Source organism: Anser brachyrhynchus, assembly GCF_964034855.1.
Source record: "Anser brachyrhynchus genome assembly, chromosome: 11".
In the NCBI taxonomy this organism is placed as follows: domain Eukaryota; kingdom Metazoa; phylum Chordata; class Aves; order Anseriformes; family Anatidae; genus Anser; species Anser brachyrhynchus.
In genome coordinates this window covers 6,630,564-6,691,511 of record NC_137706.1, presented here as the reverse complement: position 1 = coordinate 6,691,511, position 60,948 = coordinate 6,630,564, and the positions used below count along the sequence as shown (strand labels likewise).

Sequence of the window (60,948 nt, the reverse complement as noted above, 5' to 3'; positions counted from 1 at the left end):
AGGTGAGATCTGTCTAACACAAAAGATCACTCCAGAGATAAGTGTAGCTCTTTAAAAAGAATTATTTCAAGTCAATGAAATTCCGTGTATAGAACAACATTTGTACAGGAATGTGTGTACATGTAGGAATTAGATTGCACAGAATAGAATTGATCCCAGGGATTAGGTTTCTAGGTGGAGCATCTAACAGGATATCTAGTTTTCTGGTACTGTAGCAGATAAAAAGGCGGCATTGATATTCAATGTCCTTTTTGAAAACATAGGGCAGAATTACAGTTCTGTAGGATTAAGAGTAAATCATTATGGGTGGTAATCAAAAATTCTGCATTTCCCAACTTGGGGGGGGGGGGGGAGCACTTCCATTGTTTAGAGCTTTCCTCATATATGCAACGTGTTCTTTCAGAAGTCTGCAATAGATGTAATAACTTGCCAAGTCATTGTCATGGAAGTCCTACTAGTATAACTTGAAAGGTATATTTTACTTTTTTGTAACTGTGATCCCTCTAAGTACTAATAACAAATCTGTGTGTTTGTTTCATGGCAGTTCCCAAATCATACCAAATAACCAAGGTGCAAAAATAATACCCAGAGGTCTGCCTGATCATATGTTAAGCAGAATGGAATTTATATTATCCTCTTGCAACATAATACGTTCAGTGAGGCAACATGGTACATAGAGGATCAGCCACGCCTAAACCAGAAAGTCCTCTGTCCTCATCCTGTTGTTTTGGTATTTTAAGAAAAATGTTTAAATAGGCAATAAATGTTGACAGAATTGTGGCCTTCATAACTACAGTGTTAATGCGCTTTTTTTTTTTTTTTGAGAAAGCATTGTGAGAGAGAATGAGCAAGATCTGTGTAGATGAAGGAGCCAAACAATTCAGGGACTGAAGTGGGAGAGAAAAAAAAATTGAGAGCCAGAGTGGCCCCATTTGTATTAATGTTACTGCAATGGTAAAGCTAGGCACAGAGGGAAACTTAAGTTGAATGTCCAAGTTAAACAGATCTGTTCTCCAGTAGTATAACAAGATGAAGATAGTGACAAGGAAAATCAAAGATGTTGCTGAGATGGAAGAGAATAGGTGTATTAAATAGAAGGTAAACAGAAAATGAGTATCAAACATATCAAACAATATTAAGCAATAATAAAAAAAATAGGGGAGAGTTAGCAATGGTGATGTCACTGAGTCTGAGAAGGTGGAGTAAATGGATGTACAGGCAATGTCCATAGAGGGTAGGATGAACCACAGCCACAGTGAGCTGTCAGAAAGGAAGAATGAGAAGTTAGCACAATTACATTTGTTTTTCCATCCTCAGTACTCTGGGGAGCTCCAGTCAACAAAAGTGCTCTCTGATTTCTGTGGTCAGCATGCAGGAAGATGGGGATCGCAAATAGGTAATTGCAGCTGAGGTAGTTGCAGGTTATTTGAAATAGTGACTTTCTGTGCAGGTATTTTAAGGGATTGTGGGGATTTAGCGATGTAAATACAAGTTGAAAACCTTTCCTGGTACTGCCTTACTTGCAGGCTAGTTGCAGCATGTTTCTTCCAGTTAAACATCTGAGAGGCAGGCACAGAGGGAGACTGGGCTTGCGATAAGTGCAGTCCTTCTCCCAGCCTTTGAACCAGACTAATGCTAACAGTAGTTATTCTAATGTCGTGCTAAGGAACAGTGGTTGTGGACCAGAACGTACTGTGATCAGTGTTGTACAAACCCTCCAAGCTTTCAGTAAATCTTCAGAAATAACCTATATGACTTACAAGCTTATGTCTCATTTTAAAAAGTGATTCAGGCACTTGGCTGCTGTTCTCCCATTGACTTAATTTCCTTTCCTTGTTTGGCAGATAACAAGCCTTTCCTATTTGCACAGTCTGACTGCTGCCTTCTTCAGCTCACTGGTTTTGCAGAGTATATTTTTTTTTTCCTCAAAGACAGGAAGAATGTATAGTATTTCCATGGGCAGGACCACCAGGCCTTGGTATTAGAGGAAGTTTGTTGCTTGCCAGAAGTATTGATGTCTTTTCTGCCGTTCATACCTGTTAGATTCCCCAGCTGGTACAAGTGCCTTTGATGTCAGTAGACCTACGTAAGCAAAGATCAATTGAGGTAATTCGTTATGTTTTAATATAATGTTCATGTCTTCATGACTGGTTTCAGTTACTACTCTTTTTTTTTTTTTTCCCCACTATGGTTCACTGTCATTTTTTTCCATACTAAAGCACTTCAACAGTCTCTGAAGGTTGTGTAAGATCAGACAGGCTGCTGAATGTGGGAGACTGTTTAAAATGAGGTGAGTGTGTGATTCGAAGATTGAATAATTGATTAAGTTGGATATTAGAGGCAATATTATCTGTTCCTTTTCTGAAGCTGTTGGAATTACTGGAAAATGTTTTCATGCTGCACTTAATGTAGCTAGAATGGTAATAGCTCACTTGATACTGAAGCTGCTTCAAACTGTTCATATGAAAATCTAGTTAAAATAATGGTGGTATATGAGCTATATGCTACCTCAAGTTTTTAGAAATATTGAGTTGTTAAAAATAGAATAATTTTCTGAGGAAATGGGAATAGTAGTGCCATTAGAACAGGCTGCAGTAGAGGACAGAAAGGTAACTAGACCTTCAGTTAAGAGAATGAATGTGCTGAGATTGAATGAATGTTAACATGTGACTTAGGAGTTTTTATACAAGAATGCAAAATGAAGTATTGGCTACACGTACATATGTTAAAACATTTTCTTCCAGCTGAGGGTATTCTGGTTATGCTTTTCCACTGCTTTGCTTTGAGAATGTTTGACAAGAGATTGGGAACCCACCCCCAGCTGCCAAACTATCCCCGAGGGACCGCATCCATTATTAAGCAAATTGGCTGTCTGGCATCTGCTCAGCTGCTCATCCCTATTTAAAGGCCCTAATGAATATTGCAATACAGGATAGCTGTTACTTCTGGGACTGTGAGTATTTTTGATCTCTGAATCACCTTTCCAAGTTTCCAGTGATTTTTCTAAGAAACCTGAAAAGCAGGGAGAAATTATATGTTTAACTGTTAGTGACAGACCCTGGTGGACAGGAATTAATTCTTAAAGCAGATTCATTAATAGAGTGGCCTTGCCAAAAAGAAAACTAATGTGTGAAACTAATGCGATATTGGCAATGATGTTCTTTGTTTGACAAAATGCTGTGCCGTAATAACTCTTTTTCTGAATAAAATAGACTTGTAGGGGATAGCCATAGGAAAAGGCTATTAACGTTATTTTTATGTTCTGCAATGACTGATTAATCCATCCACTGTTTTGCTTCTACCTGATGTTCAAAGTCTAGTAATACTTCTTCATTTTTGAATCTCTGATCTGGTTTAGTCCCAGCAGTTACTTGGTCTCGCAACCCATGTTCTTCTGTCTCTCTAGTACTTGCCTAGTTTTGTCGCTGCTGCTTTACGTACTTTGCCAAGCCTAAAGCCCAACTTTATAGCGGAGGCAAATAGCTCTCAAATTCACTCTGTGACAACATACTCTTGAAATAACTGCCTTGAGGTGGTCACCTGTAGGGGATTCAATAAAAAGTGTTTAAAATACAAGACTAACCCCATGTATTGGGAAGGGTGAGCGCTTACTTCTCTCCAAAGCATTTGGGCTTGATTACCGGTGAATTGTCCGTGTATCGTGGTGTAACAGCAATCTCAAGTGATCATGTGAAGGTTTTATTTTAGAATTTCCTTATACTCTACGTTGCTTTCGGTGACAGATGTCACCTCTAGGCTTTGATCAGTCATTTTTCACGAGAAGTTTATTTCCTTTTTTTTTTTTCCTTCGTTGGGTGTGGTGTGCCTGAGTTCACCGAGCACGCATGGGTGAGCCTTGGAGCAGAGGGCTCCTGGCGTTTATTGCCGGTGACACACGGCTCTTCGCCTCGTGCCAGCGGCGATACTCGGGGCTTGTCTGATGAGTCAGGACCTGCGGCAGGCCTGGCTCTAGCCGCGGGGCCGGAGGAGCTGGGCTCGCCCCGGGCAGGACGCGGTGGCAGCGGGGCCCGGCCTGGCACCGAACGGGGCTGACGTGGCCGGGCTGCGGCCGGGCCCCGCCGCAGGGGGACCCCCGTAGGGGGGGCGGGCCCGGGCCCGGGGCTGCCCTCTTCTCCTCTCCTCCCCGTATTCTCCCTGCCCCGCGGGGCCCTCTCCCCTCAGCCCCCTCAGGCTCAGCCCCTGCTCCCGGGGCGCAGCTTCAGGCGGCTCCTCCGCGCCCTCGGGAACCTCCGGGGCTGGGGCGTCGCGGGACACAGATACCGGGGCACAGATACGGGGACACAGATACCGGAACGGAGGCCGGCCCGGCCCTCCCCTACCGTCGCCCACCCCATCCCTCGCCCCTTCCCCGGGGCGGGCGGCGGGCGCGGCCGGGTGAGTCAGCGCCGCGCCGGGGGGGGCTCCGGGGCGGGGAGGGCCCGCCCGGCCCTACAAAACCCCGCCCGGGCCGCCGCTGGCCCCAGCCGCCGCTAGAGCCGCCGCCAGAGCCGCCCTGCCCGCCCCGGCCAGGTGAGGCCCCCCCCCCCACCCCGGGCGCCCCCGGCCCCCAGCAGCGGCGCGGAGCCGGGCGGGGGCAGGCGGCAGGGACGGGGGGGTCGAGCGGGGGTCGGGGCAGCCGCTGCCACCGAGGGAGTGGGGCGGGGGTCGGCCGCCGCTCTCCCCTTCTCCTCCTCGTCTTCCTCTGGCCGTGCCCGCCCCTTGCTGTTTCTCAGCTTCCCCTCGGAGCGGCGGCTCCCGGGGCGCGGCTGCCCGGGGCGCTTGGTGTGCCCCGCAGCGGGACCGGGCGTGGCGGCAGCGCCCGGGAAAGAGGAACCGCCGGGCACCCCCGTTACCCGCTTCTCCTGGGGAAGGCAGGGCACGGCTTAGCCCGGGTAACGCCGCCGTACCCTCGGCTCGCTTTTCTCCCCCGGGAAGAGCGCGCTCGTCCCGCCGTGCCGAGGCTGAGCCGAAGGCGGCCACGGAGCGCCCCCAGCCCGGCCGCGGGGCTCGGCGGGGGCGGGAGCAGAGGGGCGGCTGCCCCGGGCCGCGGCAGCGCGGGGGCGGCCCGGGCCCCCTGCGGCTCCTGGCGGCCCGGCCCGGGCGTGGCGCTCCCGGCGCTTTGCAGAACCGCTCGGGGCTGGGAGGCGGCGGGGCACCTCCGCCCTGCGCCAGAGCGAGGCAGGGCATAGGAACGCTGCTGTCTGCTTTAACGGGAGGAAAAAGGAAAAGTGTTGTTTTTTTTTTTTTTTGTTCCTTCCCTGTTCTCCTACTGGAGAACAGGGTAGTTAGGCAGGAGCTAGTCGTGTTCTTGTGCGTGACTGTTTTAATACTTTTTATTATTTTTTTCCCCCGAGATAGGTTTTTTTCTGTAAAATCTTTGAGATGAAATAAGTTGACTTCAAAGAGAAAAAGAGCCTCATTCTTGTATGTTCAGTGTCCTCCTGGAATGGGACCTCTCCTGGTTATTAGTGCCTGTGGAAGAGAAGGGTTCTGGAATGGTTTGTGGCTGCATGGTTTAATAGTTTTGAAGAGCCTTTTGTTTAAAACTATTTTTTTCTCCAAGTAGTGACTTCAAACGTCCTGCTAAATCTTGCAGTGTGGTTTGGAGAGAGAGTGAGCCTGACAGATTTGTGCTGGCAGTTAGCACAAAATGCGCTGTAAATGAAATAAGCACCCAACAGCTTTCATTACATGCATCAGCCACTGCAGCTCTTCCTCTTTCCCACTCTCCCTCATCTCCGTTGCCAGGCCTCGCCCTAGTTTGGAGACCTGATACAAATATGCTGTTAGTGAGGCAGTTTCCATTCTCTCATTCCGGGGATGCCGCTTCCTTGGCTCATGTGTGTGGGAACACCCTTTGCTCAGTCTCTGTCTACAGGGGTAGATTAAATTCTTAAAATGCTAACTCTGCTTATTGAGCAATGTACTTGTTTGTGCATACCTGGCACTTTTTTCCATGGATCATGCGTGGGTTTATGTTTGCTTAGTTTTCCCCTAACATAAGGTACCTGGGCTGCCTCTGGGATTCAAGGTATGGGGTTTTTTTGAGGGGATGCGGAGTATAGACTAGACCCAACACAATAATAGGTTTGTATGCCACTAATTACTGTTGGTGGTGAATGCAGATTGGGGTCAGAATAGTTGTTCATCACTTTTAGTAGAATAACAATTTGATTCGGGTTATGTAGTGCAAATTTATGAGTAAAACTGGCTATAGAAACTTGCTTGAAGTTATTGAAGTATCTGTTTACATTAGGAGGGTAGAAATGGATCCTTTCTAGCATAAGGAAGAACAAGTTGGTGCATGCATTTTCTATTTACATGCTCAAACCCAACCAGAACTTTTCAAATCTACATCTGAAAAACACTTAGAGTCTGTTCTCAAATGTGATGGCCTTGCAAAGCAGGGTGTGACAAGAGATGCATTTGTTCTGAGCAAAGATCTTTCTCTGCAAAGTTTCTTGCAAAAACTCCCATTTTTTCTGTTGCCAACATGCTGCTGACGGACGGGCGGTTGCTATAGCATTGTTGTGTGCTGATGACACGAACCTTCCAGCCCCAGCCCTATGTGAGGGCGTGTTAGTTCTGTTCCTGGATGCTGTTCAAGTGTTTTGTTCCAGCAAGCCTGATTCAATGTGGTTTTTAATTGATTTAGAAATAGGAGTCTTGCGAAAAGCTTTGTGAAAGATTATACTGCAGTTGCTTTGCTTTGGTTTTCACTGGTGTTTTCTGGTTCTTTGCAGCAAGGAAGACTACAGGACTTCCATTGCTTATCTGTGGGTTGTAAAACTGTCCGAGTACAAAGGTCTCATTGTTAGGCACTTCATTTTATTGAAATAAACACGAAAAATTTCATAACTCTGGAATATGTCATCCACCTTTAAAGAGTATATGTAATTAATAATGCCAATAGCTCATTACAACTTCTGCTGCCTATCTTTAAAAAGCTGGGTTGAATTTTTGATTTGAAAAAGATTTATTCTTAAATAAGTTGATGTGTGACTGTGCTTTTCATTCTCTGCCCTTTTTTTCCTCCCCGGAATCTTAATTTCCTTTGAAATAGAGTTGCATTTGTTACTCATATACCAAGGTTGCTTCAGAAGATGGAAGGTTTTCTTGCTGTATTTTAAATGAGGAAACGTGCAATTACTACATTTCTGCTATAAAAGCCATGTAATTGTGTTTCTGCATTTTATTCCTGAAAGTAAAGATTCCACTGCTTTTCTCTTTTAACAGAATGGAGGGGGGGGGGGATTTCTAGGTGTTGAAACAAAGAATAAATACTTGCTCTACAGTTTCAAACAGATCTCTGCTATTTAGAAACTATTTCTAACTTCTTGCTAAATTCTGGGGTCTCGATTCCAGATCTGATCATTGACTGGAGGGTAGTTTGGTTTGTCTGGGATGTTTGCCTGAGGAAGCCCCAACATCATAAAGAGTCATGAGTGATTTCAGACAATGACAACAAGTTCTGAAAACCTCTGGAAAGGGCACACCTAGGAGTTGGCTCAGAGGGTATACTACCTGGGCAGTGGATTGGGAACTGGTGACAGCATTGAAGTGAAGGGAATAGCTCCCGGTGAGACTGAGAATAATGCAATTTTGATTCCAGGTCCACTTATCAGTTAGTTTAACGTCACTGATCTTAAGGTGTAATTGAACTTTCTCTCTTACCTCTTGTCAAGCCAGTTCTTTTCCCTGTTTGATAATGTTGTCTCTACAGCTTGACTGTAGAGCTCCTGAGAAGCAAGCTTTGATTTCAATGGACAAATTAATGTTTGCTGCAGGTGCCAACCTGAGTGACTAGAAGGAAATGTGAATGGCAATATCCTTCCTTTCAGCAAAAGAATTTGAAGGCTGTTTTTTGGGACTGCATCAAGCCACTTAAATATTGCCTCTGGTGTATAATCTGTGGGGGAAAAAAAAAAACAAAAAAACTTCTTCCTTAGTTGAGAGACCCTTCCAGTAAAACAGCACTACAACCCTGGCAAACGTCCCTGCCCAGAAAGCAGAGCTGAAAATAAGCAGAGTGTTGTAACATACATACATCAAATCGTTGTTTGTTTTTGCAATGTGTCTGTCTCAGGGCTGTTTTTTTTTCTGTTTTTCTTTACATGTCTTAGCAAGATGTTGTACAGTTTCTGGCAGTGGAGCGATGATATTGATTACCTTACCTCATAGACTATTATTCAAACTAACATTTTAGAATGGTCTTTGTTACCTGGTATCTGACAATCATGTTACTAATGGGCATTTGTAGCCTTGTCCTGAGGTTCTTATTACTGGGAAGTCACTATGATACCATATGATATTAGAGGCATTATGGCCTGTGTCCAGGATTAAAGATTAAACAGTATTATGATTTTGCCTGCATGGATATAAATAGTTTCAGTGTATTTTTTGAGCACCTGAGGAATTTAGCATCTGATTTAAATGCTATTATCTGTTGCTGATGTTTGGATTTGAGCTGAACCAGGCTATACTCTTTCTCCTTATTTTTCCTTGTACTGAGTTGTAGGTTCAGTTCATCTTCTTTCTAAGGTAGAGGTTATCCAGTTCCTAAGCAGCAGAAATTGTTTTATAAGAAGTAAAGAAAAATTTTTGTTGTACAATAAAGTGAAGACCTTTCACTGTTGCATTAGTTGTAGTAGTGTGGCTTGGGAACTCTTAAATCAGCATTCTTGCTTGGGATTAATAGAGGCATTGGATTGTGTCAGTCTCAGTGCTGCAGTGTGCAGGTCTGTATGACATGCTGCTCTAACTGTAAATATACTTAAGTCTGCTTGTTCTTTTTTTTTTCTCTCCCTCCAGCATTCTTTCACGATGTCTACTGTCCATGAAATTTTAAGCAAGCTTAGCCTTGAAGGAGATGTAAGTATTATTATTCAAACCAGGAAAGTTTGTTTTACTTAAATGCCGTGTCTTTTTTCTTTTACAGAACTCTTCCAGCAGTTTTGCTGAGCTGTACGGTTCACAAGATTCCATACATCTCTTCTACTTAGACTTATTTTGACTAAAATCTGGTCAGTAGTGGCCTGTTTTCAGCCACGAAGCTACTGTAAGTCATAGGACAGTTGTATGAGGTGACTAATGACAGCTTGTCCAACTGGCCAGCAGCATGAGCAGTGTTCATGTGCAGTTTAATCAAAATGCTGGAAAATCACACTCTTTGTTTAATTTCTTATATTGCAACATTAGATGGTAGGGTTACCAGTGTACTGTCAGGATATTGTGCCATGAATTTGTGGTTCTGTGATTGGTACTGAAGAGGAAGTGAATCCCATCTATGCATCATTTCATCATGTTGCTTATAATCTTACTATACATTTAAATTTTATGACCAATAACTGCAGACCTGAGTGTGGTACAAGCAAACTTTTTGCTGATTTTTGGTACTTGTGAAATAAGTTAGACCGTATGATCTCTGTGAAAGAGCTGATGAAAGTAACTAGTTAGTGCACTGTAGGTAACAAAGCTGATTTTGTATAGCGAAAGTGGTCAGCTCTTCAGATTTCCTGTCCATTTTAATTTCAATGGGGAATTTCTTTTGGAATAATATTTAAACAATCTAGTCTTATGTGAGTAATTTCAAAAGTCAAATTTGAGTACCATCGCATGCCAGCATTTTCATCAGAAATCCTGCCTGCCACAGAGCTGAAGAAATTCCAGGGAACCTGTTCTGTAGGTCCTAAGTTGGAAGCCAGAATTGAGTAGCTAGTTCACATAAATGATTTGCCCAGCTCCATTCCCCTAAACAATGATTCAGCAAATTAACTCATGTTAAACACAGTATTTCAGCCATCCATTTTTCTCAGAACAGTTTTTAATTTTTGTAATATAGAATAGTTACAGCTGAACCCTATCTTCCGCAATAAGGGACTTGTGCATTCTGCATCGTTGTTACAGCAACTGATTTGTTTCAAGACCAAAAAACTGCCTTTACTAACTGGCCTGCTTGCTTTGGACTCAGACTGCCTTCTCTTTCCTGTAAGGAAAGAGGGAGTTGAGGTGGAGTTAATCTATGCTTGCCATTTCTGCATCTCTCCACAAGAGAAAATTGAAAGATTGTGACAGAGATCTTCCTGATATGCTTTATCATATCCTCTTTACACTGGAAAACGGAAGCCTGTATTTTAGTCATGACTGTATAGATCACTTGCAGGGTGATGTCAGGCCAACTCATTTTTCAAACATGACTTTTTTTGTTGTTTGTTTGTTTGTTTGTTTGTTTGTTTTTAAGGCAGAGAATACCGAACTGTAGGTGTCCTGAAAGATTCATGATTTTTGGAAGAAATTTTTGGGAGAAACCTTTTGAGCTTTCCTGTTAGTGATGTATTACCTCTCATTGCTGTTTTGTTCTTCCCAGTATGGTTTAATTCCTCAAGCCTGAAGGAAGTAAACCAGTTGTAGGATGTCTGAAATAGGCTAGGTATGTGGAGAAAAACCAGTCTTCCCCTGCTTTAGTCTGACCCAGACTGCTGGTGCATTTACACAGTAGGCTGAACTTTTACTGCCACATCCTGGAAAATTTTGTACTGAACCAAATGCAAAGTCAGTTGGAAAAACTCTTCTGTCTGAAAACATACACTAGCTGTACTCTGGTACCAGAGTAATATGAGACCTTATTGTCTGGAATGGCTGTTTTTCATAGTCAGAATAATCATCCTGATAAGACCTTTGCAGACTTCACTGAAGTACCAAAGAGTCAATAAACATCGCCCCAGAGAGTAAAACATCTTTGTGGATGCTGATTTTGGAGACGGTCCATTTACTGGTGGAGTAGCTGGCAGTTTTATGTCTTTCCTGGATATATATCTGCATGGCGCTTTCTGGGTCTTTGAATGGTGCCTGGAGATCTGAATCCAACTTGTTACATGCACTGGGTGGAGAGACACCAAATGGCTCTGAGTGGCCCCCAGATGGCTCCCACATTGCAAATATGCTATGTATGTGTTTTCTCAGTGTATGATGTGGTCTTGCAGTAAAATACTCTGTCCAAATGGCACATAAACTATTTAGAGTTGGGTGGAAGGAGAGGCACACAACTGTGCTCAACTCACCAGGTGGCTTACATCAGATTATCCAGCTGTGGTGGTTAAACAGGAGCGCCACATTGAGTTGTGCATGTGCGTACCAATGGGCATCAGTTTAGGAATCTTTCAGGCACACTGATTTCTTTGAGACTGCATTGCTCATCTCCCTTTAATGTTTTTGTTAGCAATTCAGTCTGCTAACAGGAAAGGCTGTGCTTTGTGGTGTGGCTGTGGGCCAGACAGCAGTCAGTTGCAGCCAGACTGCTAGGTTGAGCTGATGGGAAGAGACCAGCAAGAATGGTTCAGTTTATCAGTGGTTTATGGACTCCCATCTCTGCAGAGTAACACAGATGTTCTCAGGAAGGTATAGTGGCTACAGCCAGAGGAATCTGTTCAGGACAGCATGACCTCTACAGGACAGCATCAAATGTAGTTTTGTTGTTGTTGTGTGTGTTTTTTGTTTTTGTTTTTGTTTTTTTTAAATTAGAATTTCTTAGTTAAAATTTGTCCTCCTTTTAACAACTTGTCTGTAAAAAGATCTTCCAGGCATATTAAGATATCTTAGTCCTGTTTATGAACCCTGATTTCTGTTACAAGTTAGGGACTGAAGCAAATGTTTCCAGGGATCCCTACCAAAAAAGTTTAGTCACTCATTCACTTAGGGAACAGCTATGGCCATTTCAGATATTAGTCACTATGCATCTCTGCCAGAGTTTTAGCTCTCTAAATTGGGCTCACCAGAATGGGATTTATGCATATTTCTCGGCTATTTATATGAAAATCTGTGGTTTAGTTTAACCTGCCCATGGGAGGTGATATGAGTTGATATGTTACTTGCATTGAAGCAGCTGGGTAGAGCTCAGCTGCTATTCTCTTGACCTCCTGTTTGAAGCTACAGTCCTCTGGAGAAGGCAATCATAAACAGCTGATAAAATCTGGTAACTTCTAAAATGTTCCAGTTGTAGATACTCAGCAAACAAGTGCATTCTTAGCAGAGGTAATCTGAAGTGTCGTTTAGTTTTGTTGGCTTTGTGCTGGTTAAACCAAGCATCTGCAGGCACAGACTTTGACAAGGAGATAGTAAGTAACTTGTGCTTTCTGGAAGTATAGGTTCAAAAAGATATATTTGGTGTTATGTTTAATGCCCGTGAGATAGAGGATTAACAATCAGCAAGTCAGAACAAGTTTCATGCTCTATCTCACTCTACTTATTTTTTTCATTGTAGCTTGAAATCCCAAGTAACGTGTTGGCTTCAAATCTAAAATACTTCAGATTTTCACAACAGTTGCTTAAAATTTCTTTGAATTACCTTTATGTAGTCAGTTTCCTTCCAATCTAGCCAGAAAGCTCTAGATTTTAGAAAATCTAGGATTAGCAAATTTGGAATGTGTTAGAGTTTTGCTACAGTAGTATCTATTTGTACATATAGTATGGTAAAGTAAACATGTCTGAATGGATTTCTGGACAAGCTACATCTGGAGAATAGAGTTTGGTGGCTCTTAGCAGAACTCAGTCTTCATAAATAGCCCAAGGTAGATGTTGTATTTAAACATTTGACTAAATAACAGCTAACTAAAGGAGGTACGTGTTGTATTAACTGCAGTGAGAACAGCTTATATTGTTTAACTTTTTTTTCTTTCTTTTTTCCATTCCTCCCCTCCCCCCAGCATTCTCTCCCTCCAAGTGCATATGCCACAGTTAAAGCATACTCAAACTTTGATGCTGACCGGGATGCTGCAGCCCTGGAAGCAGCCATCAAGACCAAAGGTGAGGACCATGGGCAGTGGGTTTGGTCCAGCTTGTAACTTAGAAATACAACTTACATATTAAAAAAAAAAAAACACAACGAAACAAAAGGTACAACATCACACAACCAGCATTCCAACACTTTAATGTCCATAATCTGGATACCTGTTTTAGGGTTTGGATTTCTCAGACCTCACTGATGAAATCTTAACAGAATTAGATTTTGAGATATGTAAATGTATGTTTTAAAACATATTTTAAAAGGTTGTATCCAAGAGTTGTTTGGGTTATTGCTGAAAACACCCAATTCTTTTCTCTTGGCTTACCAGTATCTGAAATTCTACTACTTTTCTGCCACTGAGAATGAAGTGTCAGCTTCCATGGCAATGATTTGGGACCAAGCTCTGAATTACAGATTTCTATTGGATTGGACATTGCTTCCTTTCAGCTCTCCAAACAGCTGAATAGGGATGGTTTGAACGTTTTCTCTAGATTTTGAACTAAATGCTTGTGTATCTTGTAGGGGCCAATGTCCTAGAAACAATAGAGTCTAGTTTCTAAATGACGTTGCAATATTCAGGGAGCAAGGCAATATGTCAGTCCACTAGTTCTCTGAACCAGGCTCCCTGGCAGACTTACATGTCCTTTTATCAGTGTCAGGATCCACCACTTCTACTGACTGGTGGGGAGACCATGATGCAGCAGAGGAGATGCAGCCCCATGGAAAAGCCTGGTGTACTGAAACGAGCAGGAGTACAGAGAGTGTGGGCTGCAACTCCAGAGTAATACTACATTGGTATTCCTGTGGTGGTGATCCTTGATCCTTGTCCTGCTCTAAAACAAAGAAAGGGTGTGTGCCAGGTTTTCCAGACTTTCTTGGGGCCTGAGAGGCAACACCTGGGCCTAGCTAGAACTGCCAAGTCTTTTGCCTATGCTTCAGAAGGAGAAATTTAAAAGCCGAACAATTTCTCGTCAGAAAGAAATACTGAGTCTTCCATCAGTGCCAGCAAAGCACATATTGGGCGTGCTATAAAACGTAAAATAATACCCCTCTATAACAAGCATGAGGCTCCCTTTCACAAGATTTCTTAATTTAACGGGAGAAATCTGTTGTATGCTCATTAAAGTAGGTTTAGTTCTGATTTTAAATGATTTTATGGACTGTTTTTTTTGAAAAGTTTAAAAAAAAAAAGTAAATGTTATTGTGCTTGGCAGAAGATGCTTTGCACATATGTAGAGTTTTGTTTAGATTTAATATGTATATGAAATACATATTTTACAATCCTTGGAGTAGTCTTTCAAGTTTTATCTTTTGTAGCAACACTACAGAATTTATATCGTATAGAGTGTTATCTCTGGGTAAAATTGTTTGGATATATCTTACGCATTCTTATGTAAACAATATGCATGTACAGCATTTGTGATAGGGGAGAGCCAGTTTTAAGAAGTTACCATTCAATTATCTAGTTGTTTCCCAGCAATGCAAACTCCCTGTATCAGTGTCATCTCTGTTTTGATGGTTGTGTGTTACGTGGGTAAAACTTAACCTTGATGGGTAAACAACAGATCTATTTGCCTCAGGACAAAAACCTGGGGTAGAATGTCTGACTATTCTGTTCCATGTAATATCTCAGTACTCCAACATTCATTCAACACTCTTCAGATTAATTCTTCAGAGGTTAGCCATCTATTTATCTGTTGCGGGATCTGTGAGAAATACTGTGGTGTGTTTATTGGGACTTAGATGCTATCTGCAAAAACTGTGCTGCACAAATACACTTCTCAGCCTTTCGCTGGGCTTTGACTGGAGTTGAGTTTAGTGGAGGGTTGTTCTGTGTATCCAACAGCCTAGAAAGGGAGGTGTGCAGGTATGGCTCTAGAGTATAGAAAAACTGTTGGCAGTTAGCAATAGTTTGAGCTAGAGTTTGCATAATGCCTGTGAATTGTTACAGTTCTGTCTTGTTGCATTTGTAGTAAATGTGATTGCTATGCCATTTTCACTTTTATAGTATTAAAGTTTTCTGCAGAGTTCATCTAGTGCCTTAGTATTTTCTTTTTAAGTGTTATTTTGCTGCATAGGACAAGAAACCATTTAATATCTGTATAACACTCCATTATGCCCTTTGTGTTGTATAGATTAGCTCAGGTATATGAGCTTAAATAAAAGAAACACTAGTAGAGCATATGCTAGATTTCTTTTTCATTCTTTGTAGGAAAGAAGACGGCTAAAGTCTCTTTCTTGTTTCCAAGTTACTCCCCAGAATTATGACTTTATGCATCTCAAATAGTTTAAATAATTTTATTGTCAGGCTAGTCTGTGAATAGTTCAATACTTGCAACTCAAACCACAGCCTTTTGTTGAGGTCTGTGGTATACCTTTTGATTCCCTGACTGGCGTAATTCAAACACAGGTTTTATTGTAGGAAAGTGTTTATGACGTGTATGTATATGTATGTGTATATATATATATATAAATTAATTATGTTCAGAAATCATTAAAATAGTAATGAGGTGTAAACCATAGTATAGGTCTTGTGTAAAATTGAATTCACTTTTTTATGTGGCGCGTTCAACATGCCCATACCTTGTAGCAGAGTTTTTCTTGTTTTGAAGTAAAAGTATAGAGGAAATGTGCTGGCATGCTGGTGAGGGGGGACTGTGCCCAAAATCCACCAAACTGTATCAGTTGCATATTCAGAATATTAATAGTATCAGTAAAGAAATATTGCAACATAGTTTGGGTTTGGTGCAATCTTACTAAGCAAAAAGCCAAAGCTCAAGTTATAGTCCTATTTTATCTGAGTTTTTCCCTTTAACTCTAATGGAATCAGGGTTTTATCCAAGGAAAATAAGACAAGTCATGATCACGGGCTCAGTCGAATGGTCATAGGACTGTGTTGGTACCAGATCTATGATGGTTTTAAGGTCTTGCAAGGGCTAATTGCATAAGTCTCCTACTAATAACTGGAGCCAGCTACAATGCCACTTAATTGATGGGTACAGGTTGATGATCTCTGTCGTACTTCAATGCTGTTAGGGCTGATAGCTTCTGGTGTTCTGTCCATTGTGCATTTGAAAATGAAATTGAAGAGAACAGACTTCAACTAAGTGAAGGAACGTATGCCAGCTCTGTCAAAATAAGACTGTTTGCTCTGTTCTCACCTCCTCCAAGAAAATTAGGAGACTGTTCATATCCTCTTTTTCGTTCAGAACAATGCTGGTGCTGTTGTTTTGGCTTGTGGAAATTCAGGTATGATGTCTTTTAACAAAGAAAAATCTGTATCTTAACAGTTTACACGTGCTCATTTCATCTTTTTTTTTTTTTTGCTGATTGAACCGTAACACGGTGTTCTTACCAACACAACAGATTACCTTGTTTAGGAGGAAAGTTGTCCTTTATTGGGGAGATGGGGGTGTTGAAAGTATACTTTTTTATCTAGTATATTTCCATCTGGAAGGAACCTTCCTATTTAAAAAAAAAAAAAAGGTGAGCAACTTTGTTACCCATTGATAGAAATACACTGAAATCTATCCTGAAACTTCCAGAGACTTCAGTGAACAGCAGAGAAAAATGTTTGAGCGGCTGAAATGCTCCACCCCACCTCAGCAGATGTGAGTCAGCATCCTGTCCAGGCAGTACCATTCCCAAGTGTGCAGTCTGTAAAATGCCAGAGCAATGAGTTAACGCATATTTCCATCCACAAAGCATTTGAATAAGAAATTTGGATGCAGTCATTTGTGGGCTTCTAAGCTATCACAATTGTCATAAAACTTCCAAATGTCATTTATCAGTTTTGAATTGTTTAAATGTAGAATTTATTAAAACGCTGAAGAGATTGTTCTATGCCTAAGCCCTGTCAAGGCTGAAAAGCTGTGTGCATGTGTGGCCATTTCTGGACTGGGAGAATTTGCTTTATTTTGTAAAATGGAAACACTTTAAAGTGTTCTAGCTGTAGATTATGACTGAAGTGTGTAGTCAGCATGTTTTCAGACCAAAATTTCTAACTAAGACGTATAATGCTTTCCAGGGCTTTTGGGTATTTGCAGGCCAAGCTTATGTGAATAAGAGCACAGATGTAGGTCTGCCTCGATATGAGCCAAGGACATGAGGCTATCAAGTACAGTATTTCCACATGAAAAATGTGGGCAAGAGGGAGAGAGGAAGCTGAATCTTTCGGACTCATCTCGTTTCAGATTCTCTAACTAGGAACTACAAATTTTTTTGCAACATTCACTATGATTTATTATATAATATCTATTGCAGTTGTCTCAAGCTGCTGTGAGGTTGCTTTTGGTATTAAGGAATATAAATGTAAATGGGTTCTGGCAGGGATCTGGGATCTGCTAGTAGCTGCTGATGCATTCTGTACTTTCTGGTTTCTATCAAAAAAATCATCACTTATGCTAATGTGTGCACAAATGTGAAAGAAGCTATTTGTAATGTTTGTAGTAAATGTAGAGACCTGAGTCACTCTGGGCTTGATCTGATGTCTAGTTTAGGACCTCATATTTGCTTCAAAGCCTACCATGCAATTCACTATTTAAAAAAATATATATGTATATATATACACACATCATCTTTCTGTTGCAGAACATGCACTGTATTAGTCTTAGATGTACAATACTTAGAAATAGTTTTTCCTTTTCTAAGCTTGTAGTTGAACGTCAGTACATGGATTTGGAAAACTTCACTGAAATTCATTTAAAGCTAAACCTTTATTGATGCATTGTTCAACTACTGAAATAGAGGTTGGGATTTTGAGCACACAAGTCTCTATCCAGGTTAATTAAAGCTCAGTGCAAATCTTCTAGTTGTGATTAAAAAACAAAAAACAAACAAAACATACAATGTTCCTTCCAGTGTGGAAAAAACAAACAAACAAAAAATTACAACAAACTACTATTCAAACTACTACAGCTGGGAGAACACAGAGTATACTGTTTTATTTTCCCCATTTTTATGTTTGGAGTGTTAGTTAAATGACTAGAGGGTGAATTAGAAGATATAACTGTTTTATTAAGAAGCCTTCATTGAAAACACTGAACTCAAATGACAGGGTAGATTTTAATAAGTTTAAATTTGTTTCAGTTTTAAAGCCTGTGTTCTTGAGCAACTTGCTTTGTAGAGTACTGAGTGAACACAAGTGAAGCAGAAAACAGAAGCAGCAAAACAGGTCATGGACTAGACTTTGTTGATGTATTTACTTACCTGTGCACACAAAGTTCTGCATTGCATTGAAAATCTGGTCTGTCTCCAATGCCAGGGCATTACATATACCAAATAATAAGAGTGACTGAACTCTGCTCTGGACAGTGCATATGCTATGTTTTGAGTGTCAGAGAACATACTAATTCAAAGGGAAGGGTAAAAAGAGTTTCCTTAACTCTTTGTCTTATGTCTTTGTAGGTGTGGATGAGGTCACCATCATCAACATCCTGACAAACCGCAGCAATGAACAGAGGCAGGATATTGCTTTTGCCTATCAGAGGAGAACAAAAAAGGTAGCAAAACTTGCAGAAATACCAATTATTAATTTTGTGGATAGTTATTAGATTTTCAGGCCTTGTACATCTCGCAGTTAACTTGGAATAAGCTGGAGATAAATACTGTTTGGTTAATTTTTTCAGTGGAAGGTGCATTTATTGTGCCCATGTGTTACAGTTTAGGACTGGTAGTATTCCAAATAGGTTAAACAGGTACAACTGAGACTGAAACCTGTTGGAGATGGTGATTTCCTAACACTTACAGAAATCATGACGGGTAACACATCAGCCATCCAGCCATCAAGATTCCATGCTGAAATGTGTTCAACAATAGTGAAAAGCCATTGACAGCAAGTGTCTCAATTGGAAGGAAAAGGTGAAAAGCGATTGTTTTAGGGAAGATACATATATTGTTAAGACAACTCAGCATAAAGAAAACATTCAATTTCTGTTCACAGGTGTAGTTTAAATGAGAAAAGACTGCAATCAGTTGTGCTACAAGTGCTGCAGATGTGAAACAAAGTGATGTAATGAGCTGAACTAGGTACTATCCTGTCAGAAATATTGTATGCACTGATCTATTGATGGAGAGAAATCTGTAAAATAATAAGCTGCAGTCTGCATAATGAGTCCTTCTGTCTGGAAGGCAAGAGATGTTCTCTTGACTTTTGAAGTTGAGAGGCTTATCATAATTTAAGTTTTATGCTCACGTAGAAGAAGAAACTTGTGTAGAGTTGGAATTATGATGAATGTATCTCTTTCAGGTTTGCCAGACCCCAAATGGTAGTCCTCCAAGCCAGAATGCTCATCCAAAAACACATGTAAATTTGAAGTTTAGTTTTGTAAATTCACCAGCTGTTATGCATGGCTGATATAGGCACATATGTGCGGAAACACACATAGGTTGAACACATGCATGTGTGCACGTCTGCACCTTGGCAGTCACTTCCTGTGGGCAGTGGGAAAATCTTCCATATAAGCTGGACCCTAGTAGACAAGTGTATCACTCTAAGCTCTGTTAAATGTTTTGCATGACCACAAAAATGCACAGTCAAGAAAATATGCAACTTCTTTCATGTAAGTATTTTATCTCTTCTCTTACCTTTTTTCCTTGCTGCAACCCAAAAGCAAACTGAATTTATCAAGTATAACAAGTGCCAAAGGATAAACAGCTATAGAAATAACGGAAATCTGCATTAGAAACCACCCAGTGAAATAAACAATTGAATGGTAAGAGAGGATAAAATGGAATACAAAAAGACATATGGGCATGTTCTTGGTTCAGTTTAGGGTGTTTTGTTGCAGTTAGTTTGGTAACTTACGTTCTATTGATTTGTATTTCCTTCAGCCTTCACACGAAAGTGCAAAGATTGCAAAAACTTTACTTGTTTAATTGTAATTCATGTCATTGTTAAAATTCAATTTAGAGGTATGTGGTTATTTTCTGTTTCAGTTGATGTCTGAAGAACCTGTTTTCACAAAAATAAATAGTGAAATCTTGTATGCAAACAATTAGTGTACTAAAATATTTGTTGGACTAAAGCAGCTAGATGTCCAAGACTCAATGTTGTGGTCAATCCATGCAGTAAGTGCATAAAGTATTAGCATATATTAGCATCCTGGATTAAATTGGTGACTTTGGAAATAAATGCCTTGGCTGTTTATCTCTCTGGTACAAACTTATTTTCAGTTTTGCTGAGGCTACCTTATCTTTCTTCTTTTCTCCCCTGCCCCTCAATCTCACAAATTGTTAGTGTAGAAACCAGCAATTGAAAAGCAACAACTCTCCTCTGAGTGCTATGTACTTACCTTCAGCTTAGGGAAGGTATTGACCTGTGTGGACTCCAGACTTGATTCCAAGGATTTGAACTTTGGAACTACGCTGCAATTAAGCTGATCCTAACATTATTCAAGTTACGTCTGAACTCCATAAAAGAGGAAATGTCACTGACTTTAATGCAGACCTGCATGCATCCTGTGAAGTGAATATACGTGTTTCTTCCTCTAGGATTGACTGGTGATTAACAATAGACTTTGGATACACAATTCTGGTAGTTTTCTTGAAGATCAGGATAATTTTTCTGCCCTTAAGGATCATTCTTTTTCTCTTCAACCAGCTGTTTGGGAACTGGGCCTTTACAGTGGAATAACCGCAGTCAGTTTTCCAATGTGTCAGCTAATATAGGGTTGTGATAATAAGAAAAACACAAATAATATGGTGCTACAGGGAAAACTGTGAACATATGATGGAGAAACCCTGACTGTAGGGAGTCGTGCTCAGATCTGTCAGTGCTTATTAGATCTAACAAAGTGTCTGTGCTTCAAGACCGGAGCTGAGTTGTTCAGAGTCACTTGGATGTCTTTGCATAATGCTTCCCAGCACTTTGCCAGCCACCAGTGAATTTCTTCTTATATTCAAAGGATGAGAAAATTTCGATTTGCCCTAACTTCATTTTTAGGCTTTCACAAAACAAAAGCTCTTTATGTTCTGTTTCCTTGTCGATTGTTAAAGAAACACTGTTGCAGGCTTGGAGATTTAAAACACTACAGGCTAAATTCACTGGAGACGAGAAGTGAGCTTTAATTTTGTCCTTCCATCCTGTCTCCTTTTTCTTTACAGGAACTTTCAGCAGCACTCAAGTCTGCTCTGTCAGGTCATTTAGAGGCAGTGATTTTGGGCTTGCTGAAGACACCATCACAGTATGATGCATCTGAACTGAAAGCTGCCATGAAGGTAAATGAGATTTGTAATTTCAGTCTGTTAGTCTGATGTCACTATGTCAGGAATGAATATGGCCTTTGTATTCAAGGGCAGTTTTCAAGTAAGTCCATTTTTTTATTTAACTATTTTAGTTTAGTACTACAGTTTAAGCATCCATCTGCAAGGCATCCAAAATCTCAGTAGGAAATTAAAGAAGTTCTGTGATTTTTTTCATGTGATTTTTAGTGTTAATTAAATCCTCTTTTTAGGAAAAAAAATTGAATCAGGTCAGGTGTAACTGATAGGTTGCTATGACTAGTTGTTGCTCTCATGACCGTTCTTTAAAACAATGTACAGGTTCCTAGTACAAAAAAAAAAAAGATAAGAGAGCAGCTGCTAGCTGGAGCTATTAAATCCTCTGCATGCATTTATAGGCTGAAAAAGTAGTTTGCAGTTACTGGGTCATTTCACTGATTTTGAAAGAACATCGTGTACCAGGCCCACATCTATGTAGAACATGAGGAGGAGGAAGGGCCATCAAAGCGTTCTTGGAGCAGCAGTAACTCACTGAACTCAGTCCCCTACAGTCACATGTAAGCATGGAATAGGTCACTAGCTGAGAAACATCTGCTCTGCCAGCCACTGAAGCAAGACTTTGAGAGGTGCTCATGCCAGTGCTTTCGCCTTTCTAAGCAAACTAAAGTTTGGAGCTTGTATTTGTAATCATCCCGTAAATTCCAAATATTCTTCTTGAGGTTTTTTTTTAATACATAAAAAAACCACAAGTATTACAATTTATATGCTGAAACTCAGAACAAGACAGAGACAATTTACTGATTTGTCTGGACTATGAAAAGCAAGTAGAAAAAAAAAATGCCGGTACTGGTATGGTAACCTTTTAATGGGGGGGGCCAAATCCATTCTTTGAGCAATCAGATGCTGCCCTCTTCTGGTTTAAGTCCAGGCTATCCAGATTTTGCTGTAAAGCTAATGTGTGTGTGTAACATATGCCACATTATGGTTAGGATGACCATATACTTCCAGCATTTCTGCTGCATTTACCACCTGAATACCAAACCATTACCTTAGAGGAGCTATAGGTACAGAGTATTATATTCTCTTATTAAGTCAGATATTCCCATTTCCCAAGCACTCAGTCTACTGTTCTGAGTTTGCTTGAGCTTAAGATCGATTTGATTATTTTCTTAACTTTGCTTTCATAGTGGGAGAGGTGTCTGGAGGAAGGTAGGGAAGAACAAATTGGTTGCTGCCCATTTGCATGCTAAGAATCAGAGTTTCATCCTGTGCTCTCAATACAAAGAACCACACATAGGCTGCAATAAGGTAACTTCCAGCAGTTGTGGTGGTGGTGGTGAGGTCGCTGAGTGTTACAGACACTTGTGAGAAATGCACATTGCCCAGAGATAATACTTGCAACAAGATCTCAAAGCTATTAGAGAAAACTAATATTTGGCAAATAGAAATGTTCCCTCTGGGGTTTTTCTGGCCAATTAGAAACATCTATACAGTTACCAAAAATATCCTTGAATGGTTGTGAAATTGTTAAGAGTGGAAGAAAGGAGAGAGGATAATGAAATATCTGTAAAATATTTTGAAACTGTTCAAGCATGTCTGTTTATTTCTAGCAACTAACTGAACTACATATGTGTTCCAGGGTCTGGGAACTGATGAAGACACTCTCATTGAAATCATCTGCTCACGGACAAATCAGGAGCTTAGTGAAATTAATAGAGTCTACAGAGAAAGTAAGTTCATTTTGAAAGTTTCAATGCATTATGTTTGTACATGAAGCTACTTGGATAATATCCCCTTTGTATTGATTTCATTGAATTTCTTATACCGTGTCTACTTTGATTCTCTGGTGTTTGGGTATAAGAAATTTTAAATTGGCATGTTGGATATTAGCGTGTGTATATAGTTTCATCTGTTGCTTGGTAGCAAACAAGTTGGAGAACATTCACTACTCATCTAAGTTATGTCTAAATGTTCTTTTGTAAGCTACATACATTCTGTGCATAGTGATAGAGTCAACGATGAGAGATTTATGGATTCTAGGATCAGTTATGCTATAAATAGGTGAATTTGAAATCCCCTAAAGCATACTTAGAAGTTTTTTGGTAGATCTGCCAGAAAAGACATGAAGTAAAACTTCATAAAAGTATATATTCTCTTTTTCAACTTTTCTAAAGCATTTTATCTGATTTAAGGTATAATTCATAGTTGATTGTAAGGAGATGCGACAGTGACCTAAGGTCCATCTTAAAAAAATCCTTTCCTTTAATATTCATAATATTTTCACATTGGCCATTCTGTTTGTGTTCATTGCAATTTGTAGTGCAGCTGTCCAGTACCTGTTTGTTTCCCTGAGCTTCAGAACTGAGCTTCACCAGAAATAGATTGAAATGGAGAAAATTGCTCTGTGCTAATGCCTAACTGTTGTCAAGCAATTCCACTAAGACATTGGTAGAATCAAAAAGGACAAGCAAAAACAATGTAGTCTTAATGACATATATTGAAAAAACTATGTAACAGTGAAGAGAATGTTGCTACTGTAGATGAAATTGCTGTACAACAGGAGAGAGAATGTGATCTTGTAGCAATAGAGTATGATCACTTGGAAAACCACAAAGGTGTTGAGACACCATACTGGAATCATATGCAACATTCCTTTGTTCTGTCATAACAGCTTTTGTCTTCTGCATTAAACTTGTAATCGTAGTTGTCTAATCGTAAATCCGTGAGTGGTGAAGGTCTAAATGCTATGGCTGGCAAACAAGCAGTCATTGATAACTAAGATCGGTATAGTAGTATATTCAGCTTAAAGCAAAATTCCCTTCCTTTTAATATCCTCAGGCTCTCCTGTTATCTTTCCACATCAGAAGGTAGGCTTTGTTGACATGGGAACTCCAGAAACTAGCTGATAACAGTGGTTTTTCTTTTGTATGGAAGCATGCATTTTCCTTGCTTTCTATATATGATTTAGATGGTAGCTGTTTGTTGCTGTGCATAAAATACAGTCATCAGGTACCGTTCTTGTAACGGGGTATTTGTAGGATACCTTTAATTGAAAAAGAATTTTTTGTTTTCTAGTGTACAAGACAGAACTGGAAAAGGACATTATATCAGACACATCTGGTGACTTCCGCAAGCTGATGGTTGCCCTGGCCAAGGTGGGTCTTTTCATGTCCTTCTGCTTTTCCTAATGTGCCTGCCCATTGGTAGTTGACTGATGATTGCCAGTAAAACAATAGGATTTCTGATTCAATTTTAAATTTCCTTGTATTTTCAGTCTTTTGAAAATAAATAAAAATAATTCAAATGTTGAAGGACAGTGTATTTTGACAGGAACACAGTGCTCATAGCAGCTTCATAAGCAAAGCATAAGTTTATTCATAAGGTGAAGCGTAAGTTTACTCATTTAGCAAACACTGATTAATAAAACAAAAGAGAAAAGAAAATACGCATATAGTAAATTGCTCGCAATCTATTAAACGTCTTCTAAATCCTGCTATCCTCATTTGAAGGGCAAAAGATGTGAAGATACTTCTGTGATCGACTATGAACTGATTGACCAAGATGCTAGGGTAAGTGCTGGTAAGAACCATGAAATGTCTCAAGTTGGTCAAGCCTACGGAGATACTCAGAGTACAATTTATGTGAGAACTAGAAACATTTATGAAGACAGGTGTGTATATTTCAGATTGTCTTGCTTAGCAACGTTTGCATGCTATCAAGGTATTTGTGACTTGCAATCTTGATAACAATTTTCACGGGCTACTTACCTGTACAGAAACTCTCTGGTATTTCTTTTAGGCACATAGAAAATGAGATCTTTTAACAAAAGGGAACATCTTGAAAAGACTGGCAATCAAAAAACTGCAAAAGATTCAGAGAGAGGGATTATTGAACTTAGTGGCTGTGTAATGCTTGTTGATTACACCTGTAAGTTATCAGAAGTAGTTCTGCTGAGGTAAACAGAGCTAAATACAGAGTAATTGCTTTCTATTTACCTCTACTTACAGTTTTAGTCTTGGTTTTGGGTTAGATCTATATATTTTGTCCTTAGTGGTCTGCCCAGCCATGTGTCCTTTTGTATTTCTCCCACTGACACAGTTCCAGTAGTGCTGTTTTTCCAGTTATTGTATATATTTGAGATGTTTTTTGTGTAACTCATGATTTTGCTTTTCTTTCTAAACCCAGGAACTCTATGATGCTGGTGTGAAGAGGAAGGGAACTGATGTGCCCAAATGGATTAACATTATGACTGAAAGGAGTGTTCCACACCTGCAGAAAGGTACTGTTCAAAAGACGGACTTTTTTCCCTATAAGAGAAAGTTAGAGCCAAGTGGTAACTATTTTGTCCCAAAGGTCATTGAGATGAGTGTGAAAAGTAATAAAACAAGGAAATCTTACTCATATACATGTTGTTACAATTTTTTAAAGTATCTGTGGATGTTTTAATCTCACAATTTGAATGTATGTAGAGCTCTTTTTTACATTTTTTTTTACAATTTTTTACAATTTATTTTTGCAACAATTGCCCAGTGGTATGCCATGTACATTGAGAACGAACACATTACAAATCTAGAAAGTAGGGTTGCGTGAGACCTTGAAGAGGTCCTTTAACTTTTCATTCTGTTCCAGGGTAGGTTAGCTATATCACACATTTAAATTTGACGTTGAAGGCCATCAAGCAGCTTCTGTAAGCACATGGGAAAGCCATTTGAATATTATTTTCAGGAGCTAAATCACTGTTGTTTCTAAAAATACTAGTGACAGGACGAAGATGGTATTCTGGATGATTGTGGAGGTATTCAAGGAAAACAAAAAGATGATAGCATGGGAACTTTATTATCAGCTGGCAAACTGGCTGTACTTAAGAGAGAGTTCTCAGAGGGACTTGGACAGATATTTTTTAAATCATGTCTCTGCATTGCTTTGTCTGCATTTTTGGTTTGGGTGGTTACTTTTACCAACTCTTGGTTTGACTTTTATTTCATCTGCTTTCTTTCTTGTAATAGTGTTTGAGAGGTACAAGAGCTACAGTCCATATGATATGTTGGAGAGCATCAAGAAGGAGGTTAAGGGAGATCTGGAGAATGCCTTCCTTAATCTTGGTGAGTTACTCTGAAGTAGAGTCTACCTTTAGATAGTATCTTTTTCAGTGCACTTGCAGCATACTGGGATGAGAATAGGGCCCAGCTTCTTCTGTATCTCTGGAGGAGAAAGAAACTAGAAGGACTGGCACTATTGGGTCCATTTGCATATTGTAGGACATAACAAGTATTGAGAAGTAGCAGATTTTTGCCCTCTGCAAAATATGTATCTTGATTGCCAAATGAAAATGAAAAGGCACGTTTTGTGATCTGTTGTTAGTTTAAGCCTCAGTATCACAGAGAAGTTAATGTTTATTTCCCCCAAACACAAAAGATTGGAATTCTAGCTGGGCACATGAAGTACTCAACATGGACATAGGCTGGAGATTGAGCTGTGTGTGTGTGTAAGGGAAGACAGGATGTGGAGGATACTGGGTGGCTGCTATTGTGGTATGCGATGAAAATGACTAGGATATTGCCAGGTTTCACAGGACGTTTTTTAAGAAGAGAATTCATTTCAAACTGAGGGAGAAACAAATTGTTTAAGGAAAATGCAAAACAAAGACAGGATAACCTTGGAAGGGATACTTTGCATGGATTAGCATACAATGAACATATTTGGAAAGAAGTTGTTTATCAGAGTGAAAGACTTAAGAATGAAATTGTGTGTGGAGGAAGGCTAGCATTCAGAGATGATACTAATGATGGAGGGAAATATTTCTCACATTATAAGCATTTGTGCTTCAATCACAAGCTTAGCCAAACAACTTGTAAGCAACCTCAGCTAAAAATGATGACTCCATGTCCCCTTTTGGAGAAACTATCGGTGGAAGCCTTATTTTGACTACTTAGCACGTCTTTAAAAAGACTCCAAGATTCTGTGTTCTGTTCTTCCATGAATGGGCAGGATGTGTACCTATTCATCATCTTTCTCTCTTCAGTCCAATGCATTCAGAACAAGCAGCTGTATTTTGCGGACAGGCTGTATGATTCCATGAAGGTAGGGAAGACTGTTCATTCTTACTACTAATTATCTTCTAGCCATTGTTTCATCAAATTTTTATTTGTTAGATAGTTTTATTCATATGATGTGTAACTGGCATGTGGATGAATGAACCAAGACTTAATATTGTTCAAAAGCATTCTTTAATAGCTATGCGCATCTGGTGTAGGGAAGTACAGGGGAGGGTCATGTAATAATGATCTCCATTAGTTTAGTTGACTGTTTTCGCAGGTAAACAAGCACTGATAGCAGAAAATTTGTTCACTGAAATGCCAAAACAGATGACTAAATTTGCCTCAAAACATTTTCTTGAGAAAAGGGATGAAAGAGAAACACCTCGTGACAGCCGTTAGACAATACTAGGAAGAAGACCTCCTGGTAAACCGGAACTGTGGATTGCAGTGTAGGTAGCTAGATTGGTGTCTAGAAGTTGGTCAAACACTGCTGATGAGAAGGGTATGTTCATGCTCAAATTCCTGGATCACAATAATGACTTTAGTTAGGAGGTGTAATTCATTGGATCTTTTATTGATGCATCTCAGTTGCCTGTAGTTCGTTGTTTTTCTATCAGTTACAGCATCCTTTCATGCGTTTCAGCTCTTAAAGTTCTAAATGTGAATGTGCTTGTAGGGCAAGGGAACCCGTGACAAGGTCCTGATCAGGATTATGGTCTCACGCTGTGAGGTTGACATGCTGAAAATTAAGAGTGAATTCAAGAGGAAATATGGAAAATCCCTCTATTATTTCATCCAGGTAAGTTTTCAGCTTTCTGTTTATATTAATTGTGTGGACGTTCATAGTGCTCTTCTTTGGGCTAATTCTACCATTAGAATTCATGGGAAGTCTTTTAGAGGCTGCAGTGAGAATAGTAGGTCATTACCAATTATCAATGCCCAATAGAAAAACCCACCTTAAACTTTCAAGTCTACTGCTGGTACAGTTCCTGGCAGCCAATTGACTGTTACGTGTGGGTTTTGTCCAATGAGTTGATGTATTATAAAATAAAATTCTGTTCACCCATCTCTATTTCAGACTAAAAGAAAAAAAATTGCTCTGGAATAACACAAATCATCTGAATTGTTGTTATCTTTCATTCCAGTGCCCAAGGAGTAGGCTTTTTAGCCAGATTTTTTGTCCCTTTGTGTGATTGGGCAGAGGAAATATTAAGTGATGGGTTTTATTTAATTTGGGGTATAGGTAAAGAGCTTGTGTATCTGTTTAAAAACTGTTCCTATATCCACCCTTCCATCAGAAAGATACGTTCTTCTTTGTTCAGATGTAGTTGCAATCAAAACCTTAAGCCCAAATCTTTTCCTAAAGATGTCAATTTGAAACTATAAGGAAGTTTTCAAAATTGTGAATTTAACGTATAATTTTTGTGGTGATTAGTGAAAAGAAACAGAATCAAGTCATTCAGCTTTCCTTTGTTGTGTTACTCCTTTTTGTACCAAAATTTCCTGTATTGACCTTGCATATGTTTTGCAGAAATGATAAGTAATTTCAATTCACATATAAGTAAAACCCAATTTTGACAGTCTACTCCAGGCTGGCAAGGCTTCAGCTGCAAAACAGTCAGTCCCACATGTTTAGAATATAATGTGTATGCCTTCATATTTTGCAATTGTTTCTTAATACATATATATATATATATTTTTTTTTTTTTTTTTTGCTTTACAGCAAGACACAAAAGGTGATTACCAGAGGGCACTGCTGAACCTGTGTGGTGGAGAGGACTGAAAACTGTGATGGAAGAAATCCAAATCAAGAGACATGCTTTTTCTGCTCTTCCTATTACTGTAACCCTAGGAAAAAATGACTTGCCTGGCTAACCTTGACTTACCTTTCTATCTGCAAGACCACTGTTATAGTATGCTTTCCAAGTGCTGTTTGCACTTCTCTCAGCAGCAGTGCTCTGCTTGGTTCTGCCAAAGTCCTTAACAGCATAAAGCCACACAAACTAACGTTCCAGAGATAAGAGGTTGAAAGTGCTTCTGAAAGACCGCCTCTTTGTGCAATGTTTCTAATAAAACTTAAATAAAACTGAAGTTTTACTTTAAGATGTATCTCTTTTAGACCTTTAATTTGAAAATTGTGTGAACAATTGATGCATGTTTAGCCTTTGCCAACCGTTTTCTGTATTTTTTTTTTTTCTCCCCGTAGCTGAAACCTTATCTTCTTCCCTCAAAGCCTTTCCCGTTTGGTTATGCAATTTCTTACGAAAAGCAAAACGATTCCCCTGATTTTTATTTATGTACGTCTGCAAATCAGTGACAGTGAAACTCAAGCCCCAGGTGTTTTTTTGTGTCCGTGTAAAACAAGGGGCGAGTACTTGTGACTCCCTCTCCAACGTTCAGAACGAGCGGCGGGAGGCACACGGGGCCGTGCGGCGCCCTGCCGGGGTGCCTCAGGCCGGCCTTTGGCCTGTGAGGAGGCAGCTTCCCGCCTTCTGCCTTCCCGCCCTTTTGCCCGCGCGTGCCGCTCCTGCCGGGCAGCGCCTCGCGCCTGAGGGGCGCTGAGCTCTTCAGAAGGCTCCGGGCAGCCCCTGCGCGCCTCTCGTCCGCCTCAGGGGATTTGGGACCGTCCAAAACCCAGCCGAGAGCCATTAAGGAAGCCGCAGGCGCACGCCGTGCCCCTGTAGCCGTGCCTGCCGCTCAGGGAGTCCTGTTTTCTGCTGTGTGGTGGCAGGTGTTTAACGCTTTATTCGGGAGTGTTACGTTTCTGCCCTCCTGTGTCGGGGCCGAGGCGAGCAGGCATCGTGGGACAAGGGCCCGGGGTGCTCTGTGAGTGTTCACATACCCACATAACAGCCTCTCACAGTGGTTCTGGGCACAACTTTAGTATAAATATTAAGTAACTAACGAGAAACTCTTTTTCTCGTTTCTCAGCTGTTGTTCCTTTGGCAATAAGAAGCTGCTAGCAGGTTTCAGCTGTTTTCTCTCAGACATTACCTGGTTTGTGGCCCTGTTTCAGAGGCAGATAAGAGTTCCATGAGTAAATCTTAAGACTTTTTAAATAAAGCCTTCTGAAAAGAGAAGCACATAGTAGCCTGTTTCATGTTGCTATTGAAGGGGTGAGAGATCTTGCTGCAATATCATTGGCTGTACGCCACAAGGAATATTTGGTATAAAATGTAGTTGATAAAATATTGGTAATTTAAATGCATAAATGATAGAATTTTTCAGGAGCAGCTCCAATTTAATGCCTGATGGAGCAGTGTCATTCACACCTGTTCACAAAATGCCTCTCTGACTAGATTTGTACATCTAAAAACTATTGCTGAGAGAGCAAATCACTCTTTGAATCTAATTAGGTAAGCCATCTCTATAAACTTTGCTTGCTCAAATGTGGCCTTGTAAAAGAAATGAAATGGCGAGTATTTTTCCAGTTAGTGGAATGAACAACTGGAATTTGATGGCTAGCATGCTTTGCCTTGCTGCTACATGGTATTTAAAACTGCAGGCAGTCCTTCTTTGGGATCAAAGTAATGTTAAATAAACCTGCACAATTTCAAAGGCCAGGACCATTTTTGCTAAACATAGACTAGAAACCATATTAGCCTCCTGTGAATTCTAAAAATTTTTCTGCATGTAATACATGTTTTGTTGATGTCGTTAATGTGTTATTTTTGTTTATTGGTACTACTGGCTTACTGATGTTTCAGATAGGGACAAATTTGCAAGCTTTCATGTAGATCCTGTCATGTGGTTGCAGGCTTGCTAATATAAAAGATAGGTCCCTGGTCCTAGATATTTTGTCAGGATCAGGTCTCCTGGATTTTGAAAATCAAAACCACCTTGAAGAATGGTACTTGGCAGTGTTGCGATGTTTTACTAGTAATTCCCCACCTGGCAAATCGAACATGATAAAACAAAGGAAAAATAAAAAAGGCATAATTTCAGTTGCTGGTGATGCGATTTAGACTGTTACTTTATCTGAGATATATTTGCCTTCAGAAGAAAAATTTTATGCACTTAAAATATGCTTCTCCAGAGTCTTGCTGTCCCAAAAATGTGTGAAGAAAAGGTTCGATCTCATTTTTTTGGAATCGCATCTTGATTTAGTTTATTGTGTTTGCTCTTCGGAGACCCCATTCCAATAACACATGCAACCACAGAAAGTTTCCCAGGGATATTTTACAGTTTGTTGGCACCATTTATCTGAATAAACCAAATTCCACAACAAATAACGGTAGTAGGATTTATTTGGATCTATACTAGTCTCTTATCAGATCTGCTTTGTAACATAGGCATTGTAATAGGGCAAACGAAGCATATACCTTTCCATGAATATGGATTTAAACACCTACAAAGAAACTAGTGATGTTTCTAACATGGCTCTAAGCGGTTTCCTTGGTGTGGTTTACAGTCATACACATAAGGGTGACTTTTACTGTTTCTTATACTCAACTTCCTGATATTTCAGGTGAATTAGTCACCTGAAAACAGTTTAAACAGTCTAATTCAGATTACGATCAAGACACTAATGGTGGAATAGCTGTCAGGGATTACACCTTGATGCAAAAATCCTTATTACTGCAATTTGTAACTCCATTTGCACAGCATCTAAAGATCTTATAAAAGAGGTGGTTTCTTATTGCAGTGCATTTATGTAGAGTAATGCAAGATGTTTTATAAGGGAGAAAGATTTAAAATGGATTAATTAAAATTAATTGCAGTTCAGTGAAGAACTAAGACAACGTTTACATCCTATTCAATGAAAAAGCTTCTTGCAAGATGAAAGGTTTTTTAAGTGGTTGCTTTTAAAGTACCTTTTTCATTAATACTTAAAAAAGGGGGAAAAAAAGCTAGCATTTTTACTTCAAAAAGCATAGTACTTGCTCTGTAAACACTGCTATGACTGTCTTTTAAAGCTTGTCCCTCAAGTGTAACTTTTCCTTGCAATGAGGGATCATGAGCTCTGCAGAAGCACCAGATAGAGAAGCAGATTTCGTTTTTTATATGTTTCTGTTTATGTTTTATTCCTTCTAGAGAAAGCTAGCTGTACATGACTATCTTTGGAACCAAACCTTGCTGTCTGCAAGGCTCTTTGGGGTATGATGCAATAAGAAACAAATAACTGAATATGAAATTACAACTCGTATGTTATTCGGGTCCCACTGTAGGTGATGCTTTTGGTGTATTGTCAGCAACTGCTCACGAGAGGGAGCTCAGAGAAAGCTTCAAGTATTCCTGCCTTTAAAGCAAAACAAAAATCCTAATACATCTTGATATATTATGAACTCCGCTTTCTCCAAACATTTACATTCCTTGACTCTAAACCGTCATGTCAAAAATTCGGTTTCATCTTCCAGTATTTTTTCTGTATCTAGAAATTGACTATGTTCTCTGAAATAATTACCTAAATTTTATAATTGCTCTCTTTAGGGCACAGGAAACCCAAATGATTTTTGATATTCTAATCATATTACGAATTTTCAGAACTGGAATGTTTTTTGTAAATAACCTTCCAAAGAGTGGATTAATAATGATAGTAACAGTAAAGCAATTTTCTCCACGTTAGCAGGATGTGTTTTGATTTTGAAATAATCTGCTGCTTTCTGATTTAAAACAGGTACTCGTTCTCATTTTCTCCATATAAAATTAAATACATTGCCATATCTCTTGCTATATTCATATTAGCACTTTAGAATTTAGCTGCTATCAGTTGCACAATCTTTGCATTTTCACTGTCTTATCTGATAATAAAATGTGTGCCATTAACATAGCTTTTCTAAAGGAGATATTTCCAATTATTTGAGTACGTTAATGTTCCTTTTCTTCTCACTCAGACTGTTGTTTCCACACTCAGGAAATGTTTTTAAATTTTTAATACAGCAAGAATTATTTCAATTATATGAAGGGGCTTTGTTTAAGTTCAGCCTATGCGTTTTTAGTGTATTAATGAAGAAAATACTCATTGATCTTTTTTACTGTGGCTTATCTAAGGACCTGTTTAGTGATTAATAGAAAATAATATTTTGCTAATTAAGAAGGCCAATTGGAAGGAATATATACAGGTGTGTTAACTGTAGAACACAGTATATTGCTTATGAATTCATGATGTAATAGCTATTAAATAATTTGCCCATTCTTCTACTGCCTTGTGCTAGGAGTCCTTACCAGTCGGTTTTATACCTGTGTATTTTCGGGTAGTGATTTACTTGTAAGGTGAAAATAAGCTTTAAGGCTTGTGGGGGCTATTTCTAAAGTGACACAGAACTTATCTGTTGCACAAAAATCTGCTTTTATTATTATTATTGAAAGAATAGTTGTAAATATATTTTATCACTGAAGTGAGGAAATCAGGATGAATTATTTGATCCAACATTTTACAAAAGATTGAATTTATGAAATGTTTTTGAAAATTTGTTCCCTGAAAAAGAAAGGCTAACTTAAAGTTGCTGTATTACTATTTGATTTTAAAGCAAATGCAAAACAAACAAAAAATCTCTTTCTAGAACCTTTGAAATTTATTAAGCACTAAAGAAGAGTAATTATATTGGAAAAAATATATATATTTTAAAGATTTTATCATAAAAACATTAAATGAGTTACTTTATGTACTTGTAGGCTTTCTACAATTATATAGTTAATTCAGTTTTGTTTATGAGGCAGTACTGCAATGAAGTTATTGCAAATAAATTCAATAATGATGTACTTAAATAGGTCAGTAAAGCAACAGTTGGCATTTTACAATAAATACACTAATAATAGGGGATCTAAATTCTTTCCAAATTCTTTTTTCCTCCCCATTTCCATAAATGATGTTAGGAGCTTTTTAGGTACGTTTTAGGTTTTGCTGTGGACTATTAGTTCTGAATTTTCATTCTCATTGCAACAAGGTTTTTTCTTGCAAGAGAGCAGAAAACAGTTTATACTGTATAGTAGTTTTGAACTATGACTAAGTCATAATATTATTGCAAATGATGGATTACAGGAAGATTTTTTTCTGTTCTTTTGGAATTTTTTTATTTCAAAAAAAAAAATCTCACTAAAGCAACTGCTTTTTTTTTTTTTGATTGCATTCAGGTCTCATGCTACATTTTTTGATGGGGGTAGATGGGACAATTTTCCTCCTTTTTCTGTTCCTTTTCTTTCTTGAGCTAATTTATTTTACTTTGAGAGAATAGCGTTGACCTGTCAGTTCAAAACTGGCATGGATAATGAGGTGTAATGTCTTGTGTGTGTCATGTAGAATAAGGAATAAGATTTAAAAAAAAATACTGATAAGGTGTGATATGGCTTTTTCAGTTATTTCTGCTTTCCACCCTTTATTGCTATATAAAAGATATATTGCTGTATATCCTGGAATTACCGGATTGTGAAGAAAAATGAGAAATGCAGTTGTTTCAGAAGCTGCTGCATCCACATTAATACAGTGTTTTAAAACAAGTTGTTGGAACTGGGTGGGAGCCAAAAGGCTCAAAATAATGACCTTTAGTAAACTAACTGATATACTGACAAAATATTCAGAGACTGCCAATATACGTGATTTGAGAGCTCACAGCAGCACAGAACATATGAAGATGCAATCTACTTCTCTGTCTTTTTATTATATGTGTTATATGTATTTTAGATTAGTGTAGGTCATAGCTTGGAAAACAACTTGACATTAGATGAATAAGCTGCAGAGATGCCTTGATTCTGCACGTAAGAAATTCATTTTAAAAGGAAGTTGGTTAAATAAGAGATAATTCACATAGAACAATTTACTCTGATTAAATATTAGAAAGGAAAGATGGGAAGGTTGTGTGTAATTTATCAAACAAGTAAAACCCCTGAGTTGGGAGAGTACTACTGGAATTCCTGGAGTGATATGTCTGTTAAGCTGTAAGAACCTGCCTGAGCTGTCCAAGTGAGTGGAATGCTCGCCTTCAGTCATCTGTAAATGCAGGTCTCTATCTTCAGTCTGGAATGCAGAGTATTAGGCACTCCAATGTCTTTGAAGATCTAGACTTGTCATTTTCAGGTGTCTACATTCCTCTCAATATCAGACCTTATTACAGTATGCTTGCCCCTTTGTCAGGTATTTACCAGGTTTTGAAGTTTTGTGAGCCCTTCAGCCAGGACAGTGCTCCACTGACCTTGTTCAGAGCATCTCTAAAATAGGGCAGAAATTGGGCTCGCAGACATGCTGTTCAATCCCAGACATTCTTCGTCGCTTAAACTGTGTAATTCCATATTTCTATGCCACTAAAAAGTCTCTGTTTTAGAAAAAATTATAACTGAAAGCTTCATATCACACCTCACCAATCACAATAGACATGAATTGGCCGTGAAAATACTCTTGATTCAGGATTAATCCAGTAGTTAATGTGTTTTGTAAGTATAGCTGTCCTCTTCTCCTCCCAAACAAAATTAAGATGCTAGCTAACATTTTCTCCATTTTCCTAGTGTATTCATGACTGCACATTTTAAAACGGTCTTACCAAAGTATGCAGTTCTCAGTTTAATTAGTTTGGCAGCAGTTTGGATTTGATGTTAGAAGAAAAAAAGATACCGTGTTTGGGACAGAATTACCTGATAGTGTTACCCTGTTGGTCTTCATATACTGTGTGACATTGGGTAAGTCATTTAGCTGATCTCTGCCTTAGTTTCCCTTTGAAATTAGAGATGAATTCTTCATTTAAAATAAAACAACATTTTAAAGTAAATCTTGACATATCAAGCCTACTACAAGTGGTGGACTATTCTCATTGATATTTTGCGCTCCTAGGTTCAGTTCTTCTCCACTGGTGACCATTAATTGTCATTAATTAATTGTGTTTCAGCTCAAATGCTGCCTGAGAAATGTCCTTTCAAGCCTTGATCAAACTTTCATGGCTTATGTATCTGAAATTATTTTCCCAGGTGAGCAAGTATTTTCACAGTTGTCTCAGCTGTAGGTCTTACATTGCACTAGAACAGCGGTGAATCTCTGAAAACTTGGGATCAGGCGTCTGAGAATGAGCAGTTCAATATTCAGTGCTTTATGGGCTGAACAGAACAGCTGGTCACTGAGTGAACCTTTTAGATGAAAGTGTTTCAGGAAAGTCTTGTGTTGTGATGGGAGAACTGTCCAGTCTGTCCTGTGATGCCTGTCCTGCCAATGCCTTTTGTCCTATCTTTAGTCTTTTGGGAGTCTGATCAGTGATTCTTGATGATTGCTTCAGGATCCAGTTCAAAACAACTGCATGTCCCCTCAGTCTGTCCCAAAGCAATGGAGTGCAAAATGCATACCATTTTTCAGACCCATTTTCCACTCTGCCTGACTGTCACACACATAGCCCATGTAACTGGAGAACCTAGTTTTGCACTGAGTCGAAGATACGGTCTGCTCCCTACCTGATTCTTCTGCAGTCCCTTCATCTCTTTTTGTCTTTTTTTTTTTTTCCTAACAATTATTTTAATTTTCCCCTCTTAAGCACTGTGGAGTAAAAACCAGACAAATCTTTAGAGCCTTGAAAGGCAAGGGAAATCAGTTAAGAAGGCTGATGATGATTTTGATATTTGGGGATGTTCAGAAAGGAGGGGGGAGGAGCTAATTTTACTTTCCACACTAAATACTACACCAGATCATTGAAAAAGAACTCAGCTTTGTATTAGTGTATAGATTTGCCATTAAATCGTTAAGAGGATCGTTAGACTGATTCAAATTCAGTGTTGGATTTTCCAGATGGGCTTTCTTGATATTAGTGGCGCTTGTCTATTCAGAGGGAATTGCAGGAAGCGTCCAACAACTGTCAGAGTAGCTGCTGCTGAAACCTCTGCTTGGCTCAACTTAGAATTTATTGTCATTTAGTGAAAATATCGGTGAGAACATAACCTTTTGTAATGTTTAATGTTTTATTGGCTATAAAGGATAAAATATAGAGTAAAGGGAAGTAAAATAGTATTTTGTTAGGTCAGGAGCTAGATTTATGCTTCTACTTACTGATAGAATAATCAGTGGGTCATAAAGATCAGACCGCCTGCCTCCTATCTCTTCCTTTTTTATGTGTGTATTCAACAATCCTTTCTTTGTGATAGTTAGACCCATGGGAGCTTACCAAAACACCAGGCCCCTTTTGTCCAAGGGTATTAAATTAGCTGTTTAGATCAAGAAGAATGTAGCGGATGCTTCTGTTTCAGACATTAAGCAGTTGGGATAGGACTAAATAGACTAGGATGCTTGACATGTGCAAATGGATCACTTGCTCACAAGGGACACTCAGCTGTGTTGTGAGCTAATTCAGCACACAAAAACTAGCATTAAATAAATTCTGCATTAACATTTGGTGGGAAGTAATAAGCAAATAGATCTCAACTCTTCAGATTAAAAAAGAGTGACAATGTGTATCTCACCATGTTTCACAATATATCTAGTGCGCTCTTACTCAAATAGATTAAGAGTGGAAATACCATGTTGGGAGGCTCCTCTGAAAAATGGAAACACGTTGAAATTGATATTGTAGTCATCTTGTTAGATAATCCAGATGCTGTTGATGAAATTGATAAGTTCTCACAACTGGTCTCAGAGGAAATGAAGACTGCATGTCACCATCAGAGAATTCCCCTTGGTGAAGCAGGGCACTGTGGGAGAGGACTGAGGGCAGCATCTGTCATGGTGTGATTGCCCAGTAGAGGTACAGAGAATTTTATACACTCCAGAAATTGCAGGGGTGGCTTTTGGCTTGTTTGTTTTCATAAGTAACAGACTGAGGTGGACTTGGAGCTATGAGTTATTGTAAGAACTTTGGTAACTCTATCGGTGACTTTTGGAAGGAGCTGCTCAGGACAGCTTTTGTTGCATTAAGACTTCGTTTCCAATTGTACTGCTAAAGCAACTTTCTCAGAAGGTAGAATTCATCCCAAAGACTTATTCCAGGTAGCTTAATTTGGTAAATCCTGCAAGAAAATGCCTAGTGTAGACAGTGCTTGGTATGAGTGCTATAAATCTTGTTTTATTAATTACATGAACTTCTCATAAACCATGAACTTGCTTTTCCTCTTGAAACAGGAGGTTCAGTTTTGCTTCTGGTCACTTTCCCCTTTTCCCCTGCATCCTTTCTCTACTTATCCCCCTTAGTGGGTAAAACAAACATTTTTTTTTATTATTTTTTCCACCCACTGCAAAACCTTGTTGTACAAGAAATCGCAATCTGAAATTCAAAACATGAAGTAAGAAAACCTGGAACATGCATGTCATTCTTACAATATGTGTATATGGTGATGTGTTCTTACATTTCTAGGAATGCAGAAAGAGATTTTTGATTCAAGTTTTATACTCTGGCTTACCTGCACTGAAATAATCTCTTCAAGAAAAAACAGCAGAAACCTTAGACTAACGGGACAATACTGGCTATGCACATTTCACTAAATCCTTTATCCTCTGAAGGAAAGTCTGAGTTCTCAGCCACTAATGTGAACAGTGACACAAATTCAGAATTACGCTTGATCTGGGCTGTGAAATGTGCCTGTTTTTCAGGGCTTTCCTTTAAAAATCAAGGAATGTCCTGCTCACAACACTGACAGTATGGGGAAAATACATGAAAAACAGTACTTTACATTTCTATTCCAGCAGTTATCCCAAGAGATCCCAGAGAGCTTCAATAACTACAGTGGAACCTGCTTTTAATGAAGAGGAGTGACAGACCTCAATTGTTTCAGCACATTTCCTTGATTTTTTTCCCCTTACAATGATTCATTTTTCTGTCTCTAATGGCTGGGTGGGGGGAAGATAGCTGTATTTGAGGAGTTTTATGTCTTTGCAAATCTGCTGGTATCCCAGGAGACAGAAATAAAGAAGTTTTGGTCTGTAGCTTAGGGATAGTAGCACACAAGAAACATTCTCGCTTTGGCTGTGCTGTTCTGAAAGGACTTTCTCTGCAAAAAAAAATCCTTGCTTCTGCAGGAGTGATATGACCTGCTACTGCTCTTAGAATGAGGTTTATTTGCTCCTGTTGTAGTGAATTGTGCATGCGGACATACACTGCTGAAATTCAATCATCAGCTTAGTGGAACAAAGCACCCTATGCATCATGGTGAAAGGGGTAAAATGAGGTTCTCTTTATGCAGGTGGTTTGATGGGGCAGGCAACTTAAATGGCCATCTCTCCCTGTCACTACTTACCACCTGTCCATTTGCTTCTAAGGAAAATAAAATGAAATTTCTCTCTAATAGTCTTCTTATGTTAGGTCAGTTACGGGTATGCAGCACTAGCTCGTTAGCTTCTGGAGCATCTTGACTAATCTACTTACAGACTGAACTGTTTAAATGAGAACTTGGGTCACAGGAGAGGAAAGAGATCTTACAGCTGAACCACACAAGGGCTGCTCTATTTGGCTCTCAACAGTTCCAGTTCCTGCTGAGGAGCCCAAGATCTTTTTTAAAGCCCAGTTCCACTAATGAAATATGACGCTTTTATTAAATATGTAAAACCGCCCAATTGTCAAGTACATACAACATACAGACAAGACAGCTGAGCAATACTACTTGGCTGCAGGCAGGGATTTGCAAAATCTGAAGGAAAAAAAAAAATCCCGCAAGGAATGGCGACAGTCTGCATTGCAGTACACCAACTCCTGCAAAAGTGCACTGTACTTTTCATCTTCCTTCATTGTACCTTACATGAAAGGATCATCTGGAGGGGCAGCTGTTGGCCTCACACCAATTCTAAATAATGGATGGTACCAGCTTTTGTATTCTTCTTTTGTGGAGCCAGTTTGTGTGTCATTTTACGGGCTCCTAGAGCCCAAGGAAATATGATTTGGAGCCAATTCTGGTTCCATGGCTCTGGTTTGCCTAGCTCAGGAAAACACCCAGGCTGTTTCAGATAGGCCTTCTGGCTCTCTTGAATGGGTTTATTAGTAACAGGGGAGGTGGGTCTATTAGCTTGGGACAGGAACTCAGAAACAGATGCTTTGTTTATGTGTAAAATATGGCTTCGAGCCAAATCGCTAATCATGATTGCCTCTGAAGTGGTTCTAATCATCTGTATGAGACTGTATCAGCTCTTGTGTTGTTTATACAAGCTGGTAGTTTAGAGGTGTTGTGTACCAGATATTTGTAGTCATAATTTCTCCAAACAGGTTAAGGCAAACATTAAGAGAATCAGCATATTAATGTGCTCTGTTTCAAATTAGAATTATAAACACACTTTCCTCATTGGAGGCCTAATCTGCTAGGAAGAAGCCAGATGTTTACTGATGGCACCATTATTTAGAAGGACCTATCAAACTAAAACAAATTATTGTTGTTTAACTGGAGGAAAGCCTAGTTTTATATATCAACCTAGTAAAACAGCTCTGTGCTGATACCGACTGAAGTTATTTTTGTTTTTCAGGCATCAGGCCAAACATGAATTCCACCAGATTTGCAGGTTCCTCTTACTGGCTTTAAGAAAGCAAAGGGAAGCGTGCTTACATTTGAATAACCTGTATGAAATAAATGAATAGAAAAAAACACAAGAATGAATGGCAGAAGGGTTTTGGCTTATTTTTACCACAAAATGATTCTTAGATTGAGCAACAAACTGAATTACCTTTTAAGATTTCAGTGAACATTAAAGTAAGATTAAAATACAGCTAGACATTTTTGTGAAAAATGGAACATTTGAACATATTCTGTGTAATTCTCTTCTTTATTTATTTATTTTTTTTTCCAGTGGTTCTAAAGTGTTTCTGAGGAGTGGAAATTATAACTGGCTAATGTATGTGAATGGTAAAAATCATGCTTTTATTTATTAATTCTTTGGAGTGTTTTGAAATGATATTTTGAGACAAGAATGTGACAATTGCAGCCAGAAACCCTACTGAGGGTTTCTTTCCCAAATGTCTGATTCTGTACCTGCTTTCCTAACAGAAATTTGTGATAAAGGCCACTATCTGAATCTGTCTCACGATCTTCAGGAAATCTGTCTTCAGTTAGTCTCGCAACAGAAAATATTCTCATTTTACACAGCTTTGCATCAAAGTAGCTTTGTTTACTTTCATTAGTCTTTCCTGTTTTGGTAAGCTGAAAAACTGACAATGTGCTTTAGTATTGTATGTAAGACCAGATTCTAAAAATTATTTAAAGACATGCTTATAATACCAAGCTTTTATATTATCATCAAGTTATGGTTTTTGCTGAAGAGGTTGAGCTTTAGAATATGCTTAAAACTTCAGCCAGAATGTTGCTGTGCCAAACACAAGCCTTTGCTCAATATGAGGAAAGAAAGTAATGTAACATATGGATTGTTTCATCATTCTAGTCATCTACAGATGAGCTGGAATATACAAGATAGGTACCACACTGGTATAATTTATATCACGCTGTGTGTTGATATGTAAATTGATACTTTTGGTGTATTTTGATGGACTTGCAGAACTAGCAAATGAAGATAACCTTTATTGGAACCTGTGGGCATGTTAGTGTGACTGAATTATCAATCTACAAAATGGGTTATTCATAATACTATGAAATACAGAATTAAAATTACAGAATCAAAAGTAGTCAGGGAGTAGGTATTTCCTGAAGCAAACTGTGTGATAGAGATAATCCCAAACATTACTGTTATTTGTGTGTAGTAGAGAGTCAAACAGTGCCTTTGATTTCCAAAAAGAAAAAAACAGTAACCTGAAATCTGTGTTTTAACTGTAGATAGTAAAACAGTGTTGTAGCTTCTTAGGATTCTAGGTGACTTGGAGGAGAAAATAGTAAGTATGCAGTGAAATGAAATGTGGCACCATTTGGCTGTATCTGTTGACAGGAGAGTATTGTAGAACTGAGCACTCTCAGTTTTCCCACTGAAATCTTGTTAGAAGTTTGGACTTGCAGGAAAGCATGATAAGCTCTAAGCAAAGCAATATGAGCAATACTGCTCGTAATGCAGCCCTTTTGTGGCTAGCCACTGCAGCCCATGATCTGTGCAAAAATAACTCATGGTTCAAAAACACCTCTACCCACCCAGAGTGTAGAAGCTTAATTGGTAGAAATCCCTGCTGTACCTATCACTCTCCTATCTCTAATCTTACTGGGCACAGTTCTAAAAGCATAGAGACAAAATGAGAAGTTATTTAATTTCTCTTCTGTGCTTCAGAACTTCCTGAGTGTGCATAGGACCATAAAATAAATAGTAATTCATCTTTTAATTAGCCTGTTCCTCATTTTTGCAGCTACTTTCTTTGACAAGTGCATCATCAATTTCCCTTGATTTTCCAACTGAGGACAATGATACAACTCTATCAAAGTGAGGATCTTTTGCGTTCATGAAGAAGCTGCTTTAGTGTTCCTGGCATTGTCTAGACTGTGAGTGCTGTGGTTTGTGTGAAAAGTTATTAATAGCAATGTGGAGTTCTTTATATGTTGGGTATATTAATGGCTGCACTGAGTTCTCCATGTGTTCAGTTCATAAGGAGTTCAATGACATTTATATTTTCATAATGAAATGAGGGTGTAAACTATTCCTTTGATTAGCAATAGCATCAGACAGAAAATAGTTGAAAAGTAAAAATATAACTGAGGTCTTTATTAAGACTATTTCAAAACTTTGCTTTCTTAATTAGCATGTTCTCTTTAATTAGATCTTTGGTTAGGTGGTATATCTTTTGTTCAAGAGTCAAGAGAGTATCAGGAAGTAACTGTGAGGCCAAATTCAATGGTCCTGCCCAGAGAAAAGCTCACACTGACCCATGTTCAATAGACACCACAGAATTTGTCCAAGAAGGAAGGAATTTTACCTTCATAGACTGGAAATGTCTAATTAAGAGCCCAAGTGGGTGTTCTTTGAAGTCAGTTGGGGCTACTCATGGAGAGAACAACCATTCAGCGTAAGTAAAGGTGTCTGGCCCCCAAAAATTTTTAACATATGTCGTACTGTGTTAAAATAATATGAGAATTAAACACAGAACAAATGCAGTGTTTCAGTTAATGAGTCTATTATGCCTTATTTCCCTTGGAAACTTGTAATTATAATTAATTACCTCAAATCTGCTGCTAATCCATTTGAGCTTAGAAAAGACATGAATTTTAAAAAGTTAATTTTCTGCTGCTATGTTATTATATTTGAATATTGAAACATTCAACTGAGTGACTGAAAACAACTGAATGACTTTGTGCATATATCTTCAAACTCATGTCAAGCTCTCGCTGTGCTACATTCAGTTGCTGTTGAGCAAAAAATTTGTTTAAAAAAAAAGTAAAAATATATCAGGCAGTGAATAGGGAGACTTCATATTTGCATTGGCTTGAAAATAATACTCTGAGATGTATTTCCAAATTGCATTAAGCAGTGATGAAGTTCCTCCTTTTCTGTATACTAAAAGAGCATATGGAAGTGAAAATTGTACCATTTCACCAATTCTCAAACAAAATGTTTTTGACTGAACTTTAGAACCTCCAGTTGTCGTGTCAGTTTCCATAGAATAAAAGAATGTCCTGAGTTGGAAGGGACCCCTGAGGATCAAGTCCAATTCCTGGCTCCACACAAGTCAACCTAAAATTTAAACTTTATTTCTAAGAGTGTTGTCCAAGTGCTTCTTGAACACTGGCAGGCTTGGGGCCATGACCACTTCCCTGGGGAGCCTGTTCCAGTGCCTGACCTCTCAGTGAAGAACCCTTTCCTGATATCCAGTCTGAATTTTCCCCAACACATCTTTAAGCCATTTCTATCCAACTTCTTGCTTGCTGGTCTAGGTGAGACTATGTTTTTAAGAGTACTTGACAAGAAAGGAAATATTCTAGCAAGCAAATGATTATACTAAATCCAGGATGGGTGTAAATCTGTGTGACTACAGACCATTTACATTAGCTGAACAAATATCCTTATGGTATAACAACATGGACCAGTTATTTCACCTCCATTCATTCAGAATGCTAGTACTTAGTTTGGGAGCTCAGTAGTTTTAAAAAGTATCACAGAATTGAACAGTCCTAGCAATTACAAGCTGTACAGAAAGAAATCTATTTCATAATGAAATCACAGGGAAAATAATTAAGTGATGCTGGCCTGAGAGTTGTCATAAGACTTTACCCTGTCTAATGCATATGTGAGTGTAGCTCTCTAGCAACTTTTTCAAAAGGTTCTTTAATTGTTTAGCAGCTGTAATTCCATTTTTACAATGGCTGTGAAGAAGAAGAATTAGTATTTAGGAAGGTATGCCCTGTGACATAACTGGCTGCAGTTTTCAAAGAAGAGTTAAACTTAACAGCGCATTGTTTTCTTGAAGCTGCTAAGCCACTGTTTCCCTTAATTGCTGCAGGTTGGCCCTGTCCTGGAAGGTGAATAACTTCCTTGAGGGAGTGTCAGGAAAAGCTGCAAGAATGACACCATAGCAAACTGTGTCTAGTATTGCCTGTATGTAGTCTTTCAGGATCTGTGTTCTCCTGCAGCTATTCCTCCAGGTCCAGCACAGAAGATGTCCTGGAAAGGAAGCAATCCACTGATAAAGGTCTGGGCTGTATAATTGTTGTGGTTTAACCCGGCTGGCAGCTAAACACCACACAGCCGTTCGCTCACCCTCCCCCCTCCCTCTCTGGGATGGGGGAGAGAAACGGGAAAGTGAACCCTGTGAGTTGAGATAAAGACAGTTTATTAAGACAGGAATATAATAATAACAATAATAATAATAGTGATAATGATAATAGTATTAATAATAATAATGTGTAAGAAACAAGTGATGCACAATGCAATTGCTCACCACCCGCTGACCGATGCCCAGCCTATCCCCGAGCAGCCGGCCCCCACCGCGGCCAGCCACCCCTATATATTGTTTAGCATGACGTCAGATGGTATGGAATCCCCCTTTGGCCAGTTTGGGTCAGCTGTCCTGGGTCTGTCCCCTCCCAGCTCCTGCTGCACCCCAGCCTGCTCGCTGGCAGGACAGAGCGAGAAGCTGAAAAGTCCTTGGCCTGGTGTAAACACTGCTCTGCAACAATTAAAACATCAGCATGTTATCAGCGCTCTTCTCATCCTAATCCAAAACATAGCACCCTACCAGCTACTATGAGGAGAATTAACTCTGTCCTAACTGGAACCAGGACAGATATCCACCCCTTATTCCATACCATTTATGTCATGCTCAGGTTACACTCTTTCCAATACCTTGTAATTAATCACCATTTTCATCTATGATATATATAGCAATCATGGTAGTGATGACATACAGTATTATATAATAGTTAACATACTACAATTCAACTCATGGGCTATTCTCACCCAGTATTAAATCCCCTTGAGGTACACACCGGACCTCCCCATTCTTTTTTGTTTTGATGGTTGTTTTGATGTTCTTCAGTAGCCCGATTCTTGGGCACATGAGCATCTACATGGCGTACCTTTACAACCAGGTTCTCTACCCAGGCAGCAATATCTTGCCACAATGCCGCAGCCCAGATGGGCTTGCCCCTGCGCTGCCAGTTGTTCTGCTTCCATTGCTGTAACCACCCCCACAGGGCATTTGCTACCATCCATGAATCAGTATAGAGATAGAGAACTGGCCACTTTTCTCGTTCAGCAATATCTAAAGCCAGCTGAATGGCTTTCACTTCTGCAAACTGACTCGATTCACCCTCTCCCTAAGCAGCTTCTGCAACTCATCGTGTAGGACTCCATACAGCAGCTTTCCATCTCCGATGCTTTCCCACAATACGACAGGACCCATCAGTGAACAAGGCATATTTCTTCTCATTTTCTGGTAGCTTGTTGTACAGTGGGGCTTCTTCAGCACGGACCACCTCCTCCTCTGATGATATCCCAAAGTATTTGCCCTCTGGCCAGTCCATAATCACCTCCAAGATTCCTGGGCGACTGGGGTTTCCTATTCGAGCCTGCTGAGTAATCAGTGCAACCCACTTGCTCCATGTAGCATCAGTTGCATGATGTGTAGAGGGGACCCTTCCTTTGAACATCCAGCCTAGTACCGGCAGTCGGGGTGCCAGGAGGAGCTGCGCTTCAGTACCGACCACTTCCGAAGCAGATCGAACTCCTTCATATGCTGCCAATATCTCCTTTTCAGTTGGAGTATAGCGGGCCTCAGATCCTCTGTATCCCCGACTCCAAAACCCCAGGGGTCGACCTCGAGTTTCCCCAGGTTCTTTCTGCCAGAGGCTCCACGTGGGACCATTCTCCCTGGATGCGGTGTAGAGCACATTCTTCACATCTGGTCCTGTTCGGACTGGCCCAAGGGCTACTGCATGAACTATTTCCTGCTTAATTTGTTCAAAGGCTTGTCGTTGCTCAGGGCCCCATTCAAAAGCATTCTTCTTACGGGCTACTTGGTAGAGCGGGTTTACAATCAGACTGTAATTTGGAATATGCATTCTCCAAAACCCCACGACACCTAGGAAAGTTTGTGTTTCTTTTTTGCTAGTTGGTGGAGACATAGCTGTTATTTTGTTGATCACATGCACTGGGATTTGACGACGTCCATCTTGCCATTTTATTCCTAAAAACTGGATCTCTCATGCAGGTCCTTTAACTTTATTTTGTTTTATGGCAAAACCGGCCTTCAGAAGGATTTGGACTATTTTCTTCCCTTTCTCAAAAACTTCTTCTGCAGTGTCACCCCACACAATGATGTCATCGATGTACTGCAGGTGTTCAGGAGCTTCCCCCTGCTCCAGCGCAGACTGGACCAGTCCTTGGCAAATGGTAGGGCTGTGTTTCCACCCCTGGGGCAGCCGATTCCAAGTATATTGGACTCCCCTCCAAGTGAAAGCAAACTGTGGCCTGCACTGTGCTGCTAGAGGGATGGAGAAAAATGCATTAGCGATATCAATTGTGGCATACCACTTGGCTGCCTTTGATTCCAGTTCATACTGGAGTTCTAGCATGTCCGGCACTGCAGCACTCAGTGGTGGCGTGACTTCGTTCAGGCCACAATAGTCCACTGTTAGTCTCCACTCACCATTAGACTTTCGCACTGGCCATATGGGACTATTAAAAGGTGAATGAGTCTTGCTGATCACTCCTTGGCTCTCCAGTTGACGAATTAGCTTATGGATGGGACTCAGGGAGTCTCGGTTGGTGCGATATTGCCGCCGGTGCACAGTTGTGGTAGCGATCGGCACTTGCTGTTCTTCAGCCCTCAGCAACCCCACAACAGAAGGGTCCTCTGAGAGACCAGGCAAGGTAGACAACTGTTTAATGTCCTCTGTCTCTAAGGCAGCTATGCCAAAAGCCCAGCGGAACCCTTTTGGGTCCTTGAAATATCCTCTTCTAAGATAGTCTATGCCAAGGATGCACGGAGCATCCGGGCCAGTCACAATACGATGCTTTCGCCACTCATTACCAGTTAGACTCACTTCAGCCTCCAATACAGTTAACTGCTGGGATCCCCCCGTCACACCATAAATACAGATGGGCTCTGACCCTTTATAGCTTGACGGCATTAGAGTACATTGTGCACCAGTGTCTACCAAAGCCTTATACTTCTGTGCGTCTGACGTGCCAGGCCATCGAATCCACACAGTCCAATAAACTCGATTGTCCCTTTCCTCCCCCTGGCTGGAGGCAGGGCGCCTCTAGTCCTGGTCAGAATCTTTGTTTCTGTGTTTAAAGGACTGCCTGCTGGAAGTTGGAGCAGCAAACTTTTCAGAGAACCCCTTTTTCCCAATTGTTTTCTTTTGCAATTCACGTACCCGTGCCTCTAGGGTCGCAGTAGATTTTCCATCCCATTTTCTCATGTCCTCCCCATGGTCACGCAGGTAAAACCACAGGGTGGTGCGGGGTGTGTGCCCACCATATTGTCTTCCTTGCACAGATGAACGTTTACCCCTAATAGCTGAGACACTGGTTTGTACAGGTGGGGAGGAAAATAATCTCTCTTCAAGTTGGTGGATCTTTTCAGAAAGTTTCTCCAAAGTATTCTCTTTTAGCTGGTGGACACTGGTTCGTTCAGGTGGAGGGGAAGATAAATTCTCTTTAAGTTGGTGGACCTCTTCAGAAAGTTTCTCCAAAGTATTCTCTTTTAGCTGGTGGACCTCTTCAGAGAGTTTCTCCACAGCCGAGACACAGGCCTGTAGGGAAGAGGAGAGATTTCCTTCGTACTGCCGGAGTATTTTAGCCACTTCATTCACTGTGGGTTCCTCATCCTCTTTCCAGGTTAGTATTGCCAATGAGCTGGCATATGATGATGGTGCACTCCGTACAAACTTCTGCCACATGGGTCGTGTACACTGGACTTCATCTGGATCTGTGGATGTTTGTGCGTCGTCTAGGTCCTTATAAATTACTTCCCATACGGCTAATTCCCTCAGGTACTGAATTCCCTTCTCCATGGTGGTCCATTTGCCTGGTAGACATACAAGTTCTTCCTTGAAGGGATACCTTTCCTGCACAGCTGACAGGAGACGCCTCCATAGGCTGCGAGATTGTGCTCCATCTCCAATTGCTTTGTCAATACGTGCGTCCCTAGCAAGGGATCCCAGCCGCCTGGCTTCCTTGCCTTCTAATTCCACACAATTGGCTCCAGTGTCCCAGCACCGGAGCAGCCAGGTGACAAGCTGCTCACCTATACAGCGACCAAAATCTTTTCGCACATCTCGTAGCTCAAGCTGGTATAGGGTTCGGGTAGTTACTGTTGATTTTTCGACATCCTCATCTTCATCCTCCTGCACCTTTGATGGCCCAGCCTCGTCTTCTCTATGCCCAGACTTAGCAGAAGACTGTCTGCGTTCTAAACGACCTGAGTCTCTATACCATTTTTTCACCTTGTCTACAGGGGCAACTTGCACTGCTCGTTTCTCTGACCCAGCCACAGGGTCTGCCACAGGGGTTGGAATACCCTCTGCGGGGTCAACTTGCACTGCTACAGCTCGTTTCGCTGACCCAGACACAGGGTCTGCCACAGGGGTTGGAATACCCTCTGCGGGGTCAACTTGCACTGCTACAGCTCGTTTCTCTGGCCCAGACACAGGAGGGGGAGCAGCTGCAGGAGCTGGAGCTGCTGCAGGGGCTGGAGTGGCTGCGGGAGCTGGAGCTGGAGCGGCTGCAGGAGCTGGAGCGGCTGCAGGGTCTGTCGCTAGGTTGATAGTAGCATCAATTGCAGCTCGATAGGCACAAGCCAGACCCCAGCACGCTACAGTGATTTGTGTCACTTTGGAACTGCCAGAGTCATGACACCTTTTTTTCAAGCATTCTGCCAGCTTTTTAGGATTTTGCAGTTGTTCAGGGGTGAATGTCCAAAACACTGGAGGTGACCACTGCTCTAGAAACCTGCCCACATCCTCCCACACTCCCTGCCACTCGCAACTATCCCGCCTCAAGACAGATCTCCGGATGAGATTCCTAAGTAGTTGTTTAACCCTCAACAAAACCTGAAGCGCATTCAGGAGACATAACAACAAGAACATGCTGGTCTGAGTATCCCAAGGATATTCAACATCTTGGAGAACCACCGTAACTAGCTCGGGGGATAAGAGGGTGGTGTAGGAGAAAGGCAGAGTGAACAGGTAGGGAAACATGTCTTCCCCTGTCCCCTTCACAGATTGGCTCCCTAACGAAAAAAGGCAATAGGTGTAATTGCTAATAGTTTCCGAGATATGGTTTCCAAAGTATAGAGTCAACGTCAGTGCTGAGTACAAATACCAGGTTAGAGTCGTGACCAGATATTTCATCATTTCATAAGCCATTGTTACACCGCACAGTACCATAACAATCTTAAACCAGGGCCCGGAAAGGATAAACAGTACAACAGGGAGCACATACAGAAAGTAACGCGCTATAAAACTCAATTTGAAAAACAGGCACAGCAGACTGGAGATTAAGGCAATCAACATCGTGACTAGCAACTATTAAGCAGGTCCAATACTTATACCAATTTTTGTTTAACACACTCAGGTCAAATCTGTCGATATCTCAACCCTTCGAGCCCCACATTGGGCACCAAAAGGACTGTTGTGGTTTAACCCGGCTGGCAGCTAAACACCACACAGCCGTTCGCTCACCCTCCCCCCTCCCTCTCTGGGATGGGGGAGAGAAACAGGAAAGTGAAGCCCGTGCGTTGAGATAAAGACAGTTTATTAAGACAGGAATATAATAATAACAATAATAGTGATAATGATAATAGTATTAATAATAATAATGTGTAAGAAACAAGTGATGCACAATGCAATTGCTCACCACCCGCTGACCGATGCCCAGCCTATCCCCGAGCAGCCGGCCCCCCACCCCGGCCAGCCACCCCTATATATTGTTTAGCATGACGTCAGATGGTATGGAATCCCCCTTTGGCCAGTTTGGGTCAGCTGTCCTGGGTCTGTCCCCTCCCAGCTCCTGCTGCACCCCAGCCTGCTCGCTGGCAGGACAGAGCGAGAAGCCGAAAAGTCCTTGGCCTGGTGTAAACACTGCTCTGCAACAATTAAAACATCAGCATGTTATCAGCGCTCTTCTCATCCTAATCCAAAACATAGCACCCTACCAGCTACTGTGAGGAGAATTAACTCTGTCCTAACTGGAACCAGAACAATAATCAACTGCTTGGAAAGTTAACCATGGTGAATGAAGACAAAAACAGTGGCATCCAACTATTACACCTACAAACTCTAGTTTATTTTAATTCACAGCAAGGTCTGTGCTACCTACAACTGAGCCAAATTGCCTCTAAATACTGTTTTGTGACAGTGTACTTCCGTGACTGTGGCCTGTGGTGCGTAATTTTACCATCTGGCACTGTGATCTATTCTTTATCCTAAATAAATGCTAAATATTTGTGGAGCAAATGTTATAAACACAAATATATGCTTTTTGCTTCTATTTATTGCTGTAGAATAGCCCGATTTGAGTCTTGAGAGGTCTTGTCAAAGACTCACTGTTGAGTTTATATTCTCTGCTGTTTAAAAGCTAAAAAGTCATCATACTTATGAAATGGATGCAGTGAGAATAGAGCTTAGACAGTTCCCTCTTGACCTAGAAGATAGTTTGGAGTTATTTCATAGGTTTTAAAAACCAGTTATGATAATGATATGAGTCTTAGCTTTGCTGCTCTTGAATGCATTGTAGGATTGCAAAGTAGTGCCCTCATTAGGTTTTAATTTCTACCCTGACTTCCAGCTAGCTGCAGGAGCTGCCAGCTATGTACTGCATTTCTAGCAACTACTGTCCTGAAGACAGGAAATAGATTAGGGGAATCCAGTCCGGGTACCCAGGGAGAAATCTCACTTCATTCACACCAGCTGTGTGGAGCTTCTAAGACAGAACAGGCTGATTTTGGTACTGTATTAATCATTGGTCTGCCACATGGGAAATGTTATTATGGGAAGAAATGTGTTATTATATAGACAGGTGAGGAAAAGCTTGAGCTGGTCTAAGTTTCTGTGCTGTTCTGCTGCTGTTTCTTGTTGTCTCACACACATTCATCTGTCAGCCTTTAACTCTTTGTGGCAACAGGCAGAGGAAATGTCAGAGATGGTAGCTCTGTGGCCTTCACTTACTACTAGCCAGTGTCTCACATGGCAAAACTCTCATCTAATGTTGACATGAATATTTGTTACAGTACTTTATCTCTGAATATAGGAAACCATGGGAATAGTGTGCCAGACTGTGAATGCTTAGAACTTTTGTTTGCATGGATCTCCAAGTATTTGCTTGTGCTTTTCTCCAACTTCTTTCCCATGCAGATGGGAAATTTTGTGAGGCACATGGGGTTTTGTTTTATTTTGTCGTTTATTGTTTGTAATTATTTTTAATGCCCTCCTTCAGAACTCCGAACTACTTCAGAACAAGTCCAAAAGTAGCTCTCTATTAGGTTAAGAGCGGGATGATGGTGGGAGAGTAGGTTATACTGTAGGAGAAAAGATTAGCAGTTAATCAGCTGCTAATCCTTAGTAGTAAGTGAAAGTTCTTGATGTATACAGCATCTCCTCCATAACATAGTGCAGGTCATATACATACTCCCAGTAAAAGGTTAACTTTAACTTAAATATAGTTGTATTAATTGTGATTTTCCTCAAAGCACTTCTGCAAGTAATTTCTCTAATCACTATGTTGACATTATATGTTCAGTTAATTCCAGTATGATATTTGTAGGAAGACAAGTATTGTGGTTAGGGATTGACTGCACTGGAATCTCATCTCCCACCAGTGATGTTTCTCCAGTATTTCCAAATAGTAGATAGTGATGGTAGAGTTGATGTATTTTGTACCTCTCATAGTGGCTTTACATCTGTGCATTTGGATTTTATTTATTTATTTATTTTTCAATAAATAAACTGTAGTTAAGGTACAAGACTGCCAGGAAAGTAACCCACCCTGTTTTGCAGACTGACTACTCCAGCATTCTTGATTCCTGTGTGCAGAGACGTACTGTTTTATTAAGATATAGACAGAAACAGCATGGATGCCAATCTGAAGTTCTTGTGCCAAGTTGCTGTCCGTGAAGTTTCTTTAATAAGGATATTTGGAAATTCCACTATGTATAAAATGTCTTTTTTCAAGGAAGAAATTCTTGAATGAGAGTTCTTACCCCTCCACAAACTTTTGTGATATTTTTTAGTAGTTACTTGGATCTTTTTCGGAGTTTCCTTATTTTGCTTTGCTCCCTGATGTGTTCTTGTGGAAAAATCAGACTCCAAATGCCTTCTCTGCCTCGGGTGGCCTTGGATATGCAAATCTGTCTTGAATAGCAGAGGAGTTGATAACTCTGGCCTACAGCTCTCACACAAAGGAGACAGATTTGTCTTCTTTACCCCCTGTTTGTCTCCTCAGGAACTCTGTTCTTGGTTGACAATATAAAGCAAAATGAAGAGAAAAACAAAAAGCCTGCTCTAAGCAAAAGCAAGAGAAAGGGGAGTACGGAAAGAAAAAGCACTGCTTGTGTCTCGACCATATAAATTGCTTACTGCAATTTTTTGATATGTGTTTCTCTTACTGTTTTACTCTCATTAGTGAAAGTGAGGAGTAAAGTATTTGTCAGATTCTCCACGTTTCCCCATTGTCATTGGATTTGTCACAATATGTCACTGCAGAACAAATGTTTCAGAAGGGTCCTGAACAACTTTTACTGAAAAAGGTATGAAGTGTGTTATCTCCAGTATGCTAATATGCTAGAGAAAAGGGAAACACTATTGTGGACGTATCTGGAAGAAATGGAGACTATTGTAGACATATAGAAGAAAAACAAACCCATCTTGATTAGCAGATATGTTTAATCGATGGCAGCCTTTTCTTAGTCAATTAGTTTGCTATTTAAAGCTTTAAATGTTCAATTAGTGGGTTAATCCTTCTTGTAGGTTTTTACCCTTCATTAGCTGGCAATTGACATATTTGTTTATCTTGATTTTCTTAAAGTATGTGGTTAAAAGAAATGGGTATTAATTTTTTAAATAGTAATCAAAGATCAAAGCTTTTCATAGTGAATTGCCAGAAAAGGTGCTATAATACATGTTTCACAGCAATGCACCTAGTAAAAATTTCTAAGCTAGTTACTGACCAGCTATTCCACATCTTTTATGTATCCCTGGGTAAATGCAGTAGCTAGTAGAAACAGTACTACCAACAGCTGTAAATTACTACTATTTTTTTAACTGATCCATTTTATAGTATAAATGAGAACTGCAATACCATAATTAGGAAACTGAAACTGGAAAGGACTGTTGCTTGTGTAACGCAAAAACCTCTACAAAAGTTCAGCAGAGAGAATTTTTGATGTAGCAGGAGTGTTAACAGCTGCACTAAATTAGAAGCTGCCTATGGAATCCATAATAAAACAGACAGTGAGGCTTCAAACAGAATTTCCATGACTGAGTATGCCTACGTTCCAGAGCCATCTCTGTTTTTTGCTTTATAACCTTCATTCTTTCCAATTTCCTTTTTCTAAGTTTGTGTTTTAATAAACAATAATGCAATAAAAGGGTTCTCTGATGTTAATGATGTATATGCATTGCTCAACAACAAGGGCTTTTTAAAATTAATTAATAGCTTAGTATGAAAAATGAATTAATTGCTGCAGCAGGAGGCCAGTGAGTCTGTAGGAGTTTTAGACTTACCCAGAAAATTGATGATTTGTGAGCAGCAGAAATAGGAGTTTCATTATGCTGCCCTACATAGGTGCTTCAGATGTGATTCTAGGGAGCGTCCACTGGACAAAATGTACCTCATTTCATTCCAGTTGCTCTTTTGTATCTAAAAAGCAGTTCTCTGAGCTTAAAGAAAATGTTCAGAGCGAAGTTTTTGTTTTGTTTGTGTGTTAGTTTGTTATTTCTTATTTGTATAGAGGCGTCTTCACCAGCGTCCTTCCACTCCATTTTCAGACTCTTTTTGTGCTTGTTTTGGTGTTCTTTGCTAGACTCCTGTCAACAATTTGTCAGAAGTCTTTGATCCCGGTCAGATGTGGCTTGAGTGTTATTTTTACGTCTGTAAAACGTATCCCTAGAGACTGCAATTTTCTTCACTGAACGTTGTTTCCCTTTCTCCTTAACTCACTGGTGTGTACCTTTTCAAGGCCTGAAAGTTCCTTGTTGATGCATATATAAGGATGTATACACAAATTCCTGTTTCCATCCAGAGTTACTTTTTCTGAAAGCCTCAACTCAGCTGCTATCAATTGCACAGCCAGTTTTTCCTTGCTGCCTCCTTCATAGTTTCAGACTGTCCATAGGGTAGGACTGTACTAGGGCAGTTCTTCGGGAGAGGGAGTCTAATTCCCTACTCCTCCCCCCCCCCCCCCCCCTTTTTTTTTTAAGGCAATCTTTATATTAAATAGAATCAGACAAGACCAGGAACAGCAACAGAAGCACAGCCCTGCTACACATGGAAAGCAGTTGCCTAGGAGTCTGCCTGCTCTGGAGGATGGAATATGGTAGAGCGAGCCCTCCTCTGTGCTATAGAGTCAGGAGCAACACATCTGTGAAGGGTGTTGTGCTGTTATCAAACAAACGAGGCTTTAGGAAGGATTTCTTGAAAGGCTCAAAATTTCTTGAAAAATTCTTGAATCTTTTCAAGAAACATTTGCTATTCAAAGGTTTGGTGCTGTGACTTCAGGAATAGGGAAAACAGCATTGGTCAGAAAAATTGAGGCAAGTAGGAGCTGTAATTGTCTTCAACATGTATTTCAGTTAGATTTAATAGGATGTGTATTTTATGTTAGCTGAATGCTAATTTTTAGATAAACATTTATTGCTGTTTAACAACTTTGTAATAGATGTGAATATATAGCAGAGATGTGTTACATTTCTTTTATTTCTTAATAAATATATTTTAGATAATCAATGAGAACTTAATGTGCAATTACTGTCTTATTAAATCTAAATTGAATGTGTGGTTTAGAAAACAGAGAGCTGTGGCTCCAGCAGTCACATATGTCTGCCTGCTTTGCTGCAGATGCTATAAACCTGATTTTATCAACAGTGACGACATGAAATTCATGATTTTTAAAAAGCTGCCTCATTTCCCTGCTGAAGCTAGTTGTGAGTTTATTGCTCTGTCCTTAGCTACTAGTGAGGGTTTGATTAAGTTTTCTATGTAGTCAGCTGCAAAGAAGTGCTTTTGTCTTGGTAGAGAATGAAATTCAAGCTTGTGATGGTTAATGAGTGGTCTTGCAAAAGTGTCTGCTTTGCTGGAAAGTTGAAGGTAGGTAGTTGCTCCTGACAGCTGGGACAAACTGCTTTACAAGCAGAAAAGTTATATACTTTTTTTGTGGGGGAAGTTTTATTGTAAGATTCTTCCTTCCTTCCCTCTCTTCCCTGTTTCTTTAGGGCATAGTGTTTTTACAAGGGAGACTATGTACTAAAGAGAGAGATTGAACAGGATTTGTTTATGGAAATAATTCAGTGCCAAGTCATTATAATAGTGTTACTTATTTTAAGTCTCTTGTCCTATGAGATGCATCATTGAACATAGTGAATAAGGCCATAAGCCACAAATGAGTTTGTTTCACAAGTTCTAGAACTACCCGGAAAAGACAGACTGAAGATCCCATGAAGATTTCATAGAACAGGTGAACTTCCTCTGTGTGTCCTCAGTGAGCTGCAAACTCACCAATGTGAGTATGTATGTATAGACTGGCATATAGACATAATCCTGTCTGTATTCAAGCTTTAGATAGGGTTGAATCCAAACAGCTGGGGATAGATACAAAGCTACTACTGAAAAGCTGTTTTTGAATAGGAATGACTATCTATTCAAATACAAACCATCTGGGAAAGCAGCTGACAAATATTCAGCAAAGGTAGTTCCTGCTTTCATTGGGTAGTGTCTTATTAAGAAGTGCCTGAATAAAGACAGTGGAAAGTTGTAAAAAGGCAAGAGATCTCTAACTTCATTTAGTAAACAGAAGTTGGGGTTGTGAATTCTTCTAGGGAGAAGCAACCTAGAGTGAAGGGTCACTTCCAGGAAACAGTTTTTGTAAAGGTTTATTTCTTACAGCTAAAAACTAGGGCAAGGATGTGGTGCCTACATCAACTATGAGTCTCCTAAAAAGCTCATTTGTAAACCAAAAACTCATGGTTGAGGTTTTGTGAGCTATGGAAAGAGCCCAAAGACTCAAGTCATGGGATCTGGGCTGCGAGTTCATACAGTGCTGCAGAAGACAGGAGATCTGCACTACAGCAGGGGGGCCCAGAACCTGAAAAGAGCGTTAGTGCCTTTTTCTCGGTCTCGGCTGTAGAGACGGAAGATGGTGAGTAGACTCAGAGAGCAGCCAGCAAGTGACTAGTGGGATGTACTATTAAATTTGCAGATATAGCTGTTTAATCAGTGTGCAGTATAGTACAATGGCTAGAAAGGTAAGGTTGACCTGTCCTGAGATATATGACTTTTTTGGTTAATTACTTCTTTCTGTATTGTGCTTATCTTCTTGTTCTGTACCATCTCCCTATTAATTCTGGTTTCATAATTAGGTCATCACCTATTCTTATATGTTCAGATTAAAGCTCTCATGTAGTGTAGGATCATTCTTGACCTTTTAAATAACCTCTTTTAATAATTTGGCAGTGAATGAGTAAACAGTAATGAGTTTACCGTGCCTCTTTCTTTGCACTCAACTTCATTTGATACACTGAGGCTTAGTGAAGAAGGCCAATTATTTTTGAAGTCATACTAATTAGTAAAAAGGCCATGCCCCCATGGTTAGTGATCTGAATCAGGTATTATTCTCCATCTCCTTTGCCACTCCAAGAGGCACTGCTCTCTTGCTTGAACTGGGAGAAACGTATCATGAATTCTGAACTAAAGGCATCCCTGGTAGAAGCACATCACAATTGCTAGAACAGCAGTAGAGATGAATATGTCCCTTTATGTTGCCAAATGACCAAGGTGTATGGATAAATCTGAGTAGAGGTAACTCTTCTGGAGGGTGGTAATAGTGTAAACACATGCACATCGTGGAGTAATGACACAGCCATTTAGCTAGCTAGATGAAGGTCCATACCTCCTGCAGGAACTAGATGTGGCATACCCTTGTAATTCAAGAAAGACGTTGAAAAGATAGCACAACTGGGAACTTTTGAAATGGGGACATTTTGGTCCTTAAACAGAAATATTTTAATTTGGAATATGTACAGTTGAGATGTTTAACCAGTTTCTAAGCTCTGTCAACTTCTCAATGCTTAAGCTACTTCTGCAGCCACCTGTTGTTTAGATCAGGTTAGTACAGATGTGATAGAAAAAGGATCTCATTGAAAATTAACTGCTAGTTTTCATCTTCCACTGTGTGCAGGTGGAGTCAGCAGGGAGAATTTGAAAGGCTGAAATTAGACAGCTATAACATTTCAGAGGCATAAAGTTTTCACGTATGTTAGAGATGAAACCAATTTGTTTCTGACATACTTTCAAACAATGAATTGAATGAGCCAAAAGTAAAAGGAAGTATCTGTTTGACTTTACTGCAAGGCTGACACGTATCTAGATAAGAGTATATGCCCTCTGTGGCTAAAACAACCACAGCAGTATCCTTCTTGTATGATTTACAATAAATCAAAGCAGCACAACACCGGTGTTAAGACAAAACTGATGAGTCTCAGAGACAGTGCTATGACCTCCTGTCATCTGGGATGGGATAACCTGGGCTATAAGAATAACAGAATACTTAGTCTAGGCTAAGGTAATGTGAAATTTTACCCATATTTTCTCCTTCCAGAAAAAGACACACAAGGGTGTATATGCTTATTGGTAAAATCAGTTGCAACAGGCCTGGCCTATCCTTTAATAGCATAAGGGAAAAGTGACTGCAGTCCCACTAAGAAGGTGGGTCCTTTTTGTGTAAGATTTTGGTTGCCTTGTATGCTGAACTAGCTATGCTAAATTGTCTCACTGCTTTTTTAAACAGTTGTCTTGTGCATGTGTGATTTAAAAAGAAATGCTTATAAAGGTAGTGGATTTGCTACTCTTAACAGTTGTTTTAAAATTTTATCAGTATATTTTTCTACTTCCTTGTTTCCATTTTGCTCACATCACAGATAGAGTTTTGAAAGCCTCTTGAAAATGTTATCCTGCTGATGTTAAAAAATAGTTTGTTCTCAACATCCATGGCTATTCTAGTTTATGAAAGTGAGGCAAAAATAAGTCCATTTTTCTTAAAGATGGAATCAAATATATGTCATTCCTTCTCATTATTTACAGGTCTGTTTTTCTTAGCAGCTGCAATAAGAGAGATGGGAGAAGTGTAGTCCACTGGCTTCACTTTCAAGGGATGCATTTTCTCAGACGTTGATGACTTGTGGCCCTGGTGCCGAGGTGTGTCTGTCAGCAGCTCTGACGTGTCCATGTTGGCAGCTTGTGACCTCTGAGCCCTGAAAGGATTCTATCATGGAAATAAATGTCAGTGAACTTCACAGACAGGATCCCATAGCAATTCTTCTGATCTAGAAAGTCCATCTTGATCAAACTCTACACTGGAAGATTCTGTGCTTTGGTATTACTGTCTCAAAGTGCCCCTGTAGCTTTTGAGAGAGACAGTATTTGTCATGATTGCTTCCTGCCTTAAGAAGCTTGCAGTGTGCAGTCAAACAGCTTCATGATTCTTGTTGAAATGTGGTAGCTTAGATTCCTGTAGCTCTTTTGACAGGACAGGGCTTTCAAAATGGGGGGCAAGACTGTCAGCCTCAAGAAAGGACCAGAACAGAGAAACTATGAGGAGGCTTATCTTTTTCCATCTAGCTAGCTGCTTGTACTTGTGTGGACTCCATCCTCTTGTCTTCTTTCCTACCCATGTGCTTGTATGGGGCAGGTGAACCCCCGGTCCTTTTCAGCAATGAGTCATAATGTAAGCAGGGCAGAGCAGAGGGACAAAGAAGACCTTGTTCTCTTTTACTCCCCTGTGTGATTAAGAAAAATATGTGACAGTCTAGCCACAAGCCTCTATTGTTTGTTGAGTACTCAGAGATGCATAGAAGCTCTCCAGCAGGTAAATCCAGCTTGCGATCCTATTGTAAGCCCAGTTTCCTGTTTGTTTGAAGGCATTTCCCATATTTATGTACATTTTGAATACCAATAAAGACCCCAAAGTGAAACTGTAAGCCAGCATCATTAGCTGGGTCAATCTTATTCCTTGTTCTAGATTCCTCCTGAGTTGAAGTTCAATGAATTAGTAGTTATATTGCTCATGACTGCTTACCATTCCAGCTCCAAAATGTGATTTAAGTTTTGTGGTGTATCTTACACCTTGATGCAGCAGTCAAGAGATAAAACAGATGCTTCCTAGGCCATGCTGAAATGTAAATGAACAGGAATGTGTGTGGGGGATCTAAGTTCTTGCCTCTTTAAATTTTTATTATTTCCCATCCAAGCTTACTGTTTTTGTTTAATCTTGCCATTCCTTTTCTTCTTCATTGTGTGCTCTTGTTCTTAGGGATATGCAAACTTTATTAGTCAGCTCAGCTTTCAAGCTCTGTGCGTTTTTGTGTTTGAGAATTGGGAATCAGGTACTTTTACAGTTAGCCTAAGGGGAGAGCTGGGCAGGAGGAGCCTTTATGAATAATCAGGGTTGACATCTCCAACGTTGTTCCTTCATTATAAATATTGTTAAAGGAGCTGTGACCACCATGGGCTCAAACAGAACAGAGCATGGAGTGGAAGAAAAAGACAGCCTTTGATATCTGCTCTCTACTAGTTATCACTCCATTGATGACACTGGCATTGACAGGTCTCTTAGATTTGGCTGCCTTTTTTCAGAAAGTTTTTTCTTCTATTAGCATAATTATTCTGTCTGTTGAAGGCTGAGCTCATTGTACGCACTGTAAAAGCTGAAAACACCAGTTAATATTAGTGCTTGTAAATTTTCTTAAATGCTGTATGCCTAATAGATGGGTAGAGTTTTCTGATTGCATCAACTGTTTTTTGCTGCCTTCCTTAACTGAATTTACTGAATGTCCCAAGCATTAATGAATCTCTGTCTCTCTCTCCCTGTAATCTAAATGATTGTTTTGCTCCCTTCCTGCAAGTTTACATTTTTGACTAATACAGAAGTATGCAACACTGTTTATTTAAATAGAACCTTGCTCTAAGCTTTTTCCTCTATCTTCCTAATTTAATTGTATAGGAAAATAGTTGCTCAAGCCTGGACTTCTTTGTTTCCTCTTTTAGAAAACTAAAATATATTTTTGCTGTCACAATCAAGCTCTCTACTGCATAAAATATTACTTAGAGGGAAAGGATTCTATTTAGTGGGATGATTAGTTCTCTAAAGGGTTAGCACTGTTTCATGGGACATGTAGTGTAAATTTTCTATTCATAAAATACTTTGAAGTTTTAAAAGATATAAAAGTTTTAAATAAAATCAAATTATATATTCAGAATGACCTTGCTTTTGGAATAGAATACAAAATGTTTGCTAGTATGAGCATGATAATTGCTTTTACAGGTTCCTTAGTTCTGGCACTTATGTTTTTCCTTCTTAAATCATTGACAGTTGGAATACTTGCTGTGGTATCCGCAGTGCTCTGGGCACTTGTGCAGAAGAGGGTTTTTTCCTACTCTACTCAGATCCTCCT

General features: G+C 39.9%; 1 protein-coding gene across 2 annotated transcripts; it reads left to right on the top strand.

The window, feature by feature from the left end:
* The first annotated feature begins 4,395 nt into the window (after positions 1-4,395).
* Positions 4,396-29,142, top strand: ANXA2 (annexin A2). Of its 2 annotated transcripts, XM_080608149.1 has the most exons (14): positions 4,396-4,530; positions 8,812-8,871; positions 12,702-12,801; positions 18,188-18,282; positions 19,029-19,085; positions 20,885-20,998; positions 22,641-22,731; positions 24,077-24,156; positions 24,511-24,570; positions 25,187-25,280; positions 26,008-26,103; positions 27,024-27,082; positions 27,716-27,838; positions 28,763-29,142. In XM_080608149.1, exons 2-14 carry the CDS (start codon positions 8,824-8,826, stop codon positions 28,820-28,822), a joined length of 1,077 nt encoding a protein of 358 aa, XP_080464275.1. In that variant the 5' UTR covers positions 4,396-4,530; positions 8,812-8,823; the 3' UTR covers positions 28,823-29,142. The 2 variants fall into 2 exon arrangements, with proteins under 2 accessions (XP_080464275.1, XP_080464276.1); XM_080608150.1 differs by lacking the exon at positions 19,029-19,085 and having other exon boundaries at positions 4,409-4,530.
* Positions 29,143-60,948: the final 31,806 nt, after the last annotated feature.

Excerpts from the sequence above, each read along its gene's own strand:
- ANXA2 (XM_080608149.1), top strand. The coding sequence starts at position 8,824 with ATGTCTACTGTCCATGAAATTTTAAGCAAGCTTAGCCTTGAAGGAGAT. Across the intron at positions 18,283-19,028 it reads ATCAGAGGAGAACAAAAAAG|GTTTGCCAGACCCCAAATGG; the intron begins GTAGCAAAACTT and ends TATCTCTTTCAG. Across the intron at positions 26,104-27,023 it reads GAATGCCTTCCTTAATCTTG|TCCAATGCATTCAGAACAAG; the intron begins GTGAGTTACTCT and ends TTCTCTCTTCAG.